Source organism: Bidens hawaiensis, unplaced genomic scaffold (genome assembly GCF_021521415.1).
Source record: "Bidens hawaiensis isolate Kalapana, Puna unplaced genomic scaffold, B.hawaiensis_p1.1 tig00003698_1, whole genome shotgun sequence".
In the NCBI taxonomy this organism is placed as follows: Eukaryota; Viridiplantae; Streptophyta; class Magnoliopsida; order Asterales; family Asteraceae; genus Bidens; species Bidens hawaiensis.
In genome coordinates this window covers 24,174-96,262 of record NW_027491212.1, presented here as the reverse complement: position 1 = coordinate 96,262, position 72,089 = coordinate 24,174, and the positions used below count along the sequence as shown (strand labels likewise).

The 72,089-nt window shown below is 36.1% G+C and overlaps 3 protein-coding genes across 5 annotated transcripts; 1 reads left to right on the top strand and 2 right to left on the bottom strand.

Annotated features, from left to right (window-relative positions):
- Positions 1 to 3,647: 3,647 nt before the first annotated feature.
- Positions 3,648 to 12,177, bottom strand: LOC143624211 (golgin candidate 1-like). 2 transcript variants are annotated; one of them, XM_077094926.1, is made up of 21 exons: positions 12,025 to 12,177; positions 11,351 to 11,422; positions 11,057 to 11,106; positions 10,312 to 10,971; positions 8,792 to 8,854; positions 8,570 to 8,647; positions 8,297 to 8,500; positions 8,036 to 8,092; positions 7,860 to 7,934; positions 7,690 to 7,761; positions 6,921 to 6,983; positions 6,743 to 6,841; positions 6,548 to 6,623; positions 6,387 to 6,457; positions 6,236 to 6,283; positions 6,050 to 6,145; positions 5,183 to 5,259; positions 4,464 to 4,509; positions 4,282 to 4,380; positions 3,961 to 4,005; positions 3,648 to 3,792 (listed from the first exon to the last, which is right to left on the bottom strand). In XM_077094926.1, exons 1-21 carry the CDS (start codon positions 12,050 to 12,052, stop codon positions 3,721 to 3,723), a joined length of 2,151 nt encoding a protein of 716 aa, XP_076951041.1. In that variant the 5' UTR covers positions 12,053 to 12,177; the 3' UTR covers positions 3,648 to 3,720. The 2 variants fall into 2 exon arrangements, with proteins under 2 accessions (XP_076951041.1, XP_076951042.1); XM_077094927.1 differs by having other exon boundaries at positions 8,792 to 8,848.
- Positions 12,178 to 35,885: 23,708 nt separating this feature from the next.
- Positions 35,886 to 38,712, top strand: LOC143624210 (putative xyloglucan endotransglucosylase/hydrolase protein 26). Its single transcript, XM_077094924.1, has 4 exons — positions 35,886 to 36,354; positions 36,461 to 36,561; positions 37,671 to 37,864; positions 38,193 to 38,712. Exons 1-4 carry the CDS (start codon positions 36,183 to 36,185, stop codon positions 38,599 to 38,601), a joined length of 876 nt encoding a protein of 291 aa, XP_076951039.1. The 5' UTR covers positions 35,886 to 36,182; the 3' UTR covers positions 38,602 to 38,712.
- A 2,864-nt stretch (positions 38,713 to 41,576) lies between these two features.
- LOC143624209 (casein kinase 1-like protein 3) lies at positions 41,577 to 45,794 on the bottom strand. 2 transcript variants are annotated; one of them, XM_077094923.1, is made up of 15 exons: positions 45,677 to 45,794; positions 45,543 to 45,583; positions 45,200 to 45,269; positions 44,948 to 45,096; positions 44,733 to 44,828; positions 44,564 to 44,634; positions 44,360 to 44,421; positions 44,224 to 44,287; positions 44,017 to 44,101; positions 43,805 to 43,931; positions 43,632 to 43,714; positions 43,483 to 43,540; positions 43,254 to 43,387; positions 42,392 to 42,572; positions 41,577 to 41,828 (listed from the first exon to the last, which is right to left on the bottom strand). In XM_077094923.1, the coding sequence occupies exons 1-14, from the start codon at positions 45,750 to 45,752 to the stop codon at positions 42,402 to 42,404; spliced, it is 1,287 nt and encodes a 428-aa protein (XP_076951038.1). In that variant the 5' UTR covers positions 45,753 to 45,794; the 3' UTR covers positions 41,577 to 41,828; positions 42,392 to 42,401. The 2 variants fall into 2 exon arrangements, with proteins under 2 accessions (XP_076951038.1, XP_076951037.1); XM_077094922.1 differs by lacking the exon at positions 41,577 to 41,828 and having other exon boundaries at positions 42,182 to 42,572.
- Between the last annotated feature and the right edge of the window lie 26,295 nt (positions 45,795 to 72,089).

The following is a 72,089-nucleotide window of genomic DNA, read 5'->3' as shown; positions in this document are numbered from 1 at the left end:
AATTCGCTAAGATCGATGGCTCTGATACCAATCTGTCACACCCCCGTCTAAGGCCTAGGAGCGTGACCCTATAGTTGGTATCGTATTTGTAAATAGATCAGAGTTGCGTTAATTTGCGGAAGGCTTATAAAACTTTAAGGATCGAAAATGTAACTTATATAAAAGACGGGATTATAAACACCCGTTTAAGTTGTTACAAAACATTTACTTGTTTAATATTTACAAACCACCATAATAAGTTTACAAAATAAATCCGAGCCATCGGATATATCAATAGCGCTTCGACACTCCAAGCGCTAAACTTATTCACCTGCAAAATGTAAAAAAATACGTCAGCAACGAATGCTGGTGAACACGCTGACGCAAAATAACTTCTTTTACTTTATTACCCCTCGAGACTACGCCTGCCTCGGCCCAACGTGGCTTAGGAATAACAAAGTCAAACAACACATTATAAACTAGAGCCTCTACGCTAGGTCACCTCAGCAAACACCGCAGCGTTCGACTTAGTTAAGTACCCGTAAATATACACATAAGGTCGTACTCTCTGCAGGAGAGCGTCCTATGACCAAGGGTGGTGCGATCATGCCCATACATCGCATAGTACCACCTATGTAAGGATCCAGACATACGTATACCACAGCCTGAGGGCTAGGTTTATACCCATAGTTATAAAGGTTTTAAGAACACATAGTTCCTTGTAAACAATTTCATATAGCAAGTTTGATTCATTTAAAAACAAGTTTAAAAGTTTGGGGGCGTATTCACCTTGTCTCTTTAGGATCGGTTTCACTCACCGTCCAAGGGTCTTTCCCTTTCTTTATCTCGCACCTATAGTACGAGTATAAACATTTGTTTGTCGGATACACAATCCGGCTTAAGACCTTTAGTCTTATATATCAATCCTCGATTGAACCTTTAGTTCAATTCTTTATTTACTTAAAAACTTCCAGTTTAAAAGTAAATTATAAACCTTTAGTTTATATTGAAAACCCGACGTTTCTTCTTCTCCAAGAAACGTAATCTTTTCTTTTGTTATTTAAGAATACTCTTTATTCATTAAATAATATTTTCATAACAAAGAATATATATATATACATATATACTTACACACATATATATGTAATTCACAACATTCAATACTCAAACTTTCATTCGTTTCATTGTTATGTTTTCTTTTCTTTTCTTTTATCGAGGCATCGAGTAAGGCTTAAGCCTTGAATATAATATTGAATTATATTGTATTCATTATTACGCCTAACCTTAGTGGCGTATCGAAACTCTAGAGAAATAAGCAGCACTCCGACGCCGCTTTACTTTTCTTGATCAACTTTGATATGCCAACTTCAACACTCGTCGGCACGTCTTTCGGGACTTTTTGCCATTACAACAACGCCTTCTTGATGAATGAGGGTGGAGGGTGGCACAACTTTGAGCAAACGTTGTATACAAACAAGAGATTCGAGGCACGCTTATCGAGGAAATCGTGGCACGTTTTACGAGGATTTTTAGAGAGAGAGTGGTATTTGTAAAGAGAGGTTAGAGAGTGGTATTTATAGACCTCAAATTGGGTCCCATCGCGCTACGCGATAGGTCCCTGGGCAGGCTTATCGCGTATCGCGATATAGACCTGATGACGCAGAGGTGTAGGCCTGCCACGTGTCGACACGTGGCAGAGATCGCTCCACGTGGCAACACATGGCGGCAGTGTTGCCACGTGGTGACACGTGGCAGCACATGGTGCCACCATGTGCCACGTGGCACACGTGTCACACATTGTCAGACACCCCATCGCGGTACGCGATGGGAGTCTCTTCTGACTCATCGCGTAGCGAGATGGGTCAGGAAAATAGATTTTTTATTTTTAACCCTCAACTTTGGAATTTGACAATTTTAGTCCCTAGACTTTGAAAAGTTGATACTTTGAACTCGAAATTTTCACGTTGTTACACCCTTCTCATCTATTTTTATTCTTGAATTAATCTCCACCATCCAAATATAAAATTAATGGATTAGATTCCTTCCCACCCTCTCATTTTTGTAATCCTTTGTATTTTAACTTTACCCAATTAATTAAAGTTACTTTCATGGATTCAATTTGCCTTCAATAACCTATAGAATAGTTAATTTGTTGAGTAAAGTGCCATTTTCGTTATTATGGTTTGGCAAATAATGCGAATTTAGTCCAAAAAGTTTATTTTTTTTGCATATAGACCCTCCACGTTTCCCAGTTCTTGTCAGTTACATCAAAATTACTAACTCCGTTAAATTTAATCGTTAAGTCAGGGGTAAACATGTCTTTTCACCATTTCTTTATTATGATGCTTATTTTAGTGCAAATCTGCAGTTTTAGTCCAGTAGTCTTAGTTCTTGTCATTGTCGTCCCTCTATTTGTCCAAATCTGCAGTTTTAGTCCAGTAGTTTCAAATTTGCAATTTTCTTCCCTATGGTTTCATTTCACTTGCAATTAAACCCGGATTCCTTAATATCGTTAAGTTTGGTCGTTAAACCTATCAGTGTGCCATTCACGTGAATGGCAGTTTTTTTCCTTTTTTTCCAAATACACCCCAGCCCCTCACGTGAGGGGGCTTGCGAATTAGGACTGAAGTTTATTTAGGGAGAGAAACGACAAAACTGGTCGTCAAGTGAGGGGCACGCAAATGGATTAACAATCAAAATTAACGAGGTTAATAAATTCGGGTTTGATTGCAAGTGAAATGAAACTACAAGTACGAAAATTGCAAACTTGAAACTATTGGACTAAAACTGCAGATTTGGACAAACCAAAAGGACGAAAACCGCAGTTCACTAAAATAAGTACTATAATAAAGAAATATTGAAAAGACATGTCTACCCCTGACTTAACAATTAAATTTAACGGAGTTAATGATTTGGATGTAATTGGCAAGAACTGAGAAACGTGGAGGGTTCATATGCAAAAAATAAACTTTTTGGACTAAATTCGCATTATTTGCCAAACCATGAGGACGAAAATGGCACTTTATTTTTTTTTCTCTCTGTAATCTTTTTAGATGATAGCCGAACACAGTCACATTGAATCAATGCCTTCAATTTAATTTTTGAATTAAGTTAGCCAATACAAAACGGACTGAGTGAGCACTGATAATCACTTGACAGCAGTTTACAAGTTATAATTAACAGCATCCTGGACTTTCCAAACACTTAACAGAGTCGCTCCTAATGTGCAACTCATGTTTACCGATTTACCCATGGTCTGCAACTCACATGTATCACTTAACCCCCAAAACCAACCCTCGTTATGCGGAGTGACCGATGATTAAAGCAAACAATGTCACCAGGCAACAAACTTGTAAAAATCTAGAATTAGGGACTACATTCGTAATTTTCCTCAAACCAGTCCGTGTAATTTACTCGTTATTATAATAATATGGATAAAGGACAAAAACACCAGCGTTCTCCCAATCCGGCCCAGCCCGAAACAAAAGAATGAACAATTCATTTTACATTAGCACAAATTACAGTTATTTATAGTTTAACTCACATCAACAACTAAAATCCGGCTTCATATATGCATCAAAAGCCTTTGGTGAATGAAAAGAAAAAAAAAACATTTTTTTTTCAAATCCTGCACTCAAATTCATTAACCCTATCAACTCTTGATAAGAAAATATAGGTAATTCAGGTATTATATCATATTGGGTTGCACTTAAAAAAAAAACTAATATTATGCAAAACTTATCAGGGTAAGGTATGATTCCCAAGTCCCATAGATTCAGCAAGTTCTCTTGAGGACATTGTGTCTGCTTGCTCCTGCACATTGCAGAAAAAAAAATGTTATTATTATGATTGACTTTAAAAGTCAAACATATCACACATGTGGGCACAGTGCACATTCAATACATAGCCAATTACGAACAAGAATATGCCATCACCCAAAATTTTTCGGTTTTAATAACTAATAAACCGACTGACTGATACCTGAAGTCGATGCAGCAGATACATCATAAAAAGGTGCACAGATACCTGCAGATCATCACAGGTAGCTGAGATAAATAATAAAAAACAAAAAAGGGCAACTTCGTATATACCCCCAAAAACTCGCATTAAATATGTCAGAAAAAAAATCACTTCAATATATCGACTCAACGTATTTAATTGTTACCCATTTCATTGAATATAATTAGAAATAGGACCATTATACCCTCATTTTTTTCCTTACACTCCAAACTCTCATATCCTAATGCAAGTTTATAGAAGGTTATACATGTCATAAATTTGTAAAAGGGTTAATGTTGTTACCATGTAAAAGACCAGGAAAATTCGAGCAAAAGGATATCGCCAGAGAAACCTCATAGCCCTGACAGCACCAGAATCTAGAATTTTTGCAGCCTTCTGAATCTGCAATTAATAAATATATATTATATAGATTAAATAAAAACGAGGAGAGAAATTAAATGACAATAGAAATGGAGCTAAGTTACCTGTATGCTTGCCCCAACCAAGTGGCGGTGATGAAATGGAAGAGGCCTGCAATTTATTATGTCAGTAGCAGGAATGAGAATTTTTTTTTTCCCGAATACCCGTACCGCAAAGATTTTAGGAATTTGGTACTTACGGGTACAGATGCGGGTATTTCGGTACTTAGTACCCGTTTGGAATATGTAGAGTTTTATTGGAAATTCCAATCCGTATCTTCAAGTGGGTATTTCAGTACTCAGTACCCATTAGATATTATGGCTTACTTTGGTATTATGGTTTATTGGTTTTATTATTTCTTTTGGTATTATGTTTTGGTTGTGGATTTGTGGTATTACGGTTTTGGTATTGTAGTTTTTTGAATGCCAGTACCGTAACTGTACTCATACCAATTAAGCCAATTTGGTACCCGTCACGTACCTGTACCCAGACTGATTCAGCTTATTTGTTGCTCGCCAATACCAATTTCAGTGGAGAGATGGAAAAAAAACAAAGTGGTACAAAAGTGGGTACCGTACTGAAATACTCATACCGTACTATAGAATCAGGTACGGTATTCGGTACCCAGGTTTACTGATTTACGATACGGGTACTTTCGGTACGTATGATACCAAACTCATCCCTAGTTAGTAAGCATTAATATTTCATTAATAACAATATTTTAAATCAAATATAGACCATAAGTTGAATATGATTTTAAAAAGAAAAGGAATAAGAAACATACTCGAGGGCTTTCATGTCAGTCTCTTCATCAAAAGTTGCTGATGCACGTCGAGGGACTCTGCTTCTTTCTACTTCTACCTGGTCAACTCAAAGTCAACAAGTGAGCACATACACAAAACCAGACCCTAAACCCTAAAAATGGAGCTGGTCAAATGAGTGAACGTTGATTAAGTCTATTTTAGCGCATGCATAGGCCTGTAAACTAGCTGAACGAACACAGACGGGGCTTGTTTGTGTTCATTCGTTTAACTTTAACCGAACAAGCACAAAAACTTAAACGAACAGATTTTCTTGTACATGTTTGTTCGTTAAGAAAATGAGCGTGTACATGTTTGTTATGTCCGTTTTATAATATCATAAGCGAACTATTCACGAACATAAACAAACACCTACTGAAAGTAAACGTATTCTGAGGTTAAAGACTAAGATAAAATGATCATTACATCCAATAGTTCAAAAATACACAAAGATATAACAAAATGTTTTTCAATAAATTGATTTTAAATTAATATTAGCAATAAATGTATTTGAACCAATATTTAAACGAACCTTCACGAACGTAAATGAACAAACAAGACGTGTTCATGTTCATTTGTTTGTTAAATGAACAAAGATAATGAACTTCCTGACGAACGGTTCAATGAACGTCCACTAATTAACAGGCCTACGCATACAACCTTCTAAATCCTTTCTAAATCATTTATTACAGGACAGCACTGACCCGTTTGTTTCCAGATGCACTAAAAACAATTTGTTTCAACTTGTTTCAAACCGAATCCAATTTGATCTGTTACCCAATCTGCCTGACCCACCCATATTGGCGCATTAACATTAAAATATAGGCAACAAAAAAGAAATAATAATAAACCTGAGCTTCTCTAATACGCTTCATCTCCTTTTCTAATTGGAACTCTGCTGCAGCCTTTTCACTTGTCATTACCTCCAGTTGCGTTTGCTTGTAATACTGATAATGCATGTTATGTTTTTGTCAAAATAATTCAATATTAATTTAACAGAATATAAAATATTCATCACCAACAGACTACAATGTTACCAGCAAATCTGTAAGTTCCCGGTATCGTTTCTCCAGCTCCATATGTTCCTGTACAGTAACACTATCAGTTTAACATGTCGCCACCACGTGGCAAAAAGCCAAAAACTGATATCTGAATATGTGAAATGGATTAATATTAAACTAATAATACCTGGCGTGAATAATGCTCAGCATCCCTTTTCATTGCAGCCATTTCCACTCTCATTTTTTGAACTTCAGCCTGCAATTTCCGATCATCCATTTGTTCTTCATTTGGAAATATACAGGATAATATTAAACGGAAGATAAGTAAAATTACAAAGAAACTTTCCTCCATAGACGAGAGTTTTCTCTCAGCATCTCTTTGACCTTGACGAGCACGTTCCACTTCTTCTTGCCAAGCTTGCATCTGCACATTTAAGGATAGATGTTACAATTACTGAGTTTATAAGATGCGTTAGTTCCTGATAACTATAAGTATGCAATGATTCACAAGCTTAAGTAAATTTATTAAAATGATCATGCTACCTGAATCACTTGATTGGGATCTTCTGGAGACTTCTTCTGGCCTCGGCGAGCACGGGCTTCCATATCTTGCAGTTCTTGAGTTAAACTAGAGCATTCAACCTAACAGTAGATGATGTTTGAACTTGAAAAATGTACTAGAAATAAGTAAAGGGAATACACTTAAAGCTTCTTTGGTTACCTCAAGTAGTGCCACCTTCTGCTCAAGTTCTACTGCTTTTGCAGTCCTCTCATCAGCAGTTCTCTAATACATAAAAATAATGGAACCAGTTATAAAGGTGGACATATAAGCATATACACGGAGAGGTTCATTACAGAAGACTAAGTTATTTTGAGAACAAAATGAACAAACCTAAATCATTCATTTTTTTCTATCAATGGTTCATATTCCAAAAACCTTTACTTCTTACATACAAATATCTATGTTATGTACATAAGAAACCATTAAACTAACTTGTTCAGGTATTCTTTTTCCATTTTTAAGCGTTTACTTACCTACACATGTGTAGGTTATGTGTATTCATATAACCTACACATGTGTAGGTTCTATAACTAAACAAATTTTGGTTGTATATTTTCTAGAATGCTGAAAAGATGAGCAAACATTGCATTTCAACCGATATATGCATTTTAAATTTTTTTATTAATTGAAAAAATGAACTTATGTTTTTTCTTTCTGTTCTCGATACAATTAAAAAGCAGGTTGCTATAAACGGAACGGGTCAGATGGGTGTCGAATATATCGAAATCCCCAAATTATTATATTTCTTAATTATATTTGGCACAATAGATACAGAATTACGGATTAACAAAATAAAAACTTTGGCCGAAAAGTTTTATTGATCCCACCTGACAAGTTCACATATGTTTCTCAACCTATCCTTGTAAGTTGTAACCACCTCAAATACTCAGGTATGGAAAAGAAAAACAAAAATACATCTTCAGGATACCTGAATCTTGGCTAAGGCAGTGGATGCATCAAGAGCTCGGTGTTCTAGTTCAACTTCCCTTTCCATTGCAGCCTATTATTGTGAAAAACTATGACTATGTAAACTAAATGAAAACATTAAATATATAAATAGAAGATCATAAAAGAAACAAAAGTGAACTTGATCCAAACCATCTTGGTAGCATTGTGTGCAGCACGTTCTTCTTCTGCTCTTCGTTCTGCAGACGCAAGTTCCTCCTTTAGAGCCTGCACAATCGCATAGTCAACAATGTCAAAAATACACCACACACAACAAATATTATAACACAAAACCAAATTAATACATTTAATTTAAACCAGATTCTTACTTGCATCATCCTTGTTTCAGTTAGCTCTCTGTTCCTCATTATTGACTCCATGTTTGCCTGATCAAATGTAATAAACTGTCATATAATGAGCTTGAAAAGAGCATTTATACAAAGAAGATAGTTATCGTCAGTTTAACTTTGTGGTACAAATCATCTAATACATCAATTCAAAACAGACTCGACACTTCAACAACAATCACGTAAAAGGTAGCTTGCAAGAGTAAGATGTAAAACTTGCATTCTTGATAGGAGTGCAAAAACCTGCAATGATGCCAAATTTCCTTCAGATAAAGCAGCCTGCTTTTTAAGTGAGTCCATTGAACTGACAAGTGTCTCAATTTCAGCATTCTTTGCACCCAAGGCCTCCAACATACTTGACTCCACTCGGTTCACCTCCTCCTTTGATAAAGACAATTCTTTTTGCAATTGTTGTATGCGTGCCTCATATGATTTACTAAGCTCTCTCTGTTAAAAAGTAGAACACATCACATTATTTTTAAATAATACAGGACTGTAAATGAACTCAAGCTGTACCTCTGCTACAAGAAGCTCCTCTAGTTGTGCATTTTCTGATTTGTATTCTTGAAGGCGTGATTGAAGCCCAGCACAAACCTATAGAAAGCAAACATTAAATACCAACCTCATTACACATACATTCAAAAAGAACCAACTCTCTATCATTATATAGGTAAAGAACTAGCATCCGATAAATAATAAACCAATACACCATAAGATGACATAGGCTTTTAGTCTTACCCGTGCCAACCTGGCCTCTTTTGACTGAACAGTAGTTTTTGAACTTTCAAGCAGCCCCTTTGCCTATTGAATAAAAAAAATTCCATTAAAACCACTTATGTACACTGATCAGAACATGTTCAAAGTCAGATTCGATAATACTTGGTATGGGTAGGATTAACCCGAAACACATTTTTGTAGGCCTGTAAACGAAACGAACGTTCAGTGAACTGTTCGTGAACCTTTCAACAAAAGGTGCGCTTATTTAATAAGCGGATGAACATGAGCAACATTGTTTGTTTATTTAGTTGAATGAATGAACATGAACACATGTCTCATTCGTTCATTTATGTTCGTTGGTTTACATTTGTTCGTTTATAAATTTATTTAAACTTTTTAGGTTCATTACAACTAAATCTAGTTTTATCAATTAAAATATCACCCATTACAATTTAGTCTAGTTTTATTAATATTTTAGGCCTAACTTATTAACTTTCACGTTTACTTTTGATTGGTGTCTACTCAGTTATGTTTGTTCATCTATGTTCATTTATGCGTGTCCGTTTGCGCCTGTGAACCGTTCGTTTATATTGTTAACGAACGGGCATAAACTAACTCGAAGATGTTCATTTTCTTAATGAACGGACATGAACAAGAAAACCCCATTCATTTAATTGTTCAATCATTTGTTCTGTTAAGGTTAAATGAACAGACATGCCTCATGTTTATTCAATACGTTTACAAGCCTTCCTCTTTGTCCAAAACTATTTTACAAAATATAACAACCGAGACATATATGATTACAAAAGTTACATTACTTCAATAATAAATAACTGTTTGAAGAAAATGGTTGTGGAGTTTTATGCGTTAACTACACTTTAGATGCCTTCAACCTGTTAGACCCATTTGATCACTCTCTTTGAGCATGTTGTAAAAGTAGGATTACAAGGTCGAGTACTCTCCGAGTACTCGCTACAAGGTATGTTGCCGAGGCGAGTTTCTGTAAATCCGCCTAGTTACTAAGAATCGGTCAAATGTGGTCAGCCTCAGTCAGAACCACATCTTATCGGTGAACTTGGAACGATTTTGACTCAAAAAAATAAAACAAAATTCGTATTTCAATAACATTAACGAACAAATATCATTTTTTTTAATAATGATTAGCAATTTTTTGAATATTTTATTATTTAAAAATGTATTCCTTTTATTTATATTGATATTCATCTATTTTGTTATAAATATTAGTAAACTTATTATATTTGACATATACATAATATCCAAAAATTAATTTCTTTATATTTACCATGTCCGAGTACTCTCTGAGTACCCCCCGAGTACTCCGAGTACACCCAACTCCCCAGTCAACCGCCTAGGGTCCGCCTAGTGACTTTTGCAACCTTAGTTTGAAGTTTATTTCTTTTAACATTTGATCCATTAGAGATGAACCATAACCTGAATTGACCCATAATTAAATGGGTTAAAATTGCCACCTCTACTATATAAACACCAATACAGAATCCAAAAGTATGATGTCGGTTTACCTCATCAAGCTGATCTTGTATTTTCTTTGCGGAACCAGACTGATCTTGTACCTTCTTTAGGGAACTGGGTTCATCTTGTGTTTTCTTTGGCGATTTAAGTTGATCTTGTACTTTCTTTGGAGAAATTACAAGTTTATGTTCTTGATACTTGTTTTCATCTAGCTCATGTTCAATTTTGAGATCACTAACTTTTGGTGATTTAACTTTTGAAGGCGTCTCCGAGTTTAAAGATTGAGATCCATCTTTGTTGATCAGCGTCTCACTTTCTTTATTTTTCAATGAGACATCTTGACCAGACTCAGTGGGATGATTTTTCTCAGCTTCAGTCTCTACAGAAGTTACCGGTGCTGAAACATTCTCCTCACCAAAATTTGAAGAATCTGCATTAACATGATTACCATTGAAGCTAGATGGAGCAGCCTCTTGATTGATATTTCCAGTTGATGTATCTTCATGATACACAGGAACATCTGATTTGGAGAGATCCTTATTAACTTTGTGCTGCTCCTCATTGTTAGTTTTAATCCCATGATCATCAGTTGAAGCAGCAGGTAAATCTTTAACCGATGAAGCTTTTGGCAATGATACACCAGAGCTAGTCTTATTTAATGAAGTGTCAGCCTTTGCAGGTGTTTCAATTAAAGGTTTCTCCTTTTTAGTCTGCAGATAGTGTAGTTTTAGACCACTTGCGAATCAGAATACTTGCATGAATTTATATAAACCCTACAAGAAACATCTAGGATACCTTTGCTTTTAACCTTTTGCTCTTCGCTTGAGATTCTTGTCCATTAGAAGCTTAATTGTGCACATTTGAGAAATAAAAATTAATAAGTCAAACAGACAACCAACATGCAGAGTCGCAGAGATCAATAATTCATTTCAAAATCAATTCCACATTTTGTGGTAACATAAGAAATAGATACATTTGTAAACAAAACACTACACGCAACCAAGAGAAACTGTCATGCATACATCATACAAGCACATACAAACATTCCTATTTACATGTGAAATATTATACAGAGATACAGTTTCTAACCTGGTGACTGTGAATCTGGTTGTTCATCTCCAACTACAAGCTTTGCCCTCCGATCTACAACTTCAAACAGATCTGCGCAGAAGTTTTGTGAGTCTTCCATACAGATTCAAGTTCATAGAAATACAGAATCACATATAACGTGACAAGTAGTCATGTATGTTCCTAGCATACTACCTCACTATAGTATAATAACTAATATATGTCTGCCAAAAGGCTAATATCATAAAGCATGTAGTAACGATGAACAAAAGGCTAATATCAAAATCAGCAGCATAAACCATGCATACAGGTTGTATCTATCAAACAGGATTAAACTACCTAAAAAATTTTGAGGCTAAAAACAGAAACAAGAGAAATGTAAGCCCTAGAAATAAATCCATCAATATTGAAGGTAAATATGGTCTGGGCTTTCAGTTAGTATGTTAGAGCACACAGTAAGTTAAAGGATCCAGATGACATGTATATAAGTTAAGTGCCTAGCACGGCCTATTAATTAACCTAAGCACAGAGACTAATCAATCAAAATTCCAATCGCACAATACACATCATATAACAGCAGCAATATCATGATGATGATGATTAACAAAAGTAATTAAGATTGTGTGAAATGAAGCTATCAATAAATAAATAACTGAAGTAGAAGGAAGATAGAGTGAATGATCAATGACAGATACCTTCAGCGGCTTTGAGCCAATGAGCCATTGCAATCGATCAGATCAAAGGGGAAGAAGTAATGTCATCAAATTGAGTGATTGTGAATCAATTGATACACGCAAGTGATGAATTGTTGCGATCTCAATTGGATTTTGAATCTCGAGTATTGTTTGTTAGATTTGGGTTTGATGAGAACTGGTAGACCAGCGACGTCACAACGACCGAAATACAATACAAACAAATACAAATTTTAGGTGCTTGATTTTTAGGTTACGAGAACTATGGTTGTTCACACCACTCGTAGCCCGCTTAAAAATTGCTTGAAAACTATTCGTTCGATTTTGGCTTGGTTCGGAAGTGAGCCTTTCGGCTCTGTTCGATTTAAAACCAAGCCAAGCACGAGCAAAGTCTTGCTCGGTTTAGTTCGGTTTCTTTTGCTCGAATTATTTTTATTTATTAGTTTTACTAGGTTAGCTACCCGTGTAGCACACGGGTTATAATAAATAAATTTATTTAAACAATAACATAATGTGACATACAAAAAAATATGTTCAACAGATATAAAGATATATTATATTGTATGATAAATTACACACTATACAATATTGAAATACAAAATTTATAAATCTCTAAATATTTCTTGATGCACAATATGTGTAGTTTTATTTGTGATTTTACTTGTTTTCAAAACTTAATGGTTTCACATTATTTCTGATTTTAACTCTAGATAATGCAACAAATAACTGGTCATGAGTTAAAACAAATATGTGTGAAAAACAAACCAACAATCTATAATGATTGACCTTCACTCTTGTTAAACTTCATTCCAAACAAAAATTAAGTGAAATTTCATTCTTTAAAATTAGTACTTTTATCTAAAGGTGTAGGATTTAAAAAAATAATAAAATTGTGAGTTCTAATATTATTTCCGGATATGATTTCGGCATCTATAGCACGATTATCATATTGTATTTTCACATGTAGCTTAATTTCATTGCATAGACCAATTTTCTAGTTAATATTTTAATCAGCATCAGTTCAACATCAGCTTTTAGAACTAACCAATAACTTAACAACCTTATATGTTGAGGTCATTTAAAAAGTCAATAAACTAATACTTTCTTGCAACGTATCATTTTATGTCTGAAATATACCATATGAAGAATATAAGGATATACAAAGTCAATTTATCGTCTGATTAACTGTGTACTAACGTTTAACATTTGTATTCCAAAGGTAAGAAGTTGTCATTACCGCATAAAAAACAAAACATGTAATAGTGTCAATATTTTTGTGGATTTTTAAGATGATAAACTTAAATAAATGATTGGTTGATTAAATAGCAAATTAAAAAAATGTTGTAAATGGCTAGTTTTTTAAACCAATCCGTGGATCGAAACCCATTTTAATAATAAATTGGTTTGACTTAAACATGTTTGATACTTTAACTGGTTAAAGAACCCGTCGTTTAAATTAACATAAACACTGAGAATACTTCAATAGTTAATTTATCTTTTAAAAGTTTGAATAATTAAAAAGAAAAAAAATGTATTTAATATGAGAGAAAGAAAGGAAAATTTAAAATACAAAATTATTAATATTAATAATAAAGATAAATGTATTTAATATGAGAGAGATGAGGGAAAATTTTGTAAGAATTAATATGGTGATGACATGTGGCAATAAGAAAGTTGTGTTTATTATATAGTATAGATATATAAATTTTATGTATATATATAAAAGTAGGAAAAAGATCTGATACAATAATATCTTATCGTACAACAGGTACGCGAATCCCCTTTTTTCACGAAATTGATCCATGAAAATTGAAATCACATCCCAACATCTCGGAATCGTCAATACATATCCAATTAATCATTGGTTCACCGAAAAAAACACTTTTGGATCGTTAATCGATCAATTTTTTGCTTTTTTCCACGAAAATCGTTTTTGAGCATTTTAGGTTTTGGCTGAGCATTTTAGGTTTTGGCTGAGCGTTTTTAGGTTTTGGCTTTGAGCGTCTCGCGTAACTATCGTACATTAAGGCATTATTGTACAGTCCTCGACCCTATAAACTATATTATTTTTTTAAGTTTTTAAATTTCCCTCTTTTGTGTTGATTTAAAAGTTTAAATTTAAACCCTAGCTGCTCGTTTTATATATATGTTTTGTTGTTAACTTTGAGTTTTAGACATTTTTAAGTTGGAATTTTAGACATTTTAAAGTTAAAAGTCTTGAATTAATGATATTTTGAAGTTTTATAAATCTAAAATTGAAAACTTTGTATGAAATTAAGCAAAACCAAGTCGCTCGGATTCAAACCAGACCATGTTCAAGCATCAAAATATCGCCCGTTTTTTTTAAATTCAATTCGTTCTATACGGCTCACTTTCAAACCAAACCAAGTATGAGCAAGCTTGCGTTTGGTTCGGCTCGGTTCGTGAGCAACCCTAATGAGAACCAATATTTTCAAATCGGACATTAAAACCGGACACTCTAGTCGGATCGATTGAACCGGTTATAATAACTGGATTATGTTGTTGATATGTATAAATTATTGTTAGTCAGTTTGTTAGCACATAAGCCATGGAATTAGTTTAAGACTCTTGGTTGTATTTGTTAGCCCATGTTTACTTGCTTTAACATAAGTATTAGCCCAATAGTTAGCTCATCTTAAAATAAGGTAAAAGATAACTCAAAACATTATTCATTTGTTTAAAGCACTACTGTCTTTCTACTTGTCTACGTTCAAGCTAACGCCTGCAACCATAAAAATGTCAACCATTTTCATCTCAGAAAATGTAATCGTGAGTGCGTCTATTATTGGTTATCACCAACCACTCTCTTTATTGTCCAGTCAAAGCACTGTTGATTCCTCCATGTATCCGGCCCGATCGCCGAATCAGTTCTACGGTTGAACCACTTGACCGCTCTTGTCCAACCGATTTTTACAGAAGCGAGCCAGCTATGCAGGATCGGACAGCCAGCCTAACCAAATCCCGATCCGACCTGCCATGAAAACACTGATGAGAACCGTTTTACTCGCTTTTCAGATTATAAATAAATATAAATATATAACCAGTATACCTCTCTACGTGTTAGGCCTTTACCAAGAGTAAATGTGTGATCCACCTGGATCGTGCACACCACAACACCATTGCTTCATTGCTCGGCGTGATCTGAAGCCGCGAGCCTGCTCACATGGGCTAACTAGTCGTTGGTCGGTGGATTTTCCTGGGGGGTTGACCGTTTGAGCATTAAAATAATTAACTTCTTATATTAATCAAAATTCACACACTTTTACATACCACAAAATAAAAAATAAAAAAAAAAAACTCCATTTCTACTCATTTTTCTTCAATATACCCAATTATTAACAAAAAATGCAATGGAATTCGTTTTCTTCGTCTGACTCTTGGGAGGAAGACGACCTTATTTTTGAAGCGGGGATTATAACGATTAACCTGTTGGTTGAACGTTTTCAAGGGCGACAAAGGCTAACAAGACAGTCACCTCTTCTTCATGATTGAGTGGGCGCTAATGAAACTTTGATACATCGCTATTTTGATACAAGCATCATTTTAGGCGCCGGTTTTGAACTAGCAGACAACTATTTTTGAGCTTATCAGATAACTTTTCGGATCGGTATCCTTTTTCCCAACAAAGAATAGATGCAAGAGGTAGACCTGATTTCACAACTCTGCAAAAATGTATAGCTGCTATTCGTCAACTAACGTATGGACATTCCTCAGACACAGTGAATGAATACCTATAAATGTATGACAAAGTTGCACGAGACTCACTTTATTTTTTCTGTCAAGGAATTTATATATATATATATATATATATATATATATATATAGTGTGAGGGTATACTAAAAAGTAATGTGTGTCTAGAAAGTGTAGAAAGAGATCTGGAGCAATGGATCTGATGATCCAATTGTTGTGTTTTTCCTTGGTGTGTGTTGGAACCCTAGTTGAATCGTAAGTGATTAAGCAAGGATTCAGTGATGGTTTTAGATAAGAATGGTGATCTATAATATGAAAAGAGTGATTATTATTATTATATTATTATTATTATGAATCAGTGTCTGTATTACAAGATTTGACCCCCCTCAAATATATATCAAGCTTCTTGTTATATAAGATTCAAGGGGACTCCCTTTTATCCCCTGGGTCTTTGACTTGGTCTTTTATCCTGTGGTTTCTTTACTTCCCCTCAGGGGTTGCAGGAGGCAGCCTATTATCCGCTGGATCTTGCTCTCAACCTCTGGAGCATGTGTGACTTGGACCTTTCTCCCTGCCAGGCCAACAGTGACCTCACCTCTTGTTAACCAAGGTTGTTGTCTTGTTATATGTTCTTCTTTTTGGGCTTGGACCTGTCTCTCGGGTCAATAACTTATTTGTAGCTTGGTGGGATCTTATCATATTCTAAGAGCCCAATTCCTATGTAGGTTCTTCAAGTCCCCCACTCCATTGTGCTCGTTATTTATGACGAGTACAATGGATTCATAATAAGTCTCCATTTTACCTCTGTCGTGACCTCTTGAGTGATCCACCTTAAACTTTAATTGGATGTTGGTTCTTGACCTAGGAGTTTTCTTTTGGAACCATTTTTCTCTTTAACTTAGGCCCCATCCATTCCAACAGCATGGCCAGACACATGTGTTGTTCTAACCTTTTCCTTTGGGTTGATGCTACCAACTTGTTTAGATCGATTAGGTAAGTCCTTAACCCCCCCCCCCCCCTAGAACCTTTGATTTCGTTTAGTTACTTTGGGAAGTCTTTTAAATACTCTCTTTTGGGCTCCCTTACTTTAACCATACTTAATTTGGGCCCGTGTTTGTTACTAGGCATATTTCTCTTATCATTCGGAGAACCCATTTCTAAGGCAACCTCTTCAAGTCTCCCCAAGCCATTGTGCTCGTTATTTATGACAAGCGTAATGGACTTATATTAGTCCCCAGCTACATTTTTAATTCACCCTCCCTGGCTCTTTCTTTATTCTTTGGAGGTGTATGTTGATGTTGTTTTCTCTATTGGCCCGACTTTCATGTTATCTCAAACCGCTCAACACTTCTCTATGTACCTTTTAAAGACGTTTGTCCATCTTCGAACTTTCTTCATAAGGTTAGTGTCGATATCCTTTGTCGATATCACAGTTATCTCAGCGATTGCTAAAGTGAGAATGTTATTCTTAGGCTTGTTTCCAGGGTAGCTTCCTTAAGTCTTCTTATTTATTATCCTTATAACTTATGATAAAGGTAATTGACTAAACCCCGACCCGGCTCATCCTTATATTTCTTTGTTTATATTATCTAATCCCCTTTTATCTTTTCAGCCCATTACTGGCCCACACTTGAGCCGACAACATTTTTGAAAAAGCCTCTCATGCTTCCCTCAAGATGTCTTGATACCTTTCGAATCGTCTGCCTTTCTCTTAACTGTTGGCTCCCTTTTCCCACTTTCAAATTTACATTTCCTATCTCCTTCTTATCTAACTTGTAGGATATTTGGTTGGAGTAACTAGTACTCTCCATGTATCTTGGTTTCTCCTGGGCTTTCTTGACTTGGTCCCAATCATGTGATGGAGAGCCACTTTCATAGAAGGCTTTACAAGCCCCCTAGTCCTCATTCTTTATGATAAGGACAAGAGACTAATTTAGTCCCAGCTCATCTTTCTCATCACATACGGGATAGGTTCATCCCTTTTAGACTCATTCATTTGGCTAATTTTGGACGAGATCCTTTTTCGATACCTGGCTGAGGTAGATGATATTTAGTTCCTATGAGCCTGACCCAATTCTCTTGATAGTTTAAATCTACCATGACATAAATACACAGTCCCTCTTCTATATAATGAAGGATGAGTAAGCCATAAACACAATGGGTTGATTCCATTTTGACTCATCAAATTTGGACCTAGTAAGGTTGAGATGGCGAAGTCATGGGATGAGATAAGGACTAAGCATTATAAGCTCATCCCCACACAATGCACCCAGTCCTGTAATTGTCTCTCTAAGTCCCCTAGTCCTTTATGCTAATTATTTATGATTAGGATAAAGGACTTCTGAACCCGAGTTTCTTTAACATAACCAAGAAAAGGTTAACTTTTCTCTCTTGGGTAGTTATGTTGGTTGTACGTAATCTCTTTCTTCTTACTGAATAACCTTCCAAAAGTTGTTAGCAACCAATTAACAGGCTCTAATAATGATCTTGCTATTCTTGTTATACTAGTATTGGACATAGAAACGAAGACACAAACAATTTCCAATGTGATAATATAACATGAAAATGTATTAAACCACCACCATTAATCATGATGATTTGAATTATTTCTATATATTTCTCATATCGGTGAATATGAATAAAAAAAAGTTAAAGATGTTGTGGATATTGTGTTTTGACTCAAGGGTGCATTTAAACACATTTTGGGCTATATGGTTCACCTCTTGCTTGCGGGTGGATCATGATGTTTTCAATTTGTATGCGGATTGATTATAATATTTCCAACCTGTGAGGTGGATGTAGTAGGTTAGATATCAATTTGTAGTCGAGCTTTCCTTTCACTCGTTGTGAAGAAGATTCGATTGTCTTCCCCCTTAGGGGGGGGGGCATATATGTATGGTGTCTCATTTAGTGGGAAATATATAAGTTGTGAGCCTCATACAAGGGGCCATATCCCACTTGGGGGGATATAAGTTCTTAAAGTCTTAGAAGGGGCTATTTTCTTCTGGGGGAAAATTATGATTATTGAACCTCATGGATGGGGCTATTTTTCACGGGGGTAATTATAAGTATTGAACCTCATGGATGAGGCTGATTTTGTATGTGGATCCAATCCTCTCAGTCGGGCCTTCCTTTATTGATGTCATTTTCCCATTAATGGGGAATTATAAGTGATGTGCCTCTAAAAGAGGGCTTTATCCCATCTGGGGGAATTATAAGTATGGTCGACCAATTATATTTGTTAATCATAAATATAAAAAGCATAATTAGTTTTAATACATGTTAGAAATCTTACACATGAAGAATGATGGAAGGGGCCACTGGTAGGGCCCCTTCCCTTCTTATAAAAGATAATAGGGATATGAAAGTTTCTTCTCCATGGAAATTCTTGGAATGTGAAGCGTTACCACATGAGGCTTTTTTTTCCTTTCACAGCGACTTTGTCACTCTTTAGAAGGGAACTCTTCTTCTTCTTCAAAATGACACTCTTGAAATATGAGATGTTGCTATAAAAAGCTTTCGTTCCTATTGGAAGGGACTTTTCCACTACCTCATTCATTGGAAGGGAATTATTTTTTCCTTGGAAGTCTCTCTATAATGGTGATTTCTTTATAAGATACGTCTTCATGCATAGAAGCTGATGAACAGGGCCCCTTTTGTTTTATTAAAGAGCCTTCAGTGACGAAAACCCGCGACACAATGATGCAATGCCAAATTAGTCCTCCAACTCCATGTTGGTGTATTGAGGAGGTTCCATCTAAATGGAATTGGCATTTCGCATGTGCTGTCCCCTTCAAACATTCCATCCCTAGGAAGGGGATTATTCTCATTCAGATAAAATTCTTATAATGCAAAAAGTTGTTGTAGAATGCTGTTAATCAAATAAATCATCAACCTCGACAAAATCAAAGTATCCCGAGCAAGAAACTCTCCATCAGTATTCACTCGTTATGCCCCACTAGTAACTTTCATCATTCGACTAAATTCTCATGTCGTTTTTGCACCCAATGTAATCGCTTCGATCATCCTTGCATATACTTGCCCTACACCGCCTAATGCACAAGCCGTCCCGCAACAGCCTACCCCTCGTGCTCAACCTGATGCCCCTACTACCCGTGCTTGCTACCATTCAGGAGACCCTAATCCTCTCAGCGATATGTACCCTCAGATTTTCCATGCCAATCAAGTTCAAACCATAGTTACACCCTACTACATTACCCATCAAGTCCAAACCTATCAACACCACATCCTTCGATCTCTTTTCGTCAAGCAAGATCATTCATACTTAACCCAAACTTATCAAGTTCCGCACCAGCAAGCTCAAGCTTACCAAACCTACTCTAATCAAACCACCTTCTTGCAGACTATTCAATCTCCAATTATCCAAGCGATGCCAAATCAATCTACCTCGACTGCTTAAGCTCTTATGGATCAAATCATTCAACATGTTCAAGTTTCAAGGTTCCAAGTCATGCGCAACTGAAGATTCAAGCTACAAGAAGACTTTGCCGCTCGTCATATTCTATCTTACTTGAATTTGACTTTTCTGCTTTGTATCGAATATTTAATAAATTTTGAGTTAACGTTTTTATGAATTATCGAAGTACTAGTTAAGATTTTTCTATTGCAACGCCCTCGAGTAAAGTTAAAATTATCGAATGGTTGTTTTATAAAATTCCCCATTTTAAACCAAACTATAAACTTTTGTCGATTTAAAGATGTCTCACTTTAAACTTCTTTCCCTTAAGGATTTATATTCTTAAAATTATATTTTTCAAATGTTTTGTAAATCCACACGATGGTACGAATCATGTGGACCATCCGATGATAAAAGTAATTATGGTCCGAAACATAATTATCGAAGTCATCGCATGGAAAGAATAATGCGTAAGATTGTGTGACATAATATATAATTGAAGGTATTTGGGATGGAGGTACAAATGTAAAGATGATAAGGACACAGTGGATACGCCGTTGGTACATCCTATATATAAGTGCCCTTATCGGATTTGCATTTTTTGTTTTAACTATTCAAAGTTTTGTGTTATTATTAATTTTAAAATTTATATTTAAAATTTTCCTTTCCTCATAATTTAATGGTTTTGTTATAGCCTTTAATTTAGGGACGAAATTCCCTAAAATAGGGAAAATTGTAACAACTCGGGTTTTTCGTATTTGAATTCGTATTCGTTTACCCGACTCGGAACTATATTTCGGATATTTCAAATTATTAAAATCTTATATTTATTAGTATTTAAATTTGGTAGACTTATTTTATATTCATATAACTTTCAAACTCGTTAAACTATACTTAAAAACCTGTAAAATCGCTTAAAACAGCTAAAAATCGCATTTATAGAAGTACAGGGACTAGTTTTGCATATTTTCGACTAAAATAACAAAAATTAAGCTCCAAGATATCTAAATTAATGTTTTAAATCAGCCCAAGCCATTTTCTTGTTGTCCAAGCCAAATTTTGTTAGTTATTATACCTAATTTTCTCATTAATAGCTTATTTTGTTTCCTAATCGAGTGGATTCCTTCATAAATGCATTATAACACTCAATATTAAATCAAAACACACCTATAAACCCTAAAAACTACTGAAGTCCAGCCATCCTCCCCGTATCCCATGAAAATTCCCTTCTTCAAGATTAATCAAGTTCTTCAAGCTGCCGTTGACTTTCAAGCTTCAAGACCTCGTTGACCACAATTTCTCCTAGTTCCATTCCTAGTTTGGGTAAGTTTTCTTCTTCAATATTTTAGGTTTTATATCCTTTACAAAAGCCCTTAATTAGTTTATGAGACTGAAGGTATTTACCATGTCAATTGGACTCCGACCCATATAAGGGCAAAATAGTCAACAAGATTGACTATGTGATTTCTCTATCTTCTAGTCAATAATAGATTTCGGGCCAGAAGACTTTTTTGTTTGTTTTGAAATTTTGAGTGTACTGACCAAAACTTGACTCCCAAATCGCTGCTTGGATTCTGGTCAGTACCAGCTCGCTTATTTGCTGAAAATATCATAACCGGAGTACTATACATCCGTTAGGATTGATTCCAACGGATATGTTATCGGTTTTGACTCTATTTTCTAACGTATACGTATCAGGTCTGTTTGGGTCAGACCACTCATCGCGTGAACTTTACTCGTTTAATCATTCTCTCGGTTTACTCGCTTAATCATCGAGGTGAGTAATCACTCCCCCTTTTACTTATTATTAAACCTTTTGGGTACATGTGCATATTTACAATATTTATCTATTATCTAGTATTAAAAACCATAACTGTTTAATCCTTGTGTGTATATCAGTTTATGTCTAACTTGCTATTTGCTTACTTGCTTTATTTGAACGCATTTTGGTGAAGTTCCTCATTATAGTATGATCATATGACTATTTTCGACAACCGATGTCCATTTTTGTGGCAAGGTTTAGTCTTTGCTTGTAACCAATGTCCATTTATATGGAATTGGTCAAGCCCTTTCTTTATGGTTTGATTGATTGTTTATGTGATATGGCTTAACCGTTTATTCTCACGAGAACAGTTTGCATCTTTCTTTATTTAATATATATTATTATTGTTGTATCTTAAACTGATGTTTTACTCACTCAACATGTGTTGTTGACAAACCTTTCTATTTTATACACATATGCAGGTTATTGTTTGAATTAGTTGCAATTTGGTGAAGACTTAGTGAGAAATTTAAATTAAAAAACTTTTAATCAAGATCATTTGTGATATAAATTGTATTGTTTTATGATTATGGATTTTGTACTTTGTACTTGAATTATTTGGATCATTTAATTGAATTAAATAGATATTGTCACTTTTAATATTGCATGATATTACCTTGAGAGTTGTGAGCAATCAGCTCACGCCCCGACATTTCCGCCTTAAGTTGGGGTGTGACACTTGTCATGGAAGGGGTTTTGGTATGAAGGATTGTTTAGTAAGGGACATTTTTCTAAAGGAATTATATTACACGAGGGGGGGGGGTGTTCTTGAGGGGTATATAGAAAGGGGGTTAGTTCTGGAGCAATTGCTCAGTAGGGGGCTTCATTTTGAGGAGATGGTTCCGCAAGGGACCTTGCTTTTTGGGGGGAGTTATTTTGCAAGCGGATTTGTTCTGAATCACAAGAAGGGCCTCTATATTAAAGTAAATGTCTCAAGACACCCCCTGGTAAGGGGCTCGCCTTTAATTTTTTTCAATGTTTAGAATATAAATAAACTTTAGTAATGCATGGACAGATAGTGGTTGCCCAAAAAGATGTATGTTTGTGGGTTAAGTCACATCAACTTTGAAAAATGCAGACTTCTCATCCTCTTACCTTGTTATTTGTGAAGCTTGTGTTTGAAGTGTCCAACACACATCCTTCACCATGTGACCATGTCTCTTTTTTTCAACACATTAATATTAAATTAATACTTTACAAAAGTGACTTCCCAACCTTTTATGATAACAAAAACTTTATAAAGCAGGCGAATTTAGGATTTGACCTTACTTTTCTTTCATTCTTTATTCATTTACTTTTTATTTTTAGATTTACTGATTCCCATATAGAAATTCATGCTTTGGTCATTTGGTGGCACTTCAAGTTTTAATGATGGTGTAAAACAATTCTTATAACTTATATGATGTGCTAAAGTAACGTAACAAGATAGAGAGAACAAACCAATTATTTTCGTTAGGGGTGGAGATTCTGGTGGGGCGTCTCCGGCGTCACCGTAAAAAAACTTTCAAGGTTTGGTCGTCCCTTTGGATGGAGTCCCACGAGAAGACTTGCCTGGACAGACTAAATAGACTTGAACGTGAGTGGATGGGGGCTCCAAAACTGAGGTGAAAGGACTCAAATCTGAAAAGAAGGGGCTCAAAGTTGAGCTCGCTCCCTGATTTTGCCAATCGGACGTTTGTAATGTTGGAATTATGGACCAGTTCGATTAAGTCAACGTGGTCGACTGGGTTTTGACCCGTAAGAGTTACACTTTGGGCAACGGACAACAAACCCGCTTAACTCGCTTAACCGGTAATGACGACCAACTAATGGAATTTATTATTTATACTAAATATAAGTAATAAATGAATAATGTTTATTTACTAATTAAGTAAACTGGTTCGTGATTTTGACGAGAGTTGGATCGAGATGGACTTTGAGGCCCGGTTAATATTTATTTGAGATAACTATAATATTATCTATATACACATATACATATTATTATGGGTTAAGATAACCCTACGTGAATTCTTGGAAACCAAGAAAAAGAAGTCAACCAAAACTCACGGCCATCACATCTCCGCTCGATCTTCCGTCCATCTCCAACACCGGCTTTCTGCTGCTGCAACATCGGAAGCCAATAGCCCCTACATGCCCCGCTGCCGTAGTGCACTGTCGTCGTCCTGCTTGTTCGTGTCTTTAATTAGTGCTCGTTCGTTGAACCTCGGTGTCTCAACCGGTTATTTATTAACCGAGGTAAACCTAAATATATTGTCGGTTTACAATTATATTTATTTTGTTTGGCTCGTACTCGTATTGTTTGTAACCGGATCCTGTATAGTTTCTAAAAGTGTTGATTATTGGTTTTAATATTTCGCTGCGTAATCTTTTATTAATAAGATTAATAACTATGAAACCTTTATAATTAAAAACGGGTTTAAAGGTTAAACCATTGACTAATCACCACTGAAACCCAACAGTGGTATCAGAGCCTTGGTTACAACATACGAGTCGAATGCGGCCTTTTCACCGGATCTACATCATAAACTTCAAACTGGTTGAAGTTTTTGATCTAGATATTTTTTTAGGGCAATCTTGGTTTGGTCAAATTTTTCGTTTATTTCATTTGACCAAAATATTGCCCGATTTTTTGTATTGAATATGTAAATCTGGCCCGACCATTGTGTGTTTGGTTGTTTGGTTTTGGTTTTGGCCATATGGATGGTTCAAAGCTGTATTTATTTTTCGGTTTTTGACCACTTTGATGGTTTAAAATTGTAATAGATAGGGTTTGGTTTTTTGTTATATATATTTTATAATATTGTAATGAAGAAGACCCGAAGGAAAACCGAGGATGAGCTCACGGAGTTCTTGAAGTCAGTGGGAATTAACAAAGATGACGGGATGCACCAAGAGCCCTTCCTTGTGGTTGTTTTGTGTTGTGATCCTTTAACCTGATTGGTCTTGCTAATAGGCTCTAGCAAGACCAATCACCATTATTGGCCATTTAAGATTTGCATATTCTTGTTTGATATTGTGGTTGCTTGCTTTATTATAATATGTTATAATATCACCAACCTAATACCAAGTATATTAAAATAAATTTTAATTAACCAATTATGTTTTTGCAAAATTAAACTAAATTTGATTTTCCAAAACTTATAACTTAATAGTTTATCTTTAACTTAAAATCGGTTAGTCATATCGCGACAAACTTAGTTTTAATAGGTTATTTGAAACTAAATGTCCTGAGAGATGAAAGGGTTCATCATGTCTATTGGGGTGTGACAATGTTGTCCTGATTAATACAGTAAAACTGGACTTTTACTCTATTCGGTAAATTCTAAAATTAATCCCAGTTTTGAAATCAATAGTCTATGCCATCCTACTATAAGCCACACTTGAGGCATACTGCGAAATTTCAAGTGTTTGGAGCTACAGCACCAGGTGAAAGGGTTTCGTTGACACATCCAGCCCTTTCACACGTGACTGTACTAGGGCGACTATTACTTTACTCTTCTGTTACGTGCTACAGCTGTCTGAAGACTAAAGTGGGCATAGATCAGGCTAAACGTATCTACTTAGACAATTGTTGTCTTAATAGGCCTCATAACCGAGAGTTATGTATTATTCACAATTAGCAATCGTTATCAATATGCTAACCACTTACTAATGTTGTGTGCTACAACTGTCATTACTAACTGGAAGCCAGATTCTCAAATCCCTATTTTATTAATGTTAGTTGGGTCATTAATAATAGGATTATAACATCGAAAATACTCATTAAACTACTTTTTCTTATTTAAACATATGTCAACTGATAATAACTCCTCGTTAACCCTCAAGACTATTCTTGAGAAAGAAAAACTTAATGGCACCAACTTTCTTGAATGACACCGCAATTTGAGACTTGTTCTCAAAAATGGCAAAGAAGCTCTATGTTCTCGATGGACCGGTTCCATTAGAGCCTGAAAACAATACAGCTGCTGTAACAACTCGGGTTTTCAAATTATTATTATTTAACCGTTACCTGACCCGTTTTCGTTTCCGGGTAATTTTAACCAACAAAACATTTCATTTATCGAGTTAATAATATTTCTACATATGTTTCCACTTTTTAACTACAGGGACCTATTTTCAAATTCTACATATTATATTACTTTAATCCTTTAACCCGTTTTCCCAAACCATTTATCCGTATCCGAGATCCAAATCTGCAACCCGATTCTTTGTTTTGAGTCGTAATTGTCGTATTAAATTTGGAATTGGTTTATGCAATCATGATAATGATCATTGGCGACCTCCACTGACGTATTTGATTAGGAAATTAGATTAATTTTGATATGAATTCGTTATATAACAATCGGTCCATACTCGTTTAGCGATATACTCTAAAACGTCCTCTATAATCCAATTAAATTAGCCTTCACAACCTCAAGACCATCGCCAACCATAACCCCATCATCATTTATGTTGCTGCTGTTGTTGGATGCATATTCTGAATCTCGTTCTGGCCGACCTTCATCGATCTAATTAACCCTTGTAAAATCATCATTTAAGGTAATTAAATCCATGGTTTTGATCGCCCTGTTCTGTAGTTCATTAACCCTATGATTAATTTAGTAAACACAAATGGATTTGACCAATTTGATATCTAGGGTTCTTATTGTATTTTGGGGGTTTCGTCTATGCTGGCTAAAACTTATTATTTTCAGTTATGAATCAAGTAACACACCAGCGCAGGTGGCTGGTGTGTGTGGTTGTTCCCTCTTGAGCCGGCCGTGGCGCGGTTTCGAGACCCGGCCATGGCAGTTTACTTATTTCTTTTTAGTTTAAAAGGTTTTAGTAATTTAATATAGTTAATATTGTATATTAAATAAACGTTATACTATTAAAACCGACATATGAACCGATCTTTTTTCATACTTTGGTTAAACGCTATATATATATATATATATATATATATATATATATATATATATATATATATATATATGTATGTATATGTACTAGCTTATTAAATATTTTAATATTTAAAAAGAATTCTAATTTAAAATATAAATTTAAGTTTTATCTATGTCAAGTATTTTTTAAAAGATCATATTTATATTATTACTTATTATTTATTATCTATTATTTACAATAATTGATATAAGAGAAACCTTTATTAATAATAAAAATACACATAAATATATATATATATATATATATATATATATATATATAACGTATTTGTATTTAAAATAATCATTTAAAAAAAAACCTTTTTGTATAATCTATCCACAATTTTATAAATATTTATGTAAGTATTTTGTCAATTAAATTAATTATTAATGTAATAATTCAATGTATTAAAGTATTAAAGAAAGCTATGTAATTTCGTTAGAATGTACCCGATCATCAAATCCCGAACCTCCATCTAGTTTTAGCTTTGTTATACAATCCATATTTATTTTTTTTAACTATTATTACTTAGGATTTCTCATCGATAACTTCCGAAGAGCGTAACGCTTGTTTACTACCGTTCTTACCGCATTCGTTTATCTTTTGCTTATTGCTAAGGTAAGTACCACATTCCCCTATTTTACTCGTTTTCTCACGTATTGGGGACATATGCTTAAATTATATTTCTCATATATACTTATACTCAAAACTACAACTATTGTCTTATGTGTTAACAACTTATACCTTACTTGTTTATGTGCTTATTTGCTTTATATGCTTCCGCATTCGGAGAGGTCCAACATAATCTCAGTCTAGTATGATCATACGCCAGTCGTTAGCCTTTGTGCTTCTCGACATCTCAGTTATACTTGCTCATTTGGTTAATTTGTTATTCTCATATGACTTGTTGCGATACTTATATATATATACACACTATATGTACATTTAAACTGGTGTGTTGCTCACTCAACATGTGTTGTTGACAAAATTCTATTTTATACGCATATGCAGGTTATCATAGGAATTTAATGCAGGTTGGTGAAGACTTAGTGAAGAATTTAAGTTAGAAAATAATTAATCAAGATCATTTGTGATATAAGTTGTATTGCTATATGATTATGGATTATGTATTTGTTGTAATTGATTTATTTGAAAACTTAATTAAATTAATAGATATTGTCATCTAAACATTGTATGATAGTACCTTGAAAGCTGTGACAATCAGTTCACGCCCCGACATTTCCGCCGTAGGTTGGGGTGTGACAACTGCTGCCAGAAAGATTCTTAAGAAGCATAATGACGACTCCACTAAAGTCGCTTGCATTATGCTAGACACCATGTCATTCGAGCTTGCTAATGGCTTGGAAGATTTTGGTGCCTATGAAATGCTTGAGCAACTCAAGGGCATGTTCAAGAAACAAGCCCGTCAAGAACGCTATGACACCATGAAACATCTTATCAATTGCAAAATGGAACATGGATCCCTGTTAGTGCGCATGTCGTCAAGATGAATGGGTACATCAACCAACTAAAGAAACTTGATTATCCCCTGTCAGATGAAATGGCAGCGGACTTCATCTTGAACTCTCTCCCCAGCTCTTACGACCAGTTCGTAATGAATTTTAACATGAATGCCTGGGTGAAGACAGTGTCGGAGCTACATGGTATGCTCAAGATGGCTGAGATGAACATTCCTACTGAAACTAATCAAGTTTTGATGGTTCGATCTGCTGGTGTCAAGAAGCCTAAACCCAAGAACCATGGTTATAACGGTAAAGGCAAGAAGAAGGTTACTGTTGCTACCAAGCATGCAACCAACACTAACAAGAATGTTGCAAAGGCACCACCGCCGCCTCCTGAGGAGCGCCAGTGCTACAAGTGCAACAAGATGGGGCAATGGACGCGTAAGTGCCCCAAACATCTAGCTGAGCTAGTAAAGCAGGGGGCCAATGGTGAAGGCTTCTCTAAAGGTATTTCCATATACGTTATTGAACTTTTCACTGTTTCTAGCAACACATGGGTATTTGATACCGGATGTGGTTACCACATCGTTAATGTCTTGCAGGAGCCTGAAAACTGGAAGAAACTGAAACAAGGCAGCATGGAACTCATCGTTGGTGATATGAAGAGAGTCCCAGTTCTTGCAACTGGCACATATCGTTTTGCTTGTCCGTTTGGCCTTGTAGTTACTTTGAATAACTGTTTGTTTGCACCTGGGTTGACCAGAAACATTATTTCAGTTTCTTTACTTTTTGAACAAGGATTTAAGTACGCTTTTAATGGTATTGCTATTTCTGCCTACTTGAATGATGTCTTTTATTTTGAGGCTAGACCTCGAAATGGTATTTATGAGATTGATGTTCAAATTAACAATAATGTATTTAATCTTTCTAAACGTATCAGATCTGGCATCAATGATACGTTTCTATGGCATTGTCGACTTGGTCACAAAAGCAAGGCAAGAGTTAAAAGACTCCAATCCGAAGGGATTCTTGAATCCACATGACCAGACTCTTTTGACGACTATGAGTCTTGCTTAGCTGGCAAACTCGCCAAGGACTCCTTCAATCATAAAAGTGAACGAGCAAAAGATCTGTTATGACTCATACATAATGATGTGTGCGGCCCTTTCAGAATCATGTCTAGAAATCATGAAAGATACTTCGTTTCTTTTATTGACGATTATAGTCGATATGCTTACGTGTATCTTATGAAACACAAGCATGAAACTTTTGAAAAGTTCAAAAGTTTCAAAACGAAGTGGAAAACCAACTCAGAAAACTATAAAAATGGTTCGATCAGATCGAGGTGGAGAGTATCTCAGCTCAGAGTTCATCAATCATCTAAAAGATCGTGGAATTTTTCAGCTCACTGCACCCGACACACCCCAACATAATGGCGTGAGAGAGAGAGGAGAAATCGAACCTTGTTAAACACGGTCTGATCGATGATGTATAGAACTAACTTGCCTCATTCCTTTTGGAGTTATGCCCTTATGACCGCTGCCCGCATTGTTAATCTGGCTCCAACTAAAAAGGTAAACAAAACCCTATATGAGATATGGCATGGGCGTAAATCCAATTTGTCTTTCCTTAGAGTATGGGGATGCGATGCATATGTCACCAGTGATTCTGATGACAAACTCGATCCCCGCGGCGTAAAAGTTGTTTTCGACGGATACTATGACCAAAGCGGATATTATTTCTTTCACATGGATACAAATTTGATTTCTATCAAAAGGAAGGGCCACTTCCTTGAGAAAGAAATTCTCGATCGAGGAACTGGGAATAATATTGTCAATCTTGAAGAAATTCGAGAACCACAAACAACAGCTGAGGAAGTTAGAGCGTCTGATCAACAAGGTGTTGTTGCTGATACATCATACATAAACATGAGCGTTCCCAGAAGTAGTAGGACGAACCTACTAACTACAAATCTGCTGTCTTAGATCCAGAATCTGAGAAATGGCAAGAAGCCATGAACGCCGAGATGCAATCTATGTATGACAATCAAGTCTGGAACTTGGTTGAACTACCCCCGATGGTCAGGCAGTAGGGAGCAAGTGGATTTTCAAAAGAAAAATCGACATGCATGGAAAATGTACAGACCTATAAAGCACGACTAGTAGCGAAAGGTTTTACGTAAACTCAAGGGGTTGACTATGATGAAACATTCTCGCCCGTTGCTATGTATAAGTAAATAAGGATATTACTTTCTATAGCCGCATATTATGACTACGAGATATGGCAGATGGATGTCAAAACCGCTTTTCTAAATGGACACCTTTCGGAAGATCCTAATAGGTTCAGCCTGAAGGTTTTGTCGATCCTAAATATCCTAATAGGGTGTGCAAATTGAATAAGTCCATTTATGGACTCAAACAAGCATCTCGCAGCTGGAATCTACATTTTGATGAGAAAATCAAAGAGTTTGATTTTAGCAAAAATGAAGATGAGCCTTGTATTTACAGACAGGCTAGTGGGAGCACCATATCATTCCTCGTCATGTATGTAGATGATATATAGATAATTGGAAACAACATTCCTATGCTTAAGGAAGTTAAACACTGGTTGGGATCTTGTTTCGCAATGAAAGATCTTGGTGAAGCTTCTTATATTCTGGGAATCAAGATCTACCGAGATAGGTCAAAGCGGCTTCTAGGGCTAAGTCAAAGTAATACATAGATAAAGTCATGGCACACTTCTCAATGGAAAACTCTAAGAAAGGTGGAGTTCCCATTGCTAAAGAAACCGTGTTAAGCAAATCGCAATCTCCGGCAACAGACATTGAAACAAAGCACATGCAGGCAATTCAATATGCTTCAGCGATTGGTTCTATCATGTACGCTATGTCATGCACTAGACCCGACGTCTCGTATGCTTTAAGCATGACTAGCCGTTTTCAGCAAAGTCTTGGCGTTTCCCATTGGACTGCGGTGAAGAACATCTTGAGGTACCTGAAAAAGGACCAAAGACATGTTCTTGGTGTTTGAATGAGTGGAAGAAGAGCTCACTGTAAGGTGTTACACTGATGCTATCTTCCAGACTGACCGAGATGATTCTCGTTCGTAATCAGGATTCGTATTCACTCTCAATGGAGGAGCTATTTACTTGAAAAGCTCCAAGCAGAGTGTGGTGGCATATTCCACCACTGAGTCTGAATACATAGCTGCATCAGATGTTGCTAATGAAGCTGCTTGGATGAAGAAGTTCATCACTGACCTCAATGTGGTTCAAGGTATTCATAAACCAATCGAGGTGCTCTGTGATAACACATGTGCATTTTCTCAGGCCAAAGAACCCATATCTCATCACAGAGCCAAGCACATTCTAAGGAAGTTCCACCTTATATGGGAAATATTGGAACGAGGTGACATCGTAATAAGCAAGGTAGACATAGATCAAAACCTAGCAGACCCGTTCACTAAGCCGATGACTCAGGACAAGCATAACCGACACATGGATGCTATCGGTCTTAGATTAGCTAGTAATTTGTTTTGATTTAGTATTTGGATGTATGAACATTTAAACAGTTATACTTTTGAGTTCACTTTTGATTTAATGGTTAAATGTAAACGTTGAATATTATAATTGTGTTCATTTTAATATTTTTAATCCATGAATATTGTATTCTAAATGATTCGTAGTCGATCAGACTCGTGGGAACGATTCTGAATTAAGACTATTCTGCTTTGGACTCAAGGAGTTGACTTCCAAACTCACAGACCTCATTATGAATGACGTTGGATGTAACTCGCATCAAATCATCTTCATGGATCTTAGTCATAAGATGCATCTGATATTGGTATCCTCATTTAGTATACTTAGACCTGAGATACATATTGGAACTCTCGTTTAACAAAGGTATTCTTTGATCAGTGTCAACCGCTGTCGCGTAACTGCTAGTCATAAAGGCATTGGTTGGGAATATTCTGAAGTTCAGTGAGAGTTGTATGTAATCAAGATGAGATTTTGTACTCTTACATGATATGTAACAGTTAGACATCTTGGCGCCTTCGTTGATTCAAACTAGTAAAAAGTGAGGCCTCAGGCAAACTTGTTGTGTGTTTGATTGGACCACTTTAACTCGAGAAAGAAAACGATAATGATTAAACATCATATGAGATTGATCTGATCCATGTCTCAATGTTCAATTGGTGTCATATACAGAAAGGATAGATGACAAAGATTACCATAAGTTCATTATCTTGCAATAGCGTATTCAAAGATGTTTTTTTATTAATGAATTTAAAATGTCATAACCTGTTAGGGGCAGCCATAGGTAGCTAGAGCACCGCTGGCTATCAACATTGAGCAACTTAACCAGAGACCGTCCAAGTGAGAGACTGTTGGAATTATGGACCGGCTCGATTAAGTCAACGCGGCCGACAGGGTTTTGACCCGTAAGAGTAACACCTTGGGCAACGGACAATAAACCCGCTTAACTTGCTTAACCGATAATGGCGAACAACTAACGGAATTCATTATTTATACTAAATATAAGTAATAAATGAATAATGTTTATTTACTAATCAAGTAAACTGGTTCGGGCTTTGGACGAGAGTTGGATCGAGATTGACTTTGAGGCCCGGTTAATATTTATTTGAGATAACTATAATATTATCTATATACACATATACATATTATTATGGGTTAAGATAACCCTACGTGAATTCTTGGAAACCAAGAAAAAGAAGTCAACCAAAACTCACGGCCATCACATCTCCGCTCGATCTTCCGTCCATCTCCAACACCGGCTTTCTGCTGCTGCAACATCGGAAGCCAATAGCCCCTACATGCCCCGCTGCCGTAGTGCACTGTCGTCGTCCTGCTTATTCGTGTCTTTAATTAGTGCTCGTTCGTTGAATCTTGGTGTCTCAACTGGTCATTTATTAACCGAGGTAAACCTAAATATATTGTCGGTTTACAATTATATTAATTTTGTTTGGCTCGTACTCGTATTGTTTGTAACCGGATCCTGTATGGTTCCTAAAATGTTGATTACTGGTTTTAATATTCCGCTACGTAATCTTTTATTAATAGGATTAATAACTATGAAACCTTTATAATTAAAACCGGGTTTAAAGGTTAAACCGTTGTAGATCTAAATATCGTGTAGGCGTTTGCCATTTTCTTCTCGCTTTTGCTCTTCGATGCATGCTCTCCGGAGAGTATTTCAAGATTCTTGTTTTTTAAGACTCGCCGGAGAATATTTCAAGATTTTTTTACTTCACGAAATATTTTGAAAAGTCGAAAAAAATCTGGCAACGGAAAAATGCTGAAGAATCTGAACTGGGTTGATGCTTGTTTATCGAAACAGTGGACAGACAACACCAAGAACCTTTTCTCGGCGAGACAACGGCGGCGGCAGTGTATTTTATGGTGTTCGTCGCCCGAGACGGAATGAAACAATAGTGGTATTCCTTTCAGACTTTGATCATCCATTATTCCAAGATTTTGGTGAGACCTTCAATAAAGAAGGTCCCACGGATGGCACCAATGTTGGAACCCTAGTTGAACCGTGAGTGATTAAGCAAGGATTCAGTGATGGTTTTTAATAAGAATGGTGATCTATAATATGAGAAGAGTGATTATTATTATGATGAATCAGTGTCTGTATTACAAGATTTGACCCCCCTCAAATATACATCAAGCTTCCTGTTATATAAGATTCAAGGGGACTCCCTTTTATCCCCTGGGTCTTTGACTTGGTCTTTTATCCTGTGGTTTCTTCACTTCCCCTCAGGGGTTGCAGGAGACAACCTATTATCCGCTAGATCTTGCTCTCATCCTCTGGAGCATGTGTGTTTTGGACCTTTCTTCCTGCCAGGCCAACAGTGACCTCACCTCATGTTGACCAAGGTTGTTGTCTTGTTATATGTTCTCCTTCTTGGGCTCAGACCTGTCTCTTGGGTTAATAACTTATTTGTAGCTTGGTGGGCTCTTATCCTATTCCAAGAGCCCAATTCCTATGTATGCTTTTTAGCGTGTTATATTTTTATACTTGTTTTATAACTCTCCATATGCATAATCGTCTAGCGTGTTATATTATATATGGAAACATTATCAATCTATGATTATCATATTTTTATTCAAATTTAAAACACAACACCAAGAATATCATAATCTATATTACGGTGTGTTTTAGATCAAATTTTAATCCAAATTTAAAACACAAAACCAAGAACATGATGAACAAAAACACACTATGTCCACAAACAAAATATAGTGTCTTGATCCATGACCCACCATCTACACCACTATTCTCCAATTCAACATCCATAACCATTGGCAGAATCAACGTCATCACCAATTCTGATCTCATCATGCCCCCAACGCCATTCCAACGCCATCGCTCTTCGCAGAATATAGTTCGTCAAATTCCCAAAACCAATTGTGAACCCGGGCTTTACCAATTCCCGGGTTTTACCGACCGAATAAATATGCTAATTTTTTATAATACGCTATACGAGTGCCGTTACATTTTTCTATGTTTTTTTTATTTTTTTTTGTGTTTTATCGCGTTGATTCACGGCTGCAACACCGGGGTTCTATTGACCGATTTTCCGCGCAGGTAAATCACTAGTAGTTATATAAAGCACTTACAAGATGTTTAAAGGAATATCATGACAGAAAGAAAAGGGTCAGGCTAAACGTACCCCATTCCCTTGCTATCCATACACCCCCCTGAACTTTTATTTTCCTTTGACATTTGTAATTGGCATGTTAGTCCCTCTTATTTTATTTTATAATTCTCTCAAATTATCAAATAAAAAACTATTAAGTTTATTTTTGTTTTACAGTTTTTTATATATTTTTGTTATTGATTTTATTATTTTACTTCTTTAAGATCTTATTAAAAGTTTGTTTTTATTTTTTTACATGTTTTAAAAAGTTTTGTATGTTTTATCTAGCTAGTTTATTTATTTATTTTTTATTTTTTTAATAAAATGTATTCAAAACAATTTGATTTTTTCATTAGGTTTGGATATATGAGATTAATGTTTCTGAGAAAAGAGTCAATTTTTATATCAAGTTGTATGTTCTAAAACCTTTTTATCTATAAAAAATAATATGATTTTTTATAAAAGAATGTAAACTATCTCTTAATTTAAAAAAACACTCTACAAAAATATTAAAAGAAGTATAGAAAAAAAAAACATTTTTTTTAAAACAAAAAAAAACATCTTTTTTTAGATAAGGAAAAAAAACATTTTTCTAAGTAAGAAAAATATGTTTTTATTAAAGGCTTTTAAATTTACATAAAAAGATAAATAGAAAAAAAGTATTAAATAAAAACAGAAAAAAAGTGCTTTTATAAAAACAATAATGATAATAAAAGATAACAAAATAACAAAACAAGCAACAAAAAGGTCTAAATTGTATTAATGTAAAATTTGAGGGAGGGAGTATGTTTAGTAAAAATGGATAAAAGGGGTACGTTTAGCAACACCCAAAGAAAAACTTAGAAAGCGTGTTACATATCTTACAATGTTTCCACAACTGATAATAATACATATTTATAACATTTTATGATCTCTATAATTGATTATTTAATAGTTGAGAGGTGATCATTAATTATGATTGTATATAGTATCAACACAAAGGCATCTAATGTTCATTCACAGCTGGCTAATTAATAAAGCCTTGCTTTTAGTCCGATGCACGTAATATATTTAATTTCTCCTCAGTAATGAGGCAACGGTCATAGACAAAGCTTATATCATCATCTATATAATAAGTACCAATGACAAGAAGAAACCGTCTGCCCGAATTCAACCAATCGAGATGACAAGCTTTACGGCTTTGATCACATTTGTGTTTATCTCTGCAACTGCTTTCCAGTCATGTCTTGTTCGTGGAAACTTTTACCAAGACACTTATTTCAACTGGGGTGCTAGCCATTCTCATATTTTTGGCAATGGTGATGATGTTGATCTTATGCTTGACAGTGTTTCAGGTACAATAAATGTTACAACTCCATGTTTTATGTTTTAACTAGTTTTATAAAATGTTGAAGTTCGAATCGGTCTTGACTCCATATTTTTTGTTTACTGCAATGCCAGGATCGGGTGTTGAGTCGAATAAGTCATACCTCTTTGGAAGCGTTGAACTCCAAATCAAGTTGGTTCCGGGGAATGCTGCAGGAACTGTCATGGCATATTATGTAAGCTTATTTGTATTAGTAGGTGGTTTAGGGGAATGTTCATGTATATTTTAATCTTAACATGAAAACGTAGGAAATAATGTCAATTTATAAAAAAATGAGAGCGTAAGAAACAATACCAACTGCAATACCAATCTACATAAACAATGATTTATAATAACAAATAAAAGAACCTAAAAATTACAACAAAATAACCAAAATCAAGAACAAAATAATAACAGCATATACCAACAAATACTTATAACAACAAAAAAAAATCTAATAAAAACAATAAAATATAAATCAACAAATACTTATAATGTCTCATAATCGAAAATTAGCAAATACGAACCAAATATAACATCAAACACCTATAAAAATAAACCTAATAATAACAACAAATTGGTTCTCACCGTTTTCATGTTAAGAATAAAATGTATTTGATCATGTTTCAGGAAAAACACCTGTGTTCAATTGATTTTAGAAACTAATTATTATGGGTTGGAGTCTGGATTCACCAAAATTATAATATTTATTTACATTTTAAATCTAGACACATGGGTTTGTTTTAATATTGAAAATAAATTTGAATAAAAAATAAACTCACCACCTTTGATTTTAAGATATTTATAACTTACCAACTCAACTTGAATGAATTGATACTAACTTCTTTTTTTCTTAATTGGTAGAGATTCACAACCTTTCATTTTGATTTTTTTTAAAATACAAATTAATTATTTATATCTTATGAATTCATAAAGTATGTTATTATGTATATTATTAAATTAACTTTGTTGGTTTATTTTTTTAATCACTCGTGTATCACACGGGCTCTATCCTAGTTACAAATTAATAGCAATTAAAATTAATTTATATGTTAAGTGAAATATTGCAAAAATAAATCATGTTAAATATTTTATTTTGGTGAATTCACTTACTTAAAACAACATTGTGAATCCGCTCCTCACCGCAACGAATCACCTAGTTTTATAATTAGTTTCACAAATCACCTGCAAGTGTTTGTAGTTTTTCGAAGCTATCTACTAAGATAAAAAAAATTATTGAGAAAATACCAAAAAAAAATACGAGTAATAATTGATATATGAGTGTTTTATGTGGCATCGTTGCAGCTTTCGTCTACTGGTGACTATCATGATGAGATCGACTTTGAGTTCTTAGGAAACACGTCAGGAGAACCTTACACCATACACACAAACATATTTATCCAAGGCAAAGCAGAAAGAGAGCAACAATTTAGGTTTTGGTTTGACCCCACATCAGATTTCCATAACTACACCATTCATTGGAACCCTGACTTAATTGTGTAAGTTAATCACGAATACCATCATAACCTACTTTCTAGTTAATGAATAACCTTGGTGTGACGCCTTAAGTAATCACACACCACTAATCACTTTGTTTTTCATCCACAAAAGAGAGACTCGGCTATAAGGATGTCTCGTCTCAAACATCACATACGGTTAAACATGCTCAGGTGGAGGCAATCCTAGGATGTGTGAATTCGTAAAAGTTCCCAACCAGATAACCAAAAACAAATATTTGAGCTCCTTGTGAGCTAACAAACAATATTAATTTGTATAAAAGCTCAAATGTCACATATGTAACTAACTTTTTAATATGACAAAATGCAGGTGGTATGTCGACAGCATACCAATTAGAATCTACAGAAACTACAAAAGCGAAGGAATCGGATTCCCGGACCAACTAGAAATGCATGCCTTCTCAAGTTTGTGGAATGGTGATAATTGGGCCACAAGAGCCGGCGAAGTGAAAATTGACTGGTCCTACGCACCTTTCAAGGCCAGTTTACGTAATTTCAAAGCTAAAGCTTGTGAGTGGAAAGGACCTATTAGTATCAAGCTGTGTGCCAAACCTAACCAAGCTAACTGGTGGACCTCGCCCGGCTACAAGCAATTGAGCTTAGACGAACGTGATCAACTGAAATGGGTTAGAGATAACTACATGGTCTATAACTATTGCACAGACTATTGGCGTTTCAACTCGCAAATGGCTCCAGAATGCTCCAAGCCACAATACTAAACAAAACATAATCCTATTTTTAGATGCTTTTTTGTATTTGTTTTAATTCCATTGTCTCAAACATTGTTAAATAGGCCCATCTAGTTGCAATAGTACATTCTTGTATAAGATCCTGAGATCGATAAATTTACAGTGTCCATTAATCCATGCCGTCAAGAAAACTTTATATACTACGATTGAGTATATGACTATATGAGATAAAGTTATAGATATTAAAATGTGATATCAGTTTTGGATCGCATCACCGGCCTCTAATCTTGAAAAACTTTATCCATAAAAAAAACTATGATCCTTTGATGTGTACTAACATATAGTACAACCAAATAACTAAATAATCTCTTACTAGTGTTGATTGATATAAAACCTTTGTTAATAGAAAATTCTAAAAATGAACATTGACTTTTAAAAATTCTGAAAAAAAACTGTGAATGCCAGTCACTTGGAGATCTTTGTGTGAAAACACACTCCACATGGACACACTAGAGGCTCAACAAGTGTAATTCTAGTACAAATCTTAGATCGGGTAGCAGGGACCGAATAAATCTTAGTGCATATAGTGGCGTACAAAGCTTAGTGCGGACTGACGTACATTTTGTTTTACAATAAATTAAACTTTTGTTGACCTTTTGCTTAAAAAATTAAGAATTGTATATAACTCTTTATTCTAATTTCTGATAATTGTTGCTAAAATATATTCTAGCAAAGATTTATGATTCTACTCGATGTTAACACATCCACATTAAATACAATGCTTGAGCTTAAACCAAAGTTACTCCTTAATATCCTGTTTCTAAGGCTATCAGGTGTGGACATCATTTTACTTCTCGCTTTACAATGTCATATCAGCGTCACATCATATCATACTTCACCCCACTCTCTTTCACAATATTAAGAAAATGGACCCCAATTTACCAATTCACTACTTTCCTTCATTTTCAAATAAAATAATTTTATTTTATTAAAGTTACTAATATAATTAAAATTTGAGAAAAACGTCATGCTTGCGGTGCACGCATATAATGTATATATGTGTGAACCATCGGGTGGGCAAAAGTAAAATTGCACTAATTTTGACGTTATTTTACCAATCTCATGAAAATAACGTTAAAAGTAGCGAAAGGTTAATCAGGCATCATGTGGTGGCGTTGATAGCCGAAAGACAAGGGCACATGCACCAATCAGCCGGTGTCCCGATGATTGAGTGCTATGTGCCTTATGTCCAAGGCTTGATGCAAAACCACTATCGAGCCGGGGGTCTCACCGGAAGCAGCCTCTCTATCCCTATGGGATAGAGGTAAGGTTGTCTACATCTTACCCTCCTCAGACCCTACCATAGCATTGCTATTGGTGGGATATACTGAGTACGATGATGATTAAAATTTGAGAAAAACATAATATTTAACAAATTTAAAAACATTCTATTATATTTAAAATATTAAACATAATGAATTCGTTATTTAAATTTGTTTTTAAATTATTTTAATCATATGTATTACTTTGATAAATAATTTATGCATGTATAGAATATATTAATATATATGATATCTTTCCCTACCTACCCACCCACACTTTTCACTAAAAGAAGCCATCTTCACCTTCAGTTTTTTTTCGAACGGCATCTTCATCATCACCGTCAGTTCACCCACCACAACTCCTCCACAAGTTGTGTGACAAGCACACCATTGTCCGTCACCTCCATTGTTCAACACTCATAAAATCAAAACCTCACAACATTCCTAAATTAACATATTCAATCAACTAAAGATCAATCATTCAAAGTCAGCATTAATTCCGAATATGGCAAAATTCTTGGAAGAAGTCAAATATGATTGTGATATGAATAAATAAATATTATTTCCTTTGGAATTCTCATATTTGGTCGGCAATATCAGCGGCATTTTAACATCCAAAACTCCACCGCCAAAGGTGCCGATTTCAGCAGGGTGGTGCTCACAGCCGACACCACCTGCCATGTCAACATTTTCATTTGCATAATGACATCCATATCTCACAGCCTAAAAACACAAATAGGACAGAGGTCTCCAAACATTTCTCCCTAATTACACTAAATACGCCAACAATCACCACTCACAAACACATATACGTGTATAATGAATATTATAAAAACTTACTTCACAAAAAACTTCTTCTCTTGAAGAGTATATGATGTTGGATCTAGAGGGCACAAAAGACCCGAACCCGAAAAAATACCCGCAATCGGTTTTTTGTATACCCGGGTTTATAATACCGAACCCGCACCTGACCATACCCGTCGAGTACGAATAGGGTATGCATTTCGGTACCAAAACCCGTACCCAGACCCAAATTATGCCTGATAATACCCGAAAACCGGAACCGGTTCCATACCCGGAAACGAGTTTTTCAAATACCTGATCTATACCCGAAAATTACCTTAAATATACCCGAAAATACCCCCTAAAAAATGCAACCCCTTAAATAATCCAATCTATACCTGAAAAATATCTCAAAAAAAACCCCAAAATAGGGTTTTTTAAATAGCCGAAATTAAGATATTCAAATACCCTGTTTTAGAATACCTGGTTCTATACCCGACACGAACCCGATACATAGAGTATGGTCCGGTTTTCCAATACCCGGTCATACCCGAACCTGGTTCCATACCTGGAACAGGATATTTGAAAAACCCATTTGTGCACCTCTAGCTGGATCTATCTATCATAAGGGATATAGGTTAGGAACAAAGATCACTCAGCAGTGAGAAATATTTAGGACTAGCTTAAAATATTGCATTAGCTTGTATAACTTAAAAATGGTATAAGTTAGACAAACTCGATTCAGTTTTTTCTTGACAAAGGAGATTTGGATTTACGTTTAAGGAAATCAAATATTAAAAAAAAAAAAAGGAAAAAGAAACTAAAATCCATTAAAAGACATTTACGTTATACACAAGAATGCAAGATGCCAAGACCCCCAGTTGATCTGTATACTTGAAGAACCTGCATATGAGGGGAGCAGCGATCCTTAACCATCCGATGACCTTGGCCTTTATACATATATATAAATATATATAGAACCATTTAATTTACATTCATAGCATGCCTGCTCCTTCATCAAGGCACAAAAGCTTGCTTCTCAAGAATTCACAACACACACTTTGTTTAAACATCAAATTCTATGAAAACCCGTCATTCCTCGTCCGCCACATTTGAGCTTGATGCATCACAACCATCTTGACTCATATTAAGCTATCGGAAAACACGTAAGAGCCATATACAGTCAGCAAATATACAAAGGAGCGCACAGTGTGGTGGGAGAAACTAGGATGTAATTGGTAGCGTTTCAAGCACGAGGCGAGATATTTGTGTAGTAGTATTAACACGTTTCTATCAGCACACACTCAATATTTAGATATAATTAACCTTTATAAATAACCACTATGTACAACCTAAAAAGCTATATCACAAGTTAAAGAAAAATAAAAAAAAATGTCTACACCATCTATAAATACAAAGAACCGATGACTTTTAAAACTACAAATGTTAGGTCATGGTCACAACGGGTAAATTATCATCTAAACACGCAACTTTTATAAAATAAGTAGTCTCTCAAATGATTACAAAAAATGATGCTACTTTCAACAATAATCTAATTCCCTGACAAGTTTTAATTACAAATACACTTGGATAGACCGATTTTCTTTCAAGTTTTTTTGTTTTTGTTGACCCATTAGAGATAAAGCATAACCCAAATTATTAGTCCATTCATAAGTAAAATGTCCAACTGTAGAAGAATGAGTCATGTGAATTACCGAGTGTATATCACTTGGCAGAAGAAATGCGGCGCAAAGAGGAAATCCAGCTGCTAGAAGGAGCTGTAGTAGTGTCTGCTGCATGATTAGGGTTGGTCGAATCCGATGGCAAGGCGGGTTTTGTGGGGTGTCTTTTTGGGGAAGCAAATGAAGTAGGTGGTATCCGTTGATGAATGAAAGTCTGCAATAACATCATCATACATTCGTCATTCGACCTCCATACATACAAAAGCTAAAAAGCTGACAACACACACACATATGGGTATATGTATACGTATACGTCTACGTGTATGTATACATATAGCATTGGATTAAATAGAAAGTGTATTTTGTGCATAGGTGTCATGTGACACTCCTCAAAAGTAGAATCAAAGGGCATGTTGGTCCAAAAAACAAACTCACAAATACGGCACAATAATACGACCAAAAATACAGCACGGAGTACAGGCATACAACACAAAACGTCAAAATACAGCACAGATTTTGTCTCTTTAAAAAAAACAAATTGTCTTTTTTATATGGTACTCAAATTAAAAAAGAAAAAAAATGCTCGATTTTATGGTATAATTTTTCAAAATAAATAAAGACATATAATAATTTATGAAATTAGAAAAAAAAGGTGGGGGAACTTGAAAAAGGTCAACAAAAGTAACTATATCAAAAATCCCCTTCCATCCCTCTTTTCTCCTATACCTTGATCTCAGCCATTGATCAGAATAATAGAAGGATGAGATGTCTTCTTAGCCTACTTAGGCAAAATCAATTTTTATGGGACCCCCCCCCCCCCCCCCCAACCCCCACACGCACACTTTCTTTAATATATATATATATAAACACTTACTTTTTGTAAAAGAGAACTCACATTTCTTTCAGGAGGATTTTCGGACGTCATTCTGTTAACTGGTGATTTCATTTGCATCCGGACTCCTGGACTGGCAGTGTTGTTTGATCTCATACGGTCTGTTAATTCAGCTGAATAAGTAGCATTGTTGCTTCCTGCCATTAAAACAAAAGTTAGTTGCTTGCTTTACAAGTTTCTTCAGTATGTAACATCCCCAATACATGCAAGAAGCTTCTAGAGTATCCCTAACCTTGATGTCTTTCCAGATCCCTTCGTATGGCCCCACTGCTACTTTCTCCATGAACTGGCTGCAAAACATGAATATGTTGTTGATTAGAAGAAATGATGAAAAATATATAATGTGTGATGAGTGAAGACCTAAATTGCAAGAACACTAACCAATACATGTGCCTGACTTTTATTCTTTTGTGACTGTTGATACTTCAAGATAGTCCAATCAAAGACGTAATCAAATTCAAATCCTGCATCACAATATATAATATCAGTGCCACTTAAATTTCAAATCACAAGAAATCATGTATTATGAAACAAAAACCAGACACATGAAATACCTTCGCGGGTGAACAATTCTCGGAATAGACGTTTCAAGAATCCATAATCAGGGCGCTGATCAAAAGTCAACGAGTGACAATAATGGAAATATGACGCGAATTCTACAGAATGAGACTTGCATAAAACCTTCACGAATTAATATTGTAGTCAGAATAGAAAGAGATAAATGAAGTTTTAAACTTAACAAGATAAATGCATCACATGCATGCACCTCAATCGGAGTTGATAACTTCTTCTCACATATTTTGTCATACTTCTGTTTTTTTGTGGCAGCTTTTAGGCCCTGCCATGGAAGACTAGACAAATAGATTATGTCTATGAGTTGCACATTGGAAGATAAATAAATAAGATGCACAAAACCAGAATGAAAAAGGTAATTCATTGCAAAGATGTAACATATCACAGCAAAACATATTACCTCCCTCTCAAGAAATATAGAAGTACATATCCAAGAGACTCTAAATCGTCACGTCGACTTTGCTCTGCAAAAGAGAGCAAAAAAAAAGTAAATTTATATTTTTATTGTTTCAAACTTTAGAGAAAGCTATTCTTACCAATCCCAAGATGAGTATTGCAGCTTGCATAACGTGCTGTTCCAGTTAGATTTTTGTTCTCCCTACAAAATAGTTAAGATTTGAAATGAAAAGAAACCGGAAACGTTATTAAAAAATGATTAATGTGAGAAAGAAAATAACCAATCTATATTATACGTAAGCATTCAGCTAAAGAAGTCAAGAGTCAAGACTTGGCAAGTATACCTGTATGGAATATGTCGGTGGGTTGTTGCGTCACGATATCTTTTAGCAAGACCAAAATCAATAATATAAACCTGGTAGGTATAATAGAAGTCAAGCATGGTGGATTATTACATTTGGAAAAATGAACTTTTAAATCAGTATACGCATGGTTTGTGGTCATTATTATCACCTGATTTGCTTTCCGACCAAGACCCATGAGAAAATTATCAGGCTTGATGTCACGATGCAAAAAGCCTTTAGAATGAACATACTCGATTCTCGTTATCTACGAAAACAAGAAAAATATTGTTGAAACCTAATGGAGTTAGGTAGCTATGTTTTTGCAGGAAATCAAACAGCAAACAGCTCAACAGAAACTATATATACAGGGTTCAAATATGTTACCATTTGATCTGCCAACATTAAGACTGTTTTTAACTGAAATTTTCTCCCACAATAGGTAAACAAGTCCTCGAGACTTGGCCCAAGCAAATCGAGCACTAAAATGTTATCCTCTCCATCTACACCTGACCACTTTGTAGCAGGTATACCACCTACAAGAGAAAACAAACATTCATATTAAATATATCATTCCAAAATAAACAAAAGATAATTACGTAAATCTGCGTTGTGATATCGCTATCAAAGCACACTTACTTCCTCCCTGAAGAATACTATATAACTTAGCTTCATAAAGAAGTTGAGGATGTTTCGTCTTATTGTTCTCCTGTAGAATCAGAAAGCAATATCACAACTAAATTTCTCTAATCTCAAACCATATAGTCCAAAATTCAAAAGAAACCAGTTAAAAATCTGAAAGAGAAAAAAAATAGTTTCAATTTGGATGCTACCCCTAAAATTAGGGGTGAGCAATAACCGAGCCAAAATTAACATGTATTAGCATAAATAAAAAAAGAGTAATAGAAAGCATGAATTTGAGTACAAGGAAAGAACCGAGTAAAGACATGAATTAATAATAGAAAAGGAAGAGAAGAGTTACGATCTTGACGGCAACGATTTCAAAGGTATCAACATGCGTGGCTGCACAAGACAAAGAGTGAGAGATTAAGCAGCAGCAGCAAGAGGGAATGAATAATAGTAGAATTATAACCCAACCCAACCCAACCAACTTACCTAGATGAATTTCACCAAAGGATCCGCTTCCGATCTTACGCCCAAGCTTGTACTTTCCGCCCACAACCCTATCCATTCCTTTTTCTTTCGATTTTTAGCTTCAGATCAAATACCATTCACCACTCCACCACTTCTTCTTAGGATATTTATATTCATTTGGGGATAATAATCATAATAATAATAATAATAATAATAATAATAATAATAAAGATGAATTATTGGAGACAAGTTTCTTATTATTATATCAAACCAAATCAAATCTATAAATTGGATGTGCATAGACTACTCACTTTACTATACTATTGAGAGCTAAGGGGTTTAAAACTCACTATCTATTGGAAGATATGTGGTGGTCGGGTATTATCCAGTGAATCCCTTAATAGGTGGACCGTTAGGGGTTCTGTCCGTCAGGACTAGTGGCTGGCTCGGACTACCTTTAATCATTAGGGATCGCATGTAGAGATGGCCAAAAAAACCGGTTGGGGAACCGGTTTACCGGTTTAAACCGGAAACCGGTTTTTACGAAAACCGGTTTTTTAAAAACCTGTTTGACCGGTTTAGAAACCGCCGGTTCGTCTTTCGGTTACAAGTTCTAGATCCAAAACCGGTTAACGAACCGGTTAATGGAAAAACCGGTTTTTTTATTAACCGGTTATGGAAAAAACCGGTTAACCGGTTTATAAAAAAAACCGTTTTTTTTATTAACCGGTTATGGAAAAACCGGTTAACCGGTTTATAAAAAAACCGGTTTATAACGGCTATATGCCCGTTTTTTTTTGTTTTTGGACCGTTTTTTTTTTTTTTTTACCATTTTACCCCCACAAACATCTATATATAGTTTAGGTTGGGTATTGGTTAGATCACACTCGATTATACAACTCCAAACGCTCTAAACGTTTATTTCATACGCGATTATTTTGTTATCTCACGCTCAATTATACCACATTACCACTCCATACGCTCTTATTTCGTAGTCGTTTATTTCATACTCGAGTATACCACTCTTATTTCGTAGTCGATTATCATGGCCTCCCAAAGTGCTGCTTCATCCGTCAACATGGGTGCCTCGAACACGGGAGAAACGGTCGTTCGGGTCATCCCCACGAAACGAAACCATGATGTTTGGCAACATTTCGACCTATGCGAAATGTCTAACGGTAGCCAAAAAGCTCGATGCAAACATTGTTTGAAGTTTTATGGCAAAGATGCAAACTCCACTTTAAAAGCGCATGTACAAAGGCCCTTTTGCAAGGCCTTGAAGGACGAATCGGGAAGTAGTTCGCAGCCGGAGATGACGAATCAAGGAGCGGTGTTTACGTACGACGTTGAAGCGGTACGTCAACAGTTTTCAAACTTTGTGATTCAACAAACACTTCCTTTCAACCACTTCGACAACCCTCAATTCACGGAGATGATGCAAAACTATGTTCAACCACGCTACCAACACGTAAGTCGTTCGACCCTTACAAGAGATTGGCTTAAAGCATGGAAAAACGCTAAATCCGAACTAATTTCATACTTTTCAAACTTACAAACTGGTGTAAACTTAACAACGGATGTGTGGTCGGTACCTCATGGTTCGCCCGACTCATACATTTGTGTGACGGCTCATTGGGTTGACCCCGAGTCGTGGCAAATGATGAAACGAACCGTTGCGTTTCAATTGTTTGATTACCCGCACACGGGTAGAAATATTTTTCAAATCTTGGATAAAGTCATTCGACAATACAAGATTGAACATAAAATCTTTTCAATTTCGTTTGATAACGCGTCCAACAATACGGCCACGGTTGGCCATTTAAAATTAAAGTATAAACCTATTTGTGATGGAGCGTTTTTTCATAGCCGATGCATTGCACATATTATCAACTTGGCCGTGCAAGATGGGTTAAACGTGATCGAAACGCAAAGAAACAATTTTAAAAGAATGTTACGAGATGTTTTTAGCAACAATAAAACATTTTCAAGATACAAAAAATTTTGTGTAGAAGCTAATTGTCAATGGTTGGGGCCAAATTGGGATTGTCCAACAAGATGGAACTCGACTTGTAATATGTTTGAGAAAGCCATCCAACAAAAAGAATCATTAATTGCGTTTCATCAAATTTTGTCAAGTAGGGGTAAATGTGCACCGTACGATCCTAGAAACTGGTTATTGATTGAGATCGTTACAGAGGTCCTTCAAATTTTTAAATCTTGCACAACTAGTTTATCCGGGGTTTACTATCCAACAAGCCCCATTGCTTTACCAAAAATTGCTGTCATGTGCACAAAGTTGAGTGAACTTCATTGTAGGGGTGCACCTTATTTTGATATGGGTGTAAAAATGAAAGAAAAATTTAGAAAATATTTTCAAGAACTACCCGCTGTTTTGACATGTGCTGCTGCGTTAAACCCTTGCATCAATGTTGGTGGTGTTGAAGCTTTAATAGAAAAAATTTGTGATGAGCTAGGGTTAAACGACGATCAAAACCCCTATTATAGCCAAACTTTAAAGAATGCTTTCAACACCACCTTGTCAAACATGTATGATGTCTACCTTACAAAATACGGGTCGTCTTCCCAAATTCATGACTCGTTAAGAGCTGTTGCCCAATCCCAATCCCAAACCGACCTTGAAATGGGGATGTACTACATGATTTGGGAAGACGCCGGTAAACGTCAAAAGGTAAACACCCCAAGCAGTGAACTTGGAAGGTATGGTGGTACCAACTTTGTGAAACACATGACTCCGGATGAATTTAGAAGTCTTGATTTGCTGGCTTGGTGGAGAGGTAAGGAGGATGAGTTTCCGATCCTCGCCGCTGTAACACCCCGACCAAAGGCGGATTATACATCGGGGCGCCACATATTGCTTCATTACTCGCGACACTATTGGTGTCAATATTTATTAATACACATTTTATCGCGCACAGCGCAGCGGGGAAAATAAAGAACATAAATCAAACATAAATCAATATATTATAAATTATAACATTCAAACAACATGAACTTGTCTTGATACATTTTAATTCTAGGTCCAAAAGTAAAAACGTCCTACGTGTCCACAAGCTCCAAAACAGCTACTGCAAACCTGAACATGTGTTAAAATAAACGTCAAACACTTGCGTGTTGGTGAGAAATCAAGTTTAATAGATAATCATAGATAATCACAGTAAATCTGCGCGCAACACGTGTATGTCTAGAGTTTAACAAGGGTGTAATCAGATTGTGATCAAGCCTAAGATAGTTCATAGATCATAGTTCAATCCATGCTCCCAATTGAGCATAAAAACGAGAAAACATCTGTGCAAGTGTAAACAAAGAAAACCGTAAACGATAGGTCTCCCGTGTTCAACTAATGGTACCAACGGAACTGCGGAATAGGCCGAACAAAGCGGTTAATGATACACATACAAATAAACAGCCAAGTAAACGTCCTCAACACATGGGATACTGCGCGACTAAAGTTCATAAACAAGTTTAAGACTCAAGTTTTGTATGAACACATGAACATCCCAAAGCATTTAAAATAAAAAGGGATTAGATACGAGATAACTCACATGATAAACGATGCGGTGATAGATAAAGCAAGAACCAACTTTAAACAAGCACAAGTTAACCTATAAATAAGATTATTGTTTTAATGATTTGTTTTAAGTCTTGATTATAAGTTAGCATAATTAATAAGTAAATTATAATATATATTACCGGAAAAGCAGGAAGAACAAGGAGGAAGACGGAGGCAGAGAGGAAGACGGCAGAGAGAGCAAGGGGCAAGAGAACAGGAGAGATTAAGTGTTTTGTGTGTGATGTGTTAGGAAAAATAATACTATTATTTATAGAGAAACCCTAGGAGACATAATCCCTAGAAAAGGGGAAAAGATCTCAAAAAGCAAAAGATATCAAAAAGCATAAGAATCCAAAAGCAAAAGATATCAAAAGATATGGCAGCTGCAGGGGGCAAGATAAAGCTGACAGGGAACAGTAACAGGCATGGGCGGTTCAGATAAAGGTACTGGTCAAGCATGGAAAAAGCAGATCTCAAAAGATAATGTCAGTCACTTTTTCTACCAACCAATGGGGGTTGGTACGCATGCTGCGCCGAAAGTAACTATTCAGACATTAGATAGGTTAGGTCAACAGCACAGAGGATAAGACAACACAAAGCAAACAGGCTGGAATAAACAGAAGATACAAGGGTTAAGCGCGGGAAGGCTGAGTGCGCGAGCGCGAAGGCTGGCACAACAATCCTTAGCGCACTGCGGGAAGAATCACAAATCCTTAGCGTGCTGCGTGAAGAACAAGAATTCTTAGCGCATTGCGGGAAGAACATGCATTCTTAGCGCGCTGCGAGAAGAGTTCTCTTCACGCATCGCAGGAACAAGATGTCTTCACGCAGGCTTCCATGTAAGGAGTCTGGCGCGTGGAGCTGCAGACATCCTTAGGCGGGAAGAACCAAAGGACAAGCAAAGAGGGAAACAAGGCGTAAGGGCGGGACGGCGACAAGAGGGAAAAGAAGGCGGAAAGAGAGAAGGAAGAGGGACGGGACGGCGGAAAGAAAGAGAGAGAGAGAGGCGGGAAGGAAAATATATATTATTATTAAAAGTAAAATATAAGTATAAATATTAAATAATAAAAGAGAGATCGGGTCAGAGAAACGGGTACCTGGGTCGGGTCGGATCGGGGCAGATGTCACAGTCTCCCCTACTTTAAGAAATTTCGTCCCGAAATTTATCTCGAAGTAGGTTGCGCAGAGAACAGGTGCGGGTACTTGATCTTCATTTGATCTTCCCTTTCCCATGTAAACTCGGCTCCGCGCTTGGACTCCCAGCGAACTTTCACGATAGGGATACGACTGCGCTTGGTTTGCTTTACCTCGCGATCCATAATCTCAACAGGCTTCTCAACGAAATGCATAGTTTCATCAACTTGAACTTCATCAAGTGGAATGTGAAGGTTTTCGTCAGCTAAACACTTCTTGAGATTGGAAACATGGAACGTTGGATGCACATTACTGAGCGCGAGCGGCAGGTCAAGTCTGTAGGCAACTTTTCCCACACGCGCGAGAATCTTGAATGGACCAACATAACGAGGAGCAAGCTTACCCTTCTTCCCAAAGCGGACAACACCTTTCCAAGGCGACACTTTGAGGAGAACAAGATCACCAACTTGAAATTCGAGAGGCTTTCGCCTACGATCTGCGTAACTCTTCTGTCGGCTTCTGGCAGTCAGCAAATGATCACGGATCTTGGCGATTTTATCGGTTGTCTCTTGAACAAGTTCGGGTCCTATGATTTGAGTTTCACCCACTTCGCTCCAACAAATCGGGGAGCGGCACTTACGACCGTAAAGTGCTTCAAATGGGGCCATACCGATACTGGAATGATAGCTGTTGTTATAAGAAAACTCGATCAAAGGCAGGTGTGAATCCCAATTACCTCCAAAATCAAGAACACAAGATCGGAGCATATCCTCAAGAGTTTGAATAGTTCGCTCAGACTGACCGTCAGTCTGAGGATGATATGCCGTACTCATGTCCAAGCGAGTTCCTAGCGCAGATTGGAGAGATTTCCAAAAGCGAGATATAAAACGGCCATCGCGATCGGATATGATGCTCAAAGGAGTACCATGGCGGCAGACGATTTCCTTGACATAAAGCTGCGCGAGATGCTCAACACGGTAGTTTTCACGAATGGGCAGAAAGTGAGCAGATTTAGTCAATCGATCCACTATTACCCAAATGCTATCATGTTTGCTTGCTGTCAAAGGTAACTTGGTAATAAAGTCCATCGCTATACCTTCCCATTTCCACGTAGGAATTTCTGGTTGTTCGAGCAAACCAGATGGGCGTTGGTGTTCAGCTTTAACTTTAGAACAAGTCAGACATCTAGCTACGAACACAGCAATATCCTTTTTCATACCGGGCCACCAATAAGTTATGCGCAAATCCTTGTACATCTTATCAGCGCCAGGGTGAATAGAATATCGAGATTTGTGCGCTTCACTCAGGATATCAGCGCGAAGATTCACATCACAAGGGATCCAGATGCGATTGAGATAGCAGAGAATTCCACTCAGATTAGGGACAAAGAGTGCTTCCGCGCCACACGCTAACTCGGCGCGAAGGTTACCATTACTGATGGATGCGCGCTGCGCGTCACGAATACGCGATTCAAGGTTGCTTTGAATCGGCGCGAAGTGAAGCTGGGTGCGCGGCAAGATACAGTTAAGTTGGCAGGGTTTTCGGCTGAGCGCATCGGCTACCACATTAGCCTTACCAGGATGATACCGGATCTCACAATCGTAATCGCTGATGAGTTCGTTCCATCGGCGTTGCCTCATGTTAAGTTCCTTTTGATCAAAGATATGCTGAAGGCTTTTATGGTCAGTGTAGAGGATACACTTAGTACCATAAAGGTAGTGTCTCCAGATCTTCAAGGCAAAAACAACTGCACCAAGCTCGAGGTCGTGAGTTGTATAATTCTTTTCATGAACCTTGAGTTGCCTTGATGCGTAAGCGATAACCTTGCCTCGTTGCATAAGAACACAACCGAGACCTTGGTTGGATGCATCGCAATACACGACAAAATCATCATTACCCTCAGGTAGCGCAAGAACAGGAGCTTCACACAACAAACGCTTGAGCGTCAGAAAGGCTGCTTCTTGCTTCGAGCCCCAAATATATGGTTTACCTTTGTGCGTCAGAGCTGTTAAAGGCAAAGCGATCTTTGAGAAGTTCGAAATGAAACGCCGGTAATAACCAGCTAAGCCCAGAAAGGAACGGATCTCAGAAGGAGAGGATGGCGTAATCCAGTTCTTGATTGCTTCAATCTTGGATGGGTCGACATGAATACCCATCTTGTTTACAACATGACCAAGAAACTGTACTTCATCAGACCAAAATTCACACTTGGAAAGCTTAGCATAGAGTTGCTCGGCTCTAAGCTTTTGCAATACCAATCGGAGATGTTGCTCATGCTCGGCCTTGGTCTTAGAATACACCAGAACATCATCGATAAACACGATCACGAATTTATCCAAGAAAGGCCTACACACCCGATTCATAAGATCCATGAAAACGGCGGGTGCGTTGGTTAGACCGAAGGACATGACCAAGAATTCAAAATGGCCATAACGAGTACGAAAAGCAGTCTTCGGAACATCTTCATCGCGGATACGCAACTGGTGATAACCAGAGCGGAGATCAATCTTCGAGAAACAGGAGGCACCTTGGAGTTGATCAAAGAGGTCGTCAATACGCGGTAAAGGATACCGGTTTTTAATGGTGAGTTTGTTCAACTCGCGGTAATCAATACACATGCGAAACGATCCATCTTTCTTTTTAACGAACAACACCGGAGCACCCCAGGGCGAAGAGCTAGGGCGAATGAATCCTTTAGCAGTCAACTCTTGAAGTTGGCTGGCCAATTCTTGCATCTCAGCGGGTGCAAGACGGTAAGGAGATTTAGCAACGGGGGAAGCACCAGGGACAAGATCAACACGAAACTCGACTTCACGAGCGGGAGGGATACCAGGAAGATCATCAGGAAAAACTTCAGGAAAATCACGCACAACAGGGATATCGCGAAGCTTCTTTCCTTCATCGGGTTTAACCACATGGGCTAGAAATGCAATACACTTCTTCCGCATGAGTCTTTGGGCTTCGGCGCAAGACATAAGTTTAAGACCACTGGAGGGTTTTTTCGCCGTAGATATGAAGATCACCATTTTCTCGAGGTATGCGAATCAATTTCTTGGCGCAAATAACTTCGGCGCGATTCTTCGAGAGCCAGTCCATACCAATGATAACATCAAAGCTTCCAAGAGGCATAGGGATGAGGTCGATCAGAAAATCGTTTTCGTTAAGGTTAAGCGTGCAATCTTTAATTACCGAGTTTATTAAAACAGTTTCGCCATTAGCCAATTCAACTGAAAAATCTTCTTTTAAGTTATCGCGCGGTCGCGCAAGCTTCTGCTCGAAGGCCCGAGAGATAAAACTTCGATCGGCGCCAGTATCAAAAAGCATAGATGCATAAAATCCGTTAAGCAAAAATGTACCATTAACTACGTCGTTATTCGCTTGCGCTTGGTGCGCGGTTATGTTAAAAGCTCGGCCACGCGTCACTTGGTTCGAAATTTGGTTCACCGGATTCGCTTGAGTAATCTGAACTTGTAGCCTTGGGCACGCGTTCCGGAAATGACTGGGATCACCGCAGTTAAAGCACGATCTGGGTCGTGGGTTTTGGTAAGTTGGCCGTGGGTTCTGCGGGTAGGCTGGTGGTGTTGGCGCAATCGGATTGGAGGGAGGGGTTCTACAGTACTCAACGGAGTGACCTACGCGGCCACATCGGTTACATTGTCGACACGGGACTTGAGGTGGGTGATGAAGTCTACAGGTTGGGCAAAAGGGTTGGTTTCCTGTGTAAGGTTTCTTAGTTGGCGGGGCAGGGAGTGCGGGATTGGTTAAGGCATAGTTGTGGACTACAGGAGGTGCTGGGTAGGTTGACAATGGGTTAGGCGCGTAAACTGGAGGTTGATAAATGGGTTGTTGGACAATGGGCGGGTTGGTAAGCGCATAGGCTTGTCTGCGCCTACGTTTCTGGTTATGGTTTGAGGGTTCTGGTTTGGTTTCTGTTGGTTCAGGGACAGTCTTGGGTTTGGTCTTCTCAGTTCCCCGCAGGAACAGGGTTCCTGCTCTGACATGGTTGTCGCTGAGCACAGCGGCCAATTCGATGGCGTCAGAGAGGGTTACTGGGTTTCTGGCCCATACAGAATCTTGAATTTCCATGGGGAGACCCCCAAGGAATTTCTCGATGGCTCGGCGGGAAGGGGTAACAAGGTGAGGGACCAGTAAGCTTAGCTCGTGGAAGCGCGTCGCGTACTCGCGCGCTTCACCGCTGTATTGCTTCAAGTTCCAGAATTCTTCCTCCAGGCGCTTAACTTCGTTGGGAGGGCAGAATTCTCGCGTAAGAATTTCCTTGAATTCCTCCCATGTCATGCTAGAAGCAGCCTCTGCGCCACGCGCATGAGCTACTCCATTCCACCATGTAAGCGCTCTGGATTCCAGGACACTGGAAGCATATAGGGTTCGTCTTTCTGAAGGGCATTGGGTATGGAGGAAAGTGTTTTCAATCTTCTCAAGCCATTGGAGCATCACGGTGGCTCCTTCAAGACCTGTGAACTTCGGAGGGTTACCCGCATTAAAGGACTTAATGTTATAACTGGAGGTATTAGCATTGTTTTGGCTCAAAGCTTGGGCTATTGCGGCGGCCATTTCCTGGGAACGTTGCTGTCTACGCATGCGCGAGGCTTCTCTTCTCTGAAATCGGCGAGATAGCGGAGGCATTCTATAAAAATTTTAATTTTAGTTAATATCTTGGTTTTAGCGCAAAGTTTTAATCTTATAAAGCTTGGTTTCACGGAGTTAGATACTATCAAAAGTTAAAGTAAAATAAATGATCCTAAATGCAGACTTAATAAAGGTAACAAATTCGAATCAAGAACCGACAATTCACGTATCACCATGACTTTCCGAATTCCCGATTTAAAATATACGAGCAAACGAGTATTGGAGATTGACGATTCATGTATCACCATGACTTTTCAATCCTCAATATAAAACATACAAGAAAATGAGTATTGGAGGTTGACAATTCATGTATCACCATGACTTTTCAAGTCTCCGACCTCAGAACATAATCGTAAATGGAAATTGAAAATCAACTATTCATGTATCACCATGACTTTTCGGATTTTCAACCCCAACAAACGAATATGTAAGTAAAATCAATAAAAATCGAAATTCAACAAAAGTCGAAATATCGCGGAATAAAATCATATACTGCGCAAGCGCGAGCATATTCATAAATAACGAGTAATTAACAATAAGCGCGCAAACATGAGATTTCTCTCATGCGCGAGAAGGGACTCTTAGGTATTCTAGGCCGTTACGTCTAACCACCTATCCTAAAGTCAACGAGCTCTGATACCAATCTGTAACACCCCGACCAAAGGCGGATTATACATCGGGGCGCCACATATTGCTTCATTACTCGCGACACTATTGGTGTCAATATTTATTAATACACATTTTATCGCGCACGCGCAGCGGGGAAAATAAAGAACATAAATCAAACATAAATCAATATATTATAAATTATAACATTCAAACAACATGAACTTGTCTTGATACATTTTAATTCTAGGTCCAAAAGTAAAAACGTCCTACGTGTCCACAAGCTCCAAAACAGCTACTGCAAACCTGAACATGTGTTAAAATAAACGTCAAACACTTGCGTGTTGGTGAGAAATCAAGTTTAATAGATAATCATAGATAATCACAGTAAATCTGCGCGCAACACGTGTATGTCTAGAGTTTAACAAGGGTGTAATCAGATTGTGATCAAGCCTAAGATAGTTCATAGATCATAGTTCAATCCATGCTCCCAATTGAGCATAAAAACGAGAAAACATCTGTGCAAGTGTAAACAAAGAAAACCGTAAACGATAGGTCTCCCGTGTTCAACTAATGGTACCAACGGAACTGCGGAATAGGCCGAACAAAGCGGTTAATGATACACATACAAATAAACAGCCAAGTAAACGTCCTCAACACATGGGATACTGCGCGACTAAAGTTCATAAACAAGTTTAAGACTCAAGTTTTGTATGAACACATGAACATCCCAAAGCATTTAAAATAAAAAGGGATTAGATACGAGATAACTCACATGATAAACGATGCGGTGATAGATAAAGCAAGAACCAACTTTAAACAAGCACAAGTTAACCTATAAATAAGATTATTGTTTTAATGATTTGTTTTAAGTCTTGATTATAAGTTAGCATAATTAATAAGTAAATTATAATATATATTACCGGAAAAGCAGGAAGAACAAGGAGGAAGACGGAGGCAGAGAGGAAGACGGCAGAGAGAGCAAGGGGCAAGAGAACAGGAGAGATTAAGTGTTTTGTGTGTGATGTGTTAGGAAAAATAATACTATTATTTATAGAGAAACCCTAGGAGACATAATCCCTAGAAAAGGGGAAAAGATCTCAAAAAGCAAAAGATATCAAAAAGCATAAGAATCCAAAAGCAAAAGATATCAAAAGATATGGCAGCTGCAGGGGGCAAGATAAAGCTGACAGGGAACAGTAACAGGCATGGGCGGTTCAGATAAAGGTACTGGTCAAGCATGGAAAAAGCAGATCTCAAAAGATAATGTCAGTCACTTTTTCTACCAACCAATGGGGGTTGGTACGCATGTTGCGCCGAAAGTAACTATTCAGACATTAGATAGGTTAGGTCAACAGCACAGAGGATAAGACAACACAAAGCAAACAGGCTGGAATAAACAGAAGATACAAGGGTTAAGCGCGGGAAGGCTGAGTGCGCGAGCGCGAAGGCTGGCACAACAATCCTTAGCGCACTGCGGGAAGAATCACAAATCCTTAGCGTGCTGCGTGAAGAACAAGAATTCTTAGCGCATTGCGGGAAGAACATGCATTCTTAGCGCGCTGCGAGAAGAGTTCTCTTCACGCATCGCAGGAACAAGATGTCTTCACGCAGGCTTCCATGTAAGGAGTCTGGCGCGTGGAGCTGCAGACATCCTTAGGCGGGAAGAACCAAAGGACAAGCAAAGAGGGAAACAAGGCGTAAGGGCGGGACGGCGACAAGAGGGAAAAGAAGGCGGAAAGAGAGAAGGAAGAGGGACGGGACGGCGGAAAGAAAGAGAGAGAGAGAGGCGGGAAGGAAAATATATATTATTATTAAAAGTAAAATATAAGTATAAATATTAAATAATAAAAGAGAGATCGGGTCAGAGAAACGGGTACCTGGGTCGGGTCGGATCGGGGCAGATGTCACAGCCGCCATGGCCAAAGATTTACTAACGGTCCAAGCTTCCACGGTAGCTTCGGAGTCTGCTTTTTCTGTTTCTGGCAGGGTTATATCGATTAGGAGGACTCAACTCACTGCACCAGCTATAGAGATGTCAATTTGCTACAAGGATTACTTGGACTCTTTAGATAGGGCACAACATCAACGCTCACTCGAGGGGGAAATGGAGTATGAAGCGGGCTTGTATGAAGACGAGGTCAATGAAGGACACACTCAACCAATGACCGATGAAGAAGTCGCGTACGACGATTACCTAAGAAATAGCTCGGGATCGGGTAGCGAAGAAAATTAGTTAAAGAAACAGCAAACATGGAGGCAAATCATGAGTAAGAAACAGCAAGTTGTTCATGTAATCGTGTCTAAGCATTCTTTTTCCTAATATGTGCTCTTATTTACTTGTTGATTTGGATTTTTCTAATTTAGTTAAAAAAACAGCAAACATGGAGGCAAATCATGAACAAACTGCGATTGGGAACAACAGGAGCATCTGCTAGTTCACGATTTAATGTTTGTATTTTTGAGTTAAATCATGAACAACAGTTCTTGGCAGAGATTTCTTCAGAGTTAATGATTTAATGTTTGTATTTTTGAGTTACGAATATGCGATAACGATTTAATGTTTGTATTTTTAATGTAAAAACTATAAATTAAAGTTATGTGTTTTTAATATTTGGTTTGTTGAAAACACATTCACCAACACACACTCATACTCATCTTCCAAGCAAAGAACCCTAACAACGAAAGCAAAGAATGGCTTCGGTCAGTCCGTTTTGCCTTGTAGTTACCGTTTTGCCTTGTAGTTACCGGTTTGTTTATACTGTGAAAAAATAATGGTCTTCATTAAGTACAAAATATAAAAAACAAATATTCGTATTTGAAACCGCGAAATTTAAAAAAAAAAAAAAAAAACCGGTTAATAAAAAAAAACCGGTTAATAAAAAAGCAGGTTTATTAACCGATTCTAACCGGTTTCTAAACCGGTCCTAACCGGTTAGACCGGTTAGGGTTTTGACAGCAAAAAACCGGTTATTAACCGAACCGGTTTTTTTCCGGGTCAAAAAAAACCGGTCCGGTTAATAACCGAACCGGTTTTTTTAAAAAACCGGTTTGTGCACCTCTAATCGCATGCGAAATACCCGGCGTTACTTAGTTGGTCGTTCAAAAAAAAACAAATCAAATGAAATGAAACAATTTAACAGGTCTTGAATTTACACGATGGCTAATGCTGACGTATCATTATGTCTTTGTAAATACCATGTATTTATTTATTTTATAAAAATTTTAATTACTATATTTATTAAAGTATTATTATCAAACATTTATATGTTTAAAAAATACATCAACTCATGAGTTTTTTAAACTTTCATAAACTAAACCTTCTTTTTATAATGTTTAGAGTGAATTGTTCGTTTCGTCCTATGAGTTGCTCACATTTGTCGTTTCTATCCAAAAATATTCATTTTACTAAATAATAATATACATTTTCATCTTTATATACACCATAAACACACACCATACTCAATTCTTTACCCTACACCATAATCGCTTCATTTATCCGACGCCATATTGTAACTCTGGCCTAAGATCACCATCGTACCCCACCACAGCACCACCACTTGATGTACCCTCCTGTTAGGCCTGGCAACATAAACCCATACATGTCATTTTTGGTCATTATGGGTCATTTTAAAAAGAAATAGGTCAGGATGGGGTTTTAAATATTCATCTTAAATTTATTTGCATATCAAGATAGGTTTTCAAGTATAAGGGCAAGCGGATAACGAGTTTACTTGACTACAACTAAATTCAGTGACTTAAACATAAGGGTAAGTTGTTACGTTTTTTGCTCATACCATTGGCGGATGTACGCATATTGCGCGTACCCACACCGGGTTACGTGTTTTTCGTGTATCGACGTCAAGTGTGTGTCGCATATCAACTCATTCACCCTTTTGAAAATAACACCAACTTATCAACCCATGTTGACCTAAAGCTGTCCTAACCCTTTTTATATAGGCCATCATTACCAAAACCCGTCCTTACCCAAACCCATTTTGACCCAATAGCCAACCCAACCTATCCTTCTTGCTACCTTTACCTCCATTCAACAACCCCTTCGTCTTAACCAGATCTAGTGTGGAGATCGAACAAAATCAGGCTTCCCAATCACACCCATCACACACCTCCAGCCAGTGACGAAACTAGAGAATTGTAATAGAAAATATTTATTATTCGTTAGCATATCTCGTTAAAACTTTATCAACCAAATTATAATAAATAGAAACGACTTTAAGCTTGTATTTATCTCAAAAGTTATTAAAATAACTTTATTAGGTCAAAGTTTTAAAGTGTCTCAATTAGATCACTTGAGTTAAAAATTGTTCTAAATAAGTCACTCAACTTTCATATTTATTAAACTAGGTTAGTTACCCGTGTAGCACACGAGTTAGAATAAGTAATTTTTTTTTAAATAATAACATAATGTGAAATACAAAAAAAAATGTATCACATATATAAAGATATATTATACGGTAAAAAAATTACACATTACGCAATTTGGAAATAAAAAGTTGTTAGAAAATTCATAAATCATAAATTATTTGTTTATTATTTTCTATATCAAAAGTTAGTTATAAGTGACTACTTTTTTAATCCAACTCGTGGACCAAAATTCATTCTAATCTTAAACTGTTTTGACATGAACAATGTTTGATACTTTAACCGGTTAAAGAAACCCACCCGTTTCATATTGGTTACTTATAAAAATCTAATATTAATAACTAATGCAATATATTTTATATTAAACAAATTAAGATATTTATGATAGTACTAATTCTTTTAATTAGGATGAAATTATAAAAAATTGAAAATGAAATATTAAAAGATAAATGTATTTAATATGAGAGAGATGGGGGAAAATTTTGTAAGAATCAACATATTAATGACATTCGACATTTAGAAAACTTTATTTATTAAATAGTATAGATTATATATTTTTACATGTTTTTTTTTGTTTCAGTGAGATATCTTTTTATCTATTTTTTATGGTGATGTGGAGTAGTAATGTGAATTTTATTTTTTATTTTTAATAAAATTAATTTTTTTAATATAATTACGTATGCTGCAAATTCCGACTCCCACATTTTCTCCTCCATTGCTTTCTAGACACAAACAATCCGATGAGTCGATTTGAAGATTTATTGACCAAATTTGGAGAAAAATTATATGTGTGACATAATTGTAATACTTTTGAACTTGGTTACAATTCTGTGACATATTCCCTCAAAAAACTGTTACTGAAAAAGTAATTTATATTGATCATACAAACTAATAGAATATAAATGATAGGAGCTCTAGATATTTATTGCAAGCCTATAATTAGGGTTAAAAGGTGACGATACATATATGAGGTCTCAAATTTCAACAATAAAATTATCAACCCTTCGTTACCCGTGGTTGATTTTGGTCGGAAAAAATCAAGTACACTTTTCTTACTCGCTGCAATTATGCTACAGATGTGAATTTGGGAAGTGTCAAACTACAAAAACAACATTGCGATACAAACCACTGCTAATGGCAAATTTGGTCCACCGGAAGGTCATCGGACCCTCCGGCCCTTGTAGTTATGTCCCTGCTTCCGGAGACATAATCTCCAAATACCATAGTCGTACGACAAAATATTCAATTTCTAATAGAACCAACTTTGCAAGTTCCTCGCCTCCAATTAGCGGAATTAATGTGGGGCACCAATTAAGCGATGGAGATGTTAGTATTTCGATTTGTAGGTCATTAATGAATCTCATTTGCATCGACTCCTAAGAAACCTACATTGAGTGTTAGTGATGGTGTTAGATCGTTTGTAGATCAGTGGCGGATGACAGATCTGGACATAAATCTCAGGGATAGCGTTTTAATTTTTTTTTACTGTATTTCGTATAATGTAAACGAAACAAAAGTAGAAACACAATAAAATAATAAATATAATTAAACACGTGGGTGTAAATTTCTCCTCTTTGATTTTTAAAAGCTTGAAATCGAGCATTACACCATCTTCTTTTATTTTATCAAATGTTTCTCTTTCGACCATACAAATTAAAACATTGTTCAAATACTCATCACCCATTTGATTGCAAAACCTGCATTGATAAGCTTCATTTAAAAAAAAACTCATATTTCAACAGTTGTGGTTGCAATCGGTAAAACCAACACTAGCTTCAATATTCGATAAACCTAAAGAACAGTGGTGTGTTTTCCGGTTTCCACCATTACACCAACAAGGTCACAAATTCCATCCAATCTTGCAAATTTATCATCTTCCTTTAAAATGTGATAAATGGTCGTACAATCACCTGAAATACACTCTTTTCATTACTAAAATCATTCGGATACATCTCCGAAAATGCCACTATCTTAATATGTCAAACTTGGGAAACGAATCTCATAGATTTAAACTGGATATATTTTCTAACAAACTAGTTGAGACCTCAATGAATCTATTTCCAAGTTCTTGAATTTGCATATCGAAAATCGTATTAAAAGCTTCGACCTCAAAATGATGTATTTGTTGATCATGTTTACGTTTGATGTTTCCCTTTCAAACAAAAGAAAGAATGGTTGATGATTTTTATTTGCTTCGGGCTATAAACTTTGTTTAGGTTTTATTTGATTTGAACTTTTAAAGAATGATAATTCTGTTGAGCTTATTTATGTTAGAGCCGGTTTCTCGTTGAAACAAAAGAAAAAAAAAGTTAACGTTTTTTATTTACTTTGTGCTATCAATTTTGTTTGGGCTTTAGTTGATTTGAACTTTTAAATTTGTTGGGCTTTAAAGAAATAGGGGTAACGTAATACTTTTTTAGGTGTGACAAAATACGAAAACCAACCCAAAATGATACAAATTTACACTATCAACGAAAAGTTAAGGGATATCGGAGGCTACCCCTAGTTATACTATACATCCGCCCCTGCAATTCCTTGCCTCCAATTAGCGGAATTAATGTGGGGCACCGATTCAGCGGTGGAGGTGTCTGTATTTCGATTTGCGGGTCAATAATGAAACCTCATTTGCATCCACCATTAAGAAACCTGCATTGAGTGTTAGTGATGGTGTTAGATCGTTTGTAGGCAAACATATTATATTACCTCTAGACACATCTTTATCCAAAATATACTATATACTTGATTACTACTCATTAGAGATTTGTTTAGATGTAAATCTTGAACATATAAAAAATTTTCATTAAACCACAATTATTATCTTTTGAAAGTTTATATCTTACTATTAAAGCAAACAACATGACATCATTTTAATGCCTTTACTTAGATGCCAACTAGATGTGATGTCACATATTTTCTATCTTTCTAATTGTCATCTCATCCCCTACATATTATATAAACCTTAAGATTAAAAACTCTAGTACACATTTTGAGTTTCCTCTCTCTCTCTCTTTTCCTCTCTCCCTTACTGTTTAGCCAATTCCTTTAACGATAATCTTCCCTTTTACCAGTATAATAATTCTTCTACCATAATCTTCGATTCTCATGTATTATTGATCATTGTCATTTAATTTTATTCGCACTTTATTGTTTGTAATTTGTTCAGTTAATTGTTAATGTATTCTATGTTTACCTTCAGTTTGAATCTTAAATAATTTTTTTTACATGATTGCTTAATCCGATGTTCGTTTAATCTATTTAGGTTGTCTACTAAATCTACATTACTTCTTCAAATTTACCTGAATTTGTTCAACATCAAATCCCAAGGTTCAATGGACATATTCATGTTACTGTAATGTTCCATCTTCTCGACAATCAATGGTTGATTTAATTGTAGATCAGAATTACAAGATTAACTTTGTTTTAACCCTATAAATATCATGTTTATATTTCCAGTCTCATAATACTGTCCTTATTTTCTTTTTCCCTTTGGTATAATTTAATTACGGTACGAAATAAAGGTTCTATACTATTCTTTGTAAAATTGTAAAAGAAAGATCTCCCATTAAAATGTTTCGAATCTTATAATAGTTTCCAGCTTTATTACCGAATTCCAATAAATACCAATTAATGATTTCAAATTAATATTTAAATTTCAAATGAAGATGCTCATTATAATTTTTTTAAACCGTTACTTAAAATATAATACTTTGTTGCTTAATTTATGCGTAAATATGCATAAAAACGTAAAACTTTAAAGCATTTATTTTTTTTCAATTATGCTAAATTGAATCAATAACATATTTAAACACAATACTTTTATTATTTGACCAATTCTCAATAAACTGTAAAAGTTTTCGATACTCTCTAATCTCAATAAATTTTTCATTTTTTATATTTGACAAATTTTTAATTATGTTTAAATGTCTAAATGAATGCTTAAAATAAAACCCGCAGTTTAACATTTCAAAATCAAAAAAACTTACCATTTTTTTAAGTTGACTAATTAACCTACGGTTAAAATTTTTAATTATGTCAAATTAATTTAGTAGAACAGTGCTGTGTTGTGTTTATTTTTTTTAAGTCATAAAGTGAACCCTGGCCTTGAATTTAATAGATTTAACTGCAAAGTCATTGAATGTCTTTAAAACAAAAGTTAAAATATAAATTCCTTCATAATAACTTGTATAATTATTTATTAGAGTTTTTATATAGTTAAATGTTCAAGTTCATATACAAATCACGTATGTATATCTGTTGTAAATTCATTCCAGATTATATTGAAAAATACTATAATTATAATTTGTAATCATATAATTTAATTGTAATCGTATGTCAAATTCAATTCATAACATATTTAAAGAGTCAGTCTAAACGTACCCCCCTCCCTTGCTATCCATACACCCCCCTGAACTTTGATTTCCCCTTAACATTTGTAATTGACATGTTAATTCCTCTTATTTCATTTTATAATGGATAAGAGGGGGGTACGTTTAGCAGCACCCTATTTAAACCCGGTTACTTTTATTATATGACCAATATTCAACAAGCTTTAAAAGCTTTCAATATTCTCCAATCTTAAAAAACTTTCTATTTTTTATATTTGATTAATTTATAAATATGTCAAAATGTCAAGATGAATGTCTAAAATAAACTCTCGTAATTACGTTAACCAACTGTTATAATTTTTTTTTGAAATTCCAAACACGTTCTATATTATAAAATATTATATACCTTTTTAACATGCATGCAGAGTAATGCGTGTGTGCTCTTATTTATCCAATTTGCATATAATCTTAACAATGTGCACTTGAATAAAAAAACATTTATATATCAGGATTGAGTGATACGTTGGACAAGTTATGACTCCTCGGTGTTACTTAGCCACACACCTTTAGAGCGTCTCCAATGGTGGAGATGTGGCACCGGTCTGAATTCCAAACCAAACCCATAGAAGGATGTTTTCATTGAAGATGGCCAGCTGGATGAGAGAGACGAGGGATCGTATCATAATTCCGGAATGCTTCAAAAGTGTACGACATGTTCCACTTCAACAAAGCAAATACATGCTCAGCTTATTTTCCAATTCCAAATCCCTATTTGTTTCATAAATGGTTGAAATCAATATCAGATTTATCCTTATTTTTCATGGTGTGTATTTTGTAAGAGAAGGTGAGTTAGTGACAGGAAAGAAGAGAAGAAGAGAGAGAGAGAGAAGAAGAGGTGGGTGGTGGATAGGTGATAAAAAAAACGAATGGATGAGATTTAATGGAGAGATGAATTTTTTTCTTCTCGAATTTATTGAAAAGGTTAATAAACTAATGGGGATAAAAAGATAGTTGATATATAAATTTATTGAAATTGTTATTAATTTTATGTGTTTTTTTAGTAAATGAATAAAGATTAAATAAAAGAAAATTCAGATAGTGAGGTGGTGGTTTGAAACAAGGACTATATATTACCCATCGGAAGATAAGTGAAAATTTTAGAGGGTGGTTTGAAATCTGATATAGCATGCTAGATGTGTCAGTTTGAAAAAAAGACCACAACTTACCATTGTGGATGCTCTTAGGTGCATTGGAACTCGACATGCATATTCAGCTTTTGGAGGGTACCACTCAAATTTTAGTGTATCATTAGGAACACTTTTTAAAATATAATGACGCAGTTATGATCTATTTAAAAGCTATATTTATATTAGTGAATGCTTATGATAAAGCTAACAATATACTTTAAGCTAAATCCATGGAATGCATTAGTTTGTTGGAATGGCTGTTCGAAAACAAAAATGTTGATCTTTTTTCTAAGCTTGTATGCTTATATATGTTCATTATTCACATTGTTTTCTTTTTTAAGTTTTTTTATTAATGGTTGTGGTAATAGTTTTTGATGGGTAATGGGAGTGTTCATATATTTGCAAGGATCTCAAATGGAGAGCAATGGATTCACCTCAATTTACATGGTTTAAGTATGTGTTTTTACAGTTTAAAGTGCTTTCATTGTAATTTTTGTAACATACAATACAGTTTATTAACCTTTTATGTCACAACTGCTACTGTGGGATTAACTATGCAAGTGTTGGTGAAGAACGTGGTGAGTTCTTACATTATACAAAAAACAGGTTTTACCACGTCTTTTGAACTTGAGTCGCATAGTTTTGATGGTTCTTACGTCCCAAACTTCATAGTAACATTTTGAATAGGAGAATCGATTATTATTAATTTTTAGGCTTTTCTATTCCACTTTAAGGTTCAACAATTGATTATCCCGGCAAGGATAATGCTCCAATTTTATTGCTCGTGTTCTTAAATTTCCAAGCAAATTCTTATTTATCTCTATGCTTTTTCTCACAAACACATGTTAAATTTCTCAATTGGGACAATCTCATTTATGTCACACCCTCAAAATCCACTAACGGAGTTTTACCGTCAAAGGGTGTGAACTTACAGGATCGGAATCATTAGTTATATCAAACACCATATTTAAAGTTTTCAAAAACCACCAAGACAAACAAGTCTTAAGTAAAAGTGCGAAAGCGTAAAATTGTAAAGCAAATAGTTGCGCCACACAGGACGACTTAAAACACAGTTATCATGATAAAAATTAAAAGAAGTTTAAAACAATGGTGTTCAGAGAATGCATGCCCTATACCGCTCGCCCGCCTCGGCTACCTGAGATAAACATACTAAATGTGTCAACACAGGGTTGGTGAGTTCACAGGTTTACATAAATTAAGCGTTGCGTTTTAGCGTTACCAGATAGTGTTAAGTCAATTATGTATCAATAGGTAGCTAACCTATCAAGCATGTATTACTAAGTGTTCGACACCGAAGCTAACTGTTGAACGATTGTCTTGCCACCATGTCAACCACGACCATGGTAATGCTTTAGCCAAAATTACACCCACTCGACCTACAATCGAGTTTAGAGTTGGGTGGGGTTGTCAAACCCAGTAGTACTACTCAAAGGTGACTCGCTATTATTCAAATATTAACCAGTTCGATGTTCAGAAGGACTTAGTTGGTTTGTTTACCACTTAGCCTTACAAGTGATATACAGTGAGTAACAAAATCTAAATCGTTGGAATATGTTATCTCCCCCTAATAAAAGCGTTAAAAGAGTAAAAGGGGCCGTGAAACTCACTGTTTGCGAAGTTAACAAAAAGATCCGAGAAAAGCGTGCGTCACATAAATCCTCACTAGTGCTCTAAAAACAAAATCAGATTTCTAAGTGTTTAAACTACGAGTGAGTCTCTAGACTCGAGACATAAAAGTTATGCATGAGATGCGTTCGTGTTTCGTGCGACTCGACAAACACGTTGGTGATAAGTTACATGTGTGAACAAGTATAATGTTAAATGTTACAATGGTACAATACCAATAAATTATCTCCCACAAGGGCAAATATGTCAAACACATAGCAAACGTCGATCAATTAATCATTTTTCAGGTTAATTCAAGGAATACAGCAGCTAAGTTATCGAGACAGATTTTAACACGTCAAGAGTCCTCTATTTCATAAATCATAACATGTAGATAAAATCACCAAAAATCATCACAGAAGAACAATTGAGTTAGGTTTCTAAAAATATTTTTATTATATATTTATTACATACGGTTTTCTCACAATGATCAAAACAATACAGTAAGCACACAACAGTCATTATCATGCGCAACATAATGTTGTTTGCTATTCCCGTTGCATGGCTAATCCAATTAATGCAAGGCCAATTGGGTTAGATTCCTCACTCAAATTATTAACTTCCAGAAGTGTAATCAACTCAATTGGTCTTGTCCTTTGTGAGATACACTAATTGCAAAACAGCCTACCAGAAGGCTTCCCGAATCAGACTTGCACAACAGATTTGTAAATTAATAAAAACTAACTTCCACACGTCCAAAAATTACAAACTAAGACTCTTCAGAAACTAGACTCGACCTACTACATCATAGAATCAATAATCACTACCAAACACATCCTTAACATCAAGTTACAGTCGTTTTAGCATGCGATTATGAATCTGTCCAGCATCAGTTTTCATCAAAAACTCAACAACTATTAATCTATGAACTAACAATCATGCATACAACCCTAGCATATCAATAATTAACATGTTTAACAATTAGGGTTTATGATTAACATGTTCAATGATGTAAATAATCAATAGGATAAGTTAGAGAGTGTGTTTGATTACCTAGTTAGCACCTTGGACCTTCAAACAAGATTGTAAATTACTAGTATGTGTGTGTGTGGAAAATCGATCAAGAGAGGGGATGAGGGGGGGGGGGGGGTCCTGCTGTCGACCAAGAGAGGGAGGGAGGGAAGAAGTTAGGGTTTTATGATAATAACTTTTTTATATATTAATTAATTAATCTACATGTTACAACTTGCACCCTCAACTCCCATTTAGTTTAATTCTAGCACAAAATAGACTTTTTCATCCACAATATAATGTTACACATGCAAGCACGTAGTCACATAACATATATTATCACAACATAATACGTATTATACAAAGTACTTTTTTATAATATTTATTGTTTGTTCACCAACGGTTTGAGTCGACTCGTATGTGTTTCGGTGAAGCTCCGAAAGACTACTTGTGTAATGATTGTCATGCGTCATTTAAACCCTAATTTAAATGTAATGAGATATGCGTTACAATTCGTGTGATCTTGAGTTTGAATTAACGGAGTTTGGATTAACGGAGTTAACATAAATTTACGAGTGTCACATTTTACAAAAACGAATATTTTATGTCATTTTAATTGGCTTGTGCAGGGATCTCAAGCTCTACAAGGCCACTTATGTTTTAAATTTAGAATGACCATAGTCTTCAGTCTTCTGGTGCTTTGGTTATGAAAGTTTGTTAATTATAACAAGAAAAATTGGTTTTTATTGGTCCTAACTATTTTAATTTTGCTGACGCTGGTCCCAATTATCATTTTGGCTGGCAACGGTCCCAACTTTCACGTACGTTGATTCCACCAGTCCGCGCGTTTAACGGAGTACTAACTCCGTTAGGTAAAAGCTGATGTGTTGTCCTAGTTGTCAAAATCAGATGACATGAGCATCCTACGTAGATCACATTCTTGCCATCACAATCACAGTCTTGCCATCATGTTGACCATCACGCATTACTTGACTTCAAACACCAAATCACCTTTGACCCATCAAACCTCTTACAGTCATGGACACCTCAAACCGACTGTTGCAAATCATGGGCCGGCGTTACCTGCAACTCCTCCGGCAGAGTCGTCAACCTCTCCTGCTCCAGCCTCATCTCCGGCGACGATTTCATCCTTGACACGTTTCTCTCCTGTACTCTCTCTCCTTCTCTCTCTAACTTCACATTTTTACAACTTCTTGATCTTAACAACCTTAAATATTTATCGGGCCAGATCCCACCGGAGTTCGGCCAACTTTCACGTCTCACCACTTGTTTCTTGACTTCAATAAACCCTCCGGCGAACTTCCGGTGACGTTTTGATTACTATTTAGTACCGAAAAGCTTTATATTAATAATAATCGGATTAGTGGGAAAATCCCGCCGGAGATTTTTACATTTTTTTAAATCGTTATCGGAGATTGGTTTCTCCGGGAATCAGTTTTCTGGCGAGGTTCCGACGTCGATTGAGGAGATGGGTTTGATAACAAAACTTGATTTTGACAACTAGGACGACACGTCAGCTTTTACCTAACGGAGTTAGTACTCCGTTTGTCGCGGACCGGTGAAATCAACGAATGTGAAAGTTGGGACTGTTGCCTGTCAAAATGATAGTTGAGACCAGCGCCGATAAAATAAAATACTTTGGACCAATAAAAACCAATTTTCCTTATAACAATAAGATAAATATTGGTGGCTAGTGCCACAAAATTGTTTACAGTCACATTATTATAGTATTTCTGTTATCTGTATGGTAAACGAGTCAATTGTCTGTTTTGGTAAGTTGGCTAATTATATATGCTTAGTCTTCTTCACGTTGGCTGCCCATGTTCGATTCTGCTTTGCTTGGGTTTTTTACCCTTTTTTCATTCTTTTTTCCTGATCTGGGTTCTAAACAAGAGCTTTTCACTCGAGTTTTCACTTATTAGTTTTATGCAGCAAATGATTTGTAATATTTTATTTGATTTTTTTTTGTTTTAAAATATTTTTCTTTGGTTTTTATTTGTTTTAAAATGCTTATTTTATGCATTTTTTTTTGGTTTAGTTTCGGTATTATAACAAACTTAACTGATACTGACCAAATTCGCATCAACTAGGTGCCCCCGGGTTTTGTGATTTTTGTTATTGTTTTATTTTAAATATATTAATTTACGGATTTTTTTAGGTTTAGTTTATGGTATGGTGACGAACCTGACCAACACTATCTGGATTTGTATCGACTAGTGCCGCGACATCCGGTTTTTACCAACTTTTTGTCTTAAATACATTTTTTTGTTATCGATTTGTTTTAAATAAATCCTTTTGTCTTTAATGCCTAAATCGCAACAAATCCAACCAATATCGACTGAATTTGGATCATTTTGGCCATAAGTTGTACATATGTCGATAAATTTCCGAACTATTTCATATTTATTTTATAAATTTAGTGTTGGGGTCGTAACGAGTTAATTAACCGATACATGCCAAATTCATGTCACTACGTCACCGTAACGCGACGGTTGTTACCTAGTGTGTGTGTGTATATATATATATAAAAGAAGTTTGGTGCCGCTAACCAAATAGCGGCACCAACCTTGTCCATACCATTTTGATTTTCTTTTTTAGTACTGGTAACATAGCGAGCGTAACGAGAACTAACCTAACGTCAATTTTTGTTTACGTAACGGAAACATACTGAATTCGTGTAAACTCAATGCATCAACGTCCGAGACTGACAATGATATGGTTTTAATGTCCTTTGTTTTAGTTCTGGTACCATAACGAATGTAATGAAAACCGACCGAGTGCCAATTTTCTTTTTTCTTTTTTGTTTTAGTTCCGGTACTGTAATGAATGGGAAAGAAACTGACCAAATTCGCGTAAATTACGTGCCTTTTGTTATAGTTCCAGTACCACCGTAACGAAAACCGACCAACAACCATTTTTGTTTTAGTTATGGTATCGTTAGAAACCGGCTGAATTCACGTCGACTTATCATTTAAACGCTCGAGACTGACAACGCTTGAGTTTTACTGTAACATCCCGTTTTTCGTTCGGTTAATATAATAATAATATTTGATGTTATGAGATGGGTTTGTGTTGGGTTAAATAACATGGGTAATTAAGTTAAGACCATGGGCTTAAGCCCATGACCTATAATATATAAACCATAATCACACATTCATCCTTTCATTTTCACATATTCCAAACACCATAAAAAAAACACACACTTAAGCTCTCCCTCCATTTCTCTTTTTCTAAACTGAAACCAAGAAGAAGAATCGATCCCGTCCCGAGGTAATGATAGTATGATACTGTATGAACTCAAACCCGCTAGATCTAGTAGCGAAACGACGAGCCGACACCTTAAACCGTTAAAGTCACGAGATCCGGATGGAATCGGGTATAAGCCGATCAAAAGATGAGCTTAGGGGTCACCCTAGCTTAGATCCGGATCAAATGGGACGAAAAACAGTGAAAAACGACTGAGATCTCGCTTTTCCGGCGAGATCCCGGTTTTTCGGCGATGACGGCGCCAGAAAAACGTGTACGGGGTTAAAAAGAATGTCAAAACCCTAACTCTAATTCGTTATGGAAAACTAAAGAATTAACAGTAATTCGTTAACGGAAGGATAACGAATAAGCCTTAATTCGTTATGCCAATTCGTTAAAGGAAGATAACGAATAAGCTTTAATTCGTTATGCCAATTCGTTAAGTAAAGATAACGAATTAGCTAAGCAATTCGTTACGGAGAGATAACGAATGGACCCTCTTTCGTTAGAAGGTTCAGTTCGTTATAAAAGATCAATTCATTATAAAGACCAAATCGTTATAAAAGGTCAATTCGTTATACATGTCAATTCGTTATGAGCCCCCATTCGTTAAAGAACAGAATAACGAATTAGAAAAGCCGGATAACGAACTAGACTTTGAAAGAATGACAGAAAGG

Excerpts from the sequence above, each read along its gene's own strand:
- LOC143624211 (XM_077094926.1), bottom strand. The coding sequence starts at position 12,052 with ATGGCTCATTGGCTCAAAGCCGCTGAAG. Across the intron at positions 8,648-8,791 it reads AAGAGGCCAGGTTGGCACGG|GTTTGTGCTGGGCTTCAATC; the intron begins GTAAGACTAAAA and ends TGCTTTCTATAG. Across the intron at positions 6,458-6,547 it reads GAGAAAACTCTCGTCTATGG|AGGCTGAAGTTCAAAAAATG; the intron begins AGGAAAGTTTCT and ends ATCGGAAATTGC.
- LOC143624210 (XM_077094924.1), top strand. The coding sequence starts at position 36,183 with ATGACAAGCTTTACGGCTTTGATCACATTTGTGTTTATCTCTGCAACT. Across the intron at positions 36,562-37,670 it reads GAACTGTCATGGCATATTAT|CTTTCGTCTACTGGTGACTA; the intron begins GTAAGCTTATTT and ends GCATCGTTGCAG. Across the intron at positions 37,865-38,192 it reads TGGAACCCTGACTTAATTGT|GTGGTATGTCGACAGCATAC; the intron begins GTAAGTTAATCA and ends GACAAAATGCAG.
- LOC143624209 (XM_077094923.1), bottom strand. The coding sequence starts at position 45,752 with ATGGATAGGGTTGTGGGCGGAAAGTACAAGCTTGGGCGTAAGATCGGA. Across the intron at positions 44,288-44,359 it reads CAATACTCATCTTGGGATTG|AGCAAAGTCGACGTGACGAT; the intron begins GTAAGAATAGCT and ends TCTCTTTTGCAG. Across the intron at positions 43,388-43,482 it reads GGATCTGGAAAGACATCAAG|GAAGCAACAATGCTACTTAT; the intron begins GTTAGGGATACT and ends TTTTAATGGCAG.